At 34.5% G+C, this 72,089-nt stretch overlaps 1 pseudogene; it reads left to right on the top strand.

Moving 5' to 3' along the window:
- The first annotated feature begins 33,957 nt into the window (after nucleotides 1–33,957).
- LOC149564592 (scarecrow-like protein 1 pseudogene) lies at nucleotides 33,958–50,770 on the top strand (annotated as a pseudogene).
- The last annotated feature ends 21,319 nt before the right edge of the window (nucleotides 50,771–72,089 follow it).

The raw sequence follows: 72,089 nt of genomic DNA, 5'->3' as shown, positions 1-72,089 counted from the left end.
AAACTGATGCAATGCAAGGGAGGAATATCCCCAAAGGAGATGTCCTAGCCCCCAGCTATACAACCACAGAACAGAAACACAACAACAAGAATCAACAATGCAAGATTTGATACAATAATTTGTTCATTAAATCTAACTAATTATATGCAATATGCCCAGTTGTAAGGCCTTGCAGGTTAGGGCCAAATACAAACAACAATTACAAAATCAGTTTTGCAAGATCCAACAAGATCTAGCTTACAAACCAATCTTAGCTAGTCCAAATACACAACTGAATAAGAGCACTAAGAAGAATCCACATTTGTACCCTTAGGTCCAGCAAGAGATCCTCTAGTTCCTAAGTCGTAGCTCTAGCTCTTCAAATTCACATCTATCCTTCATTCCCTTTCAACTCAATAATGACTAAAATACTCCATAAGACCCCTACTTATACCAATCTAAGTCACAAGTTGGCCTAGAATGCAAATAAAATACAAATACATAAATTAAATGCCACAAGTTGGCCTACAACAACAATTAAATGTCTAGAAATTGATATTCGAGTAAAATCACAATATCTCCTAGCTCTGATTGAATTAGGACTCATGCTTCAAACCATAGATATTAATTTAGGTCCTCTAAAATGCCTTAAAAAAGGCTGATTTCCCAAGGAAAAGTGCGCATCCATCCTAAAAGTCACACACAAAAAACTATTGCATTAAGCTGCCAGAAATCGATAATCTAGGAGAATTTCCATATCTCCCAACCTATAATGAATTAGGACTTGTGCTAGCACAAGGAAGCTCCCTAGGCCCTCTCTAATCTCTAAAGTTCCCAACCTCTTATTCATTAAGGATAATTAGTCATACAACTTGCAATAGGCACCCAAAAAACTAGTTAAAAATATAGTTTCAATAGCAAGGTTCAAACAACTCAAACTTCAACTTAATCCATCCAATCTCTATGAAATTATGAGGAAAGGTTCCCCAATGTGTCTCCAACACATCCCTAACCATGAAAACATAACTCCAATAAAATCCAAGCTTGATGCTTCTCAACACTTGACCAAAATCCCTCCAAACATGCAAGATTGCAGACAACCCTAGGATGCTCCTACATCAGACACCCTAAGCCTGAAACGATATAATAGTAACTAGAAGGATATATTTTGGGATTTAACACATAAATCCCAAATTGGTTCTTCCAATACACATCCTCCAAGTTTTCAACTTGCAAACTCCTTCCTTTGTTTTTCTTCTTCTTCTTCACGTCCACTAGAGGTGTTCCATAAGTTTTCTTTCCATGCCGATCTCCAACCTTCTTTGAATCTACTAACTCAACTTAGCTGCCAATACTCAGGTTCCTCCTACTGAGTTCTTTATTCTACAAAGGAAAACTTCCTACCACATTTCTCAACAGTAAACACATTCCTAACATAATCATGCACAATCCTGCAATCATACTGCCAAGGTCTACCAAGTAACACATGACAACTGCTCATATCCACAATATCACATAACACTTGATCCTTATACTTCCCAATTTGAAAATAAAAAAGGCATTGCTCCCTCACTTCCAAAGCATGCTCACCTTGCAACCAGCCAATCCTATAAGAATAAGGATGTCTTAGTCTCTTCAAACCAAGTTTATGAACCATCTCTTCAACAACGTTATTAGTACTACCACCATCCATAATCACCTTGTAGATTTTTCCACTAGAGTTACAAGAAGTTTCAAACAAACTAGTCCTTTGACAAGAATCCAATGTCCTCTCACCAATCAATACTCACCATGCTAGCAAACTCTCTCCTTGCTTAGGCTGACTATCCTAGATCACAACCTCATTCACAATAGTGGTTGTCCTCCCAATAAAACATTCAAAAGATCTATGCCCTTCTTGACCACACTTGAAAAAATTACTTGTGAACCCAACTCCACCTATCCTTCTTTTTTGTTCAACAGGTTTTGGTTCATCTTCTACTTTTGGTTTAACTTGTGTCAAAATATCCAGCTTCTCCTTCCCTCACGAACTACCTTGATTATTCCTCTTTAGCTTCTTGTCTACTCTCAAAGCATACTGATAAGCATCCTCAACTAAAGAAATAGTCGTCATACCAATCTCATCCTAAATATTGAATCTCAAACCATTAATATATCAAGCTACCTTCTCTTTTGACAATTTTCTATGTTCAGACCATATAGTCAACTTGTAGAACTTCTTGGTATGATCCTTCACAATCATATCCTCCTACTTCAGTTTCTACAATTCTTAAACAACTCAAGTTCATAATTAGTAGGAATGAACATAGCCTTCAAGTTAGTAACCATCAATTTCCATCTAGTGATCTTCATTTCACCTTCCTCTTCTCTATCTCTTTGTAGTTATTTCCACCAAAGAGTAGCATGCCCCTTCAACTTAGTTTGTGCCAACCTCACTTTGAGTGGATCCTCAATATCCTCAAGCTTAAAGTAGTCTTCTAATTCACCAATCTAATCAATCATGTCTTTAGGATTCAAAGTACCCAAAAAATTAGAAACCTCCATCTTGTGCTTTAGCTTCAACTAAGATCTAGATCAAGCAAACTGACCAACCCTATTTCCCATAGGTCTCTCCATATGATTATTTTTGGTCTCACCACTTGATTTAAAAAATTCAAATTCTTTAGCAGCTTCCTCATAACCATCTTCGGTACCCACATGTATAGGTACACCACCTAAAGCACTTACAATTTCAATAATCATGTCACTCTTCATCAATTCAATCTCAGATCTAAACTCTACTCTCATCTTCTCTGAGATCTATTCTTCTATAGCATCACTAGATCATCAATTTCCCTAGGGTCTAATCTTCTTGGAGGCATTTTAGCAAACCCTAAGCAACAAATCTACCAATCTAGAAGATCAATCAACCACAAGATCAACCTTCGTTACAAATCCTAGTGTAAACTACCTTAGCTTTGGCAATTTGTCAACACATTCAGGAACAACCTTTGCTTTGATACCACCTGATGTAGTGCAAGGGAGGAGTATCCCCAAAGGAGGTGTCCTAGCCCCTAGCTATACAACCACACAGTGAAAACACAACATTGAGAAGCAACAATGCAAAATTTGATATAATAATTTGTTGATAAAATATAACTGATTACAAGCAATATGCCTGACTGTAATGCCTTCTAGGTTAGGGCCAAATACAAACAAAAATTATTAAACTAGTTGTACGAGATCCAACAAGATCTAACTTACAAACTAATCTCATCTATTCTAGATACACAACTTGATAAGAACACTAAAAATAATCCACACTTGTACCCTTAGGTTCACCAAGAGATCCTCTAGTTCCTAAGCCGTAGCTCTAGCTCTTCAAATTCACATCTATATTTCATTCCCTCTCAACTCAATAATGACTAAAAGACTCCACAATACCTATAATTATACAAATATAAGCCACAAGTTAGCCCAAAACACAAATTAAAAATTAAATGCCACAAGTCGGCCTACAACAACAATTAAATGTCCAGAAATTGATATTCGAGTAAAATCATGATATCTCCTAGTTCTTATTTAATTATGACTCATGATTCAAACAATAGCTATTAACTTAGGTCCTCTATAATGCCTTAAATTTTCAAAGGCTGCTTTCCCAAATAAAAGTGTGCATCTATCCTGAAAGTCACACACAATAGACTATCCACAAAACTACCATAAATCAATACTTTATGAGAATTGCCATATCTCCCAACCTATAATGGTTTAGGATTGATGCTCTTGAAAAAAGGAATTAACCTAGGCCCTCTTTAACTCCTTAAGATTTCAATCTCTAATTCATTAAGGATAATTAGCTATACAGCTTGGAACAAGAACCAAGAAACTATAAAAAAACATAGTTTCAATAGCAAGGTTCAAACAGCTCAAACTTCAACTCAACCCATCCAATCTCTATGAAATCATGAGAAAAGGTTTCCCAATGTGTCTCCAACACATCCCTAACCATGAAAACATAACTCCATCAAAATCCCTCCAAACATGCAAGATTGCAAGCAAGCATAGGATGCTCCTGCATTAGACACCCTAGGCTTGAAAAGATGTTCTATTAACTAGAAGAACATCTTCTAGGATTCAACACATAAATCCAAAACTGGTTCTTCACATCCATGTCCTCCAAGTCTTCAACTTGCACACTCCTTCCCATATTTTTATTCTTCTTCTTCACATCCACCAGAGGTGTTCCATAAGTCTACTTTCCATGTTGATCTCTAACCTTCTTAGAATCTGCCAACTCAACTTGACTGCCAATACTTAGGTACCTCCTATCGAGCTCTTCATTCTAAAAAGGAATTAGGGAAAAATTCCTACCACCTTTCTCAAAAGTAAAAAAATTTCTAACACAATCATGCACAACCCTACAATCATACTACCAAGGTCTACCAAGTAACACATGACAACTATTCATATCCACAATATCACACAACACTTGATCTTTGTACTGCCCATTCTGGAAATCAACAAGGCATTGTTCCCTCACTTCCAAAGCATGCTCACCTTACAACCAACCAATCCTATAGGGATAAGGATGTCTCACTCTCTTCAAACCAAGTTTTTGAACCATCTCTTTAGAAACAAGGTTATCAGTACTACCACCATCCATAATCACCTTGCAGATTTTGTCACCAGACTTACAACAAGTCCTGAACAAACTAGTCCTCTAACAAGAATCCAATGTCCTATCACCAATCAATACTTGTTGAGCTAGAAAAATCTCTCCTTTCTCAGGCTAACTATTCCAAACTACAACCTCATTCACAATAGTGGTCATCCTCCCAATTGGACATTCAAAATATCTATGCCCTTCTTGACCACACTTGAAACAATTACCTCCAGAACCACCTTCAACTATCCTTCTTTTCTGTTTTGTGGTTCACCTTTTGCTTTTGGTTTAGCTTGTGTTGAACTATCCTGCTTCTCCTTCCCTTGGGAACTACCTTGATTCTTCCTCTTTAGCTTCTCCTTTGCTCTCAAAGCATACTAATAAGCATCCTCAACTAAAGAAATATTCAACATACCAACCTTATTCTGAATATTAAATCTCAAACCATTAATATACTGAGCTACCTTCTTTTTTGACAATTCTCTATGCCTAGACTAAATAGTCAACTTGTAGAACTCCTCAGTATAATCCTTCACAGTCATATCCTTCTACTTTAGATTTTGCAACCTCTTAAAAAAATCAAGTTCATAATTAGTAGGAATGAACTTAACCTTCAACTTGGTCACCATCAATTTCCATCTAGTGATCTTCATTTCAGCTTCCTCTTCTCTATCTCTTTATAGTTCTTTCCACCAAAGAGTAGCATGTCCCTTCAGTTTAGTTTGTGCCAAACTCACTCTTAGTGGATCCTCAATATACTCAAGCTCAAAATAGTCTTCCAATTCACCTATCTAATCAATCAGGTCTTTAGGATTCAAATTACCCAAAAAATTAGAAACCTCCATCTTGTGCTTTAGCTTCAACTGAGATCTAGGTTGAGCAAACTAACTAGCCCTATTTCCCATAGGTCTCTCCATATGGTTAGTTTTGGCCTTACCACTTGATTCAAAAAATTCAAAGTCTTTAGTAGATTCCTCATAACCATCTTTAGTACCCACATGTCTAGGTACACCACCTAAAACACTTACAATTTCAGCAATTGTGTCACTCTTCATCAATGCTATCTTAGATCTAAACTTTGCTCTCATTTTCTCTAAGATCCATTCTTCTACAACATCACTAAGATCATAAATTTCCCTAGGGTCCAATCTTCTTGGAGGAATTTTAGAAAACCCTAAGCAAAAAATCGACCAATCTAGAAGATCAATCAGCCACAAGATTAACCTTCTTTACAAATCCTAGTGTAAAATGCCTCAGCTTCAATGATCTGTCAACACACTCAGGAACAACGTTTGCTTTGATACCACCTGACACAGTGCAAGGGAGGAGTATCACCAAAGGAGATGTCCTAGCCCCCAACTCTACAACCACATAGTGGAAACACAACAAGAAGAGGCAACAATGCAAGATCTGATACAATAATTTATTCATAAAATATAACTGATTACATGCAATATGCCTAGCTATAAGGCCTTCCAGGTTAGGGAAAAATACAAACAAAAATTGCAAAATTAGTTTTGCAAGATCCAACAAGATCCAACTTACAAACCAATCTCAGCTAATCCAAATACACAACTAGATAAGAACACCAAGAAGAATCCACACTTGTACCCTTAGGTCCACCAAGAGATCCTTTAGTTCCTAAGTTGGAGCTTTAGCTCTTCAAAATTGCATATATCCGTCATTCCCTCTCAACTTAATAATGACTAAAAGATTAAAAAAGACCCCTAATTATACCAATCTAAGTCACAAGTAAGCCCAAAATACAAATTAAATACAAATACATAAATTAAATACCACAAGTCGGCTTGCAACAACAATTAAATGTCCTGAAATTGATATCCGAGTAAAATTGCGGTATCTCCTAGGTCTGATTAAATTAGGACTCATTCTTCAAATTGTAGATATTAATTTAGGTCCTCTACAACTCCTTAAATGTAAAAAGGCTGATTTCCCAAGGAAAAGTGTGAATCCATCCTGAATGTCATGCATAATAGACTATCGAGTGAAACTACCAGAAATTGATACTTGAGGAGAATTGTCATATCTCCCAACCTATAATGAATTAGGAATTTTTCTCTTGAAAAAAGAAAAAAACCTAGGCACTCTTCAATTCTTGAAGTGAACTACCTCTCATTCATTAAGGATAATTAGTTATACAACCTGCAATAGGCACCTTGAAACTAGAAAAAATACAATTTCAGTAGCAAGGTTCAAACAACTCAAACTTCAATTTAATCCATCCAATCTCTATGAAATCATGAAAAAAGTTTCCCCAACATGTCTCCAACACATCTCTAACCACGAAAACATAACTCCACCAAAATCAAAGCTCAATGCTCCTCAACACTTCACCAAAATCCCTCCAATCATCCAATGCTCCTCAAGCCTAGGATGCTCCTTCATCAAAAACCCACGTCCAAGTCAAAAGTTACAACTCCCTAAAGTTGATGCATCACTTCTCTTAGTTATTGAACAAAAGAAGCATAAGGTTATAGCCTTGGAGTGCATGATCTTGGTGGAAATCTCCACCAAATTTTTGAATCTCTAGTAGATACCAATTTGATTCTTAGCCAAGTCCTTCATAGACTACTCTAGCCTTTCCAGTTGGGCCTTACTATGGTTGTGCTTCCCTTTCTTCCTAGCATCTTTGTTGGTTTATTTCCTAGGGGAAGTGATATCTTTCCCCCAACTTCTAGTCGGGGTAGCCTCTAGGGTTTTAGAGATATGAGAAGGGCTAAGAGGGATGGGCATAGGCTTGTTGTCCTAAGGTAGTCTCTTCTTTCATGTATGTTTTGTTAGAAATAGGGATTACTAGGGATTGGGGGAATCAATATTCTACAAACTTTAGTCACCAACTAGATCTTATTACCCACTTTAAACCATGCATAACAAAGCAATAAAGTAATGTTGAGTAGTAATAGTAATAATGCACAAAGATAACTCTTAACACCATATTTTGTTAACTAGGGAAACCCTAGCCAAGGGAAAACATTGGTGGGGATGATACCCACTAGATAATATACTAATATATAAGTTTCTTGTTAGAGGATGAATCCTATTACGAGTCAATGAGAAAATTCAGTATAAGCAATCCCTGTTAGGAGACTTTGAATACCTGTGAGGAGATTACTTTAAACCATGCATAATAAAGCAATAAAGTAATGTTGACTAGTAATAGTAAAAATTCACAAAGATAACTCATAACACCATATTTTGTTAACTAGGGAAACCCTGGCCAAGGGAAAACCTCGATGGGGATGATACCCACTGGGTAATATACTAATATATAAGTTCCTTGTTAGAGGATGGACCCTGTTAGGAGTCAATGGGAAAATTTAGTATAAGTAGTCCCTATTAGGAAACTTTGAATACCTATTAGGAGATTCCAACCCTGTTAGGAGTTTTACTACAATGAATGCAAGATGAGCCCATTGCCCAAACATGCACTTTCAATTACAAGTAGAGCTCACTACTCAAACAAGTAATCAGACTGAACATAAGTACTGTATCTTCTTCCTTGACTAATCATTGATCTTTAGCTCAATCTTGAATCATCAAATAGCTCATATAAAACATTGCATATATTGTTCTCGCAAAAGTTCACATACAATTACAAGATAGCACTTGCAATCACAATTGTTCGCTTCTCTTCTTATCGCAAAATGTCCTTTCCATAAATACCATGCCTTTACACAAATTACTACTGGGTTGACTAAGACCACAATTCACTTTTCCAATATAGAGTAAACATCAAGGATGTCGACTCTAATTGGACAAGTAATTATTTTGTAAACAAAACAATTCTTTCTTTCAATTCCACCATCCTATTTCACTTCAAACATGATTATCTCTATTCTATATAGTTTATACTTGTTAACCTCATAATGGTTTTTGACACTTGAGTGCCAACACACTTAATCATATTCCACATTGGAGCTGAGTATATCATGCATGCCGAGTCACAAAAAGTGCCGAGTGATCTTCATACGCTGAGTAGTTTTTAGATACCGAGTGAAGATTAGATACTGGGTAGTTTTCAGATACTGAGTAAAGATTAGATACCGAGATACTGAGTGAAGTATAAGTGCTGAGAAACATAAGGTGCTGAGTAACATAAGGTGTTGAGTGTTAACAAGTTTTGAGTAATATAAGGTGCTGAGTGATACAGTTTTGTTAAGGTGCCGAGCTATCTAGGAAACAATATGTGCTGAGTATCAGCAATACTTCAGGAGCCGAGTACTCAGTAGATTAGCATAAGAGTTTGTAATTGCACAAACTATGATGCAAACAATTTTTACAACTGACATAAGGTAAATCTCAAAGGATTTAATGATGAGATCGAATCTTTTAATTTTCCTATGCAATCCACATGCAGCTAATAAGAAAAATGATGAAGGCACGCAACCAATAGAATAAATGCAAATAATGAGCAGAAAATGGAGACTGAATATGGATCGTAGATCCATACCTAATCCTAAATCCTCAAATGTCTTTATAAGGAAGACAAAATTTCATTTGTAAATGTATGAGTGGATATACAAGGGTGCACAGGGAAATCTATTTTCAGAAGCGAGGGTTATCAGATCACAAAGGATCAAGATCAGAGAAAGCAGAACAGGTGCTTGCATTCAGCAATCACGGATTGTAATCAATCAGGCTCATGATACCTAATACTTTCTAGCAATTGTATTAGAATGAAAATCCTATGGTGATAGGTTATCTTAACAGCTATTCTGTAAATCCTTAATTAGGTGATTAAATCTTTTAACAGGGTGACACTTCATGTTAAGTGTTTGTAAATCCTCTAACCAGGTCACTATTGACATAGTGTAAAGCCTTTAACATGGTAGACCATCAGAAGTGGTTGAACAATATTGTTGCAGTAATTTTTGTGGGTATCATCCCCACCCCAATTTTACCTTCTTATTCCTAGAGGGTTTCTGGGTTACCAAATTCTAGTGATATGAATTATTGATGCATGTGTTTAGTTACATGTTTATTTGATATATTTACATGCATGCAATTTACTTTTAGTTAAAATTTTTATTGGCTAAAGTGTGATACTTATGATTCAAAACCCCCCCCTCCCCCCCCCCTCATAAGTACTCTTTCCATATTTGAATATTCCAACAATTGGTATCAGAGAAAATCCAGGTTCTCATAAGGAAAAGCCTAACAACTTGGAGGAAAAGATCTAAAGATGGAAGATTTCAAACTTGGAAAGATCATTGAAAATTAGGTGATAGATGTGCAACTTGCTCTGCATAGCCTGGAGGAACTTAGAAACAAGTTGAGAAACTCATTAAAAAAAAGGAAGGATCTAGCCATAGCTGAAAATGATATACACTACAAGGAGATTGATACCACCAACATATTTTCCAATGGAAATACAAAAGAGTTTGATGCAGCAATGGCATAACTGATGGAGAAAAAAAAAGTTCAAGCAGATGAGATAAGATCTCTCAAGATGGAACATGAATCACAGGCCATAATGATATGTGAAATTACTGAACACAAGAAAGTAGCAGTTGAAGATAAAGTGATGTTGGAAAATGACAAAAGAAATCTCACAAATAGACTTGAAGAAAAATGTACTGAACTGGCAAGGATCTCAAACATGCAGATGGATACACTTGCCCAAATGATGAACCTTCATCATGAACTCAATGTAAAAGATATTGAGATCTCTACTTTGAAGATGCAAAATGAACAAATGCAGAATGAATTGAACAGAGAAAAAGAGGTAGCAGAGAATCTCAATAAATCAAGTGAAGCCATCAAGTATTTTGAACAGTTGCTGAAATCCCCAAAATCTACCCATGATACATTAGGACTAGGATACAATAGCACTGAAGTTGGGGAATCATCAAAAAGTGCTGAACAAAGAAGTGATAAAGGTAAGAATGCAAAACCCACTTGTCATTATTGTAATAAGAAGGGACATACAACTAATGTGTGCAAGAGTAGAAGATTCAATCAATCAAACATACCCAAAAATTTCTGTCACAAGTGCAACATGCAAGGACATATGACACAAAATTGTAGATACAATGTCACAAGGACTCAGAGATTTGATGGACATTGTTACAATTGCAAAAGGTATGGACATAGGGCATTTGAATGTAGATCAAAACCTATGTGGACATCAAATCAACCAACAAAAATAGAAGGGAATGAAAGTCACTATCATTGTGATTACAACACCAGGTACAGTTGTCACTATTGCCAAGAATATGGACATATACCACAGAACTGCATAATAACACATTTCAAAGGGAACTACAAAAGATGGTTGAATCAAACTACATGTTTCAGTTGTTTGAAAATTGGTCATATCAGCAGAAATTGTCCTACAAGATCAAAGGCACCCAAGACTAAAGATAACAGAGGAAAACAAAAGATTGATGTCGAAAAGATAAGAGGGCAAATGAATAAGACTTGGAAAAAGAAAGATGAGTGCAACACATCAAGTGGAGGGATCACTTCACCCAAAGGGTCAAGTGATCATACTTCATCAAACTAAGCATGAGAAGTACATAGGACTGATATACAAAGCTATATCACACATTAGTCCCAAGACAAAGAAGCTAAGCAAAGTATAAATCTACATGAAACAAGATGTCAAGACAAAAACTAAATGTTGTTGCCGAGCTGTCTTTGGATGCCGAGTTAAAATAGATGTTGAGCTCCCATCACCGACCAAGCTGATAACTGATGCCGAGTTGGATAACTCCAATGGAAGCCGAGTAAAGAGGAAATATAGTGGAAGTTGAGTTAGGTTAACATTTCCTCAGAAGCCGAGTTGGCAGTTGAGCACTTAATGCGATGAAATTAGGGTATATTATTGCGATTTCAATCATTTTTCTCATCGCGATCAAGAAGCAAAGGAGAAGAAAGAGAGCTGAGTGACTTCATAGCAAGAATCCAACGTATCAAGTAGATTGCAACCTCATTCAACACATTTTTCATTGATCTTAAGGTATTTTCATTTGTGCCGAGCTACGTAATTTCATATCCTTTTGTTGTAAAAACCCTAGTTTTCATAAATGGCATCAAGTTCAAAGAAAATTGAGGAAAAAGAGTCTTTTGAAGTGTAGTTAGTTTCAAATGAGGTCAAGCAACCTGATTTCCGTCCTATTCCCAAAGTTGCCTACAAAAATGATCTAGCCAGAGCTCTCTCCCATATTCCCCCAAAAGTTGTAATAGTTCAAGATGTGAGGAAATGTTACAACTGTAAGATAGGAGCTCTAGGAGACATGGAAATTAGACAAGCATATGATAAACTGTGTGTAGATGGAGTCTTGAAAGAAGAATTCAAAATCATTGAAAGAAAGGGTTTGACCCGAGTTCTAAGTTTTCCCACTGTATTCAAAACAGAATGGGTTAGACTTGTACTAAGCAGAATTCATGGTGGAAATTTGTGGTTAGAAGATATTCCCATCAAATTGACTAAAGAAATCATACATAGAGTAACAAGGTACCCAACCCTAGATCGGTACAAAACCTTGAGAAGTGAATCAAAAGACGTCATTGCAAAGAATACTGGTGCACAGTGGAACAAAAGAGGAATGACAATTCATACCATACAGGATCCTCTAGTTGAGTTTGCTGTTAGACTCATCACCCATAAATTCTATCAATCCAGTAGACTCAACAGTGTACCATGCATTGCGGTAGATGTAGGCTACAAATTGGTGAAAAAGGATCATACTTATGATCTTGCAGAACTGCAACTACAACAAATCAATGAAAACCTAGCTGCCATAAGAAGAACAAAGGGCACTCAATGCAAATTTGGAGCAATCCTAGTTTGCATATTCTTTTATGTTCAGAATGAGTTTCCTTCTTTTGGAAAAGTAGCATGGAGGAATGACAAAACCATCATTGGCCAAATTAATGAATATATAGAACAAATGGGAGAAAATTTTGATACCTTGATGACAAGCTATTTTGAGGATTTCAAGAAATCCATGAAGCAAAGATCAAGGATACCAACTTCCTTAGTGGAAAAACATACTAATGATATATGTTTCTTAGTTGACATTGATTTTACCTATATTCAAGCAGTAATACCAAGGGTAAGATGGCTAAGGCCATTTGGATATGAAATTAATATTGATGAGGCATCTGCAGTAATAACTGCATTATTGGCAGAAGAAATAGATAAAAGTGCTCCAAATTTTGGCACTTATGATGTGGTAAGATCAAAGATAAACATGGAATTAAAAATTTCCTCCACATTGAAGAAGAAAGAAAAATTAATAAAGAAGATTAAGAAGAAGTTTGGTAAAGAAATTGAGGCTGAAGCAGAAGAAGAAGAAGATGACAGTGATGATGAAGATGAGCAAGAACAAGGGCCAATAGAACTAACTCAAGGTCTTGGAGAAGACAAGGAGGAAGGTGTAGAGGAAGAAGAAGTCAAGGAAGCACCAATTGAAGCTGAGCCAAAGAAGAGAAAGGCAACAGAACAACCTTTAGCCAAGCCCAGATCAAAGAAAGCTGCCACGCCATCACCTCAAAAGCCAACAACACGAGCATCAACAAGGGCCTCCACTCAAAAGGCCAAAGATGAAGTTACCAAGAAGAAGAAGGTCAAGGAAACATAGGAAGAGCCAAGGAAAAGAAGAAGGTATGTGGCTCAACCTGACACTGATGAAGAAGATCAAACTAAAAAGGTAAGCAATTCATCAGTTGATACCTTATGTAAAAAGATTGCAAGTGGTGAGTTAAGTAATTTAAATAAAGTTGATTTCAGTAAATTTAATAAAGAAGAATAGAATAGAATAGAAGAAATAGTTTTGGAATGATGGCACAGTTCAAGTACACTCCATTTGAACTAGATGGACAATTGCCAAAAGAACTGTCAAAAATTGTAGAAGACAGATGGCATTTTTGTTTGAAAATGGAGAAGGAGATGAGAGAATCAACCCTAGCAAGTGTATTGCCGGATTTGACTAGGGAAAAAGTAAGGAATGTAATCAAAAGGCATAATAGTAGGTTTACACCTAAATACAAGGCATTCTTCATACTCCAAAATAGAATGGAAGAGATTGTTCAAAGAACAATGAAATCATGGAATAACTTGTACAAAAAGATTGAAGATTTTCTTGAGGAAGAATACAAGGAAGAAGCTTATGTACCAATAGAGGAGAGGAGAAAAAGGAAAGAAGAAGAAGAAAATAAAAGAGAAGTAGAAAGGAAAGAAGAAGAACAAAAGAAAAGAGAAGAAGAAAAGAAAGATGGAGAGGAGGAAGAGACACAAAAACATGATGTAATGGCAATAGCTGAGCAAGAGCAGCAACCAGATCAGAGTGTGCAAGACACACAATTACCACCCCCTAGCCCTCCTCAAGCATCCATCTCACTTGTAGACATTATAACTATTACTGATGTTCCTGATACTTCTAGTTAGAATATCAATCCATTAACTATAGAAGATCTGAAAAGAATTCTTGACCAATCAACACAACAAGCAATATTGTGTACAGATCCAGTATTGGTCAGTATAGATGAATTGCAAAAACTAGTAGAAAATACAGTAAAAGATAAGGTGAATCCACAAAAACCACCTTCTATTACAACTACTAGTAGTCAATTCCAAATACCAACAAGCATAATTGATGCTGCAGAGACAGAAGCTAAGTGCAGCTGTAGAAAAAGGAATAGAACAAACATGATAGACTATTACATCTGATCCTACATCACAAACACAAGGTGCACTTCCACAAATTACAATAATTGATCATGGTAGACAGAAGGAGGAGGAAACAGTGAAAACCCCTAAAGAATAGGAGGCAATACAAACATTAATAAATTTGCCTACCTCGAGAACTCCTTCACACTAGCCATTGCAAATATCTATACCATCATCTAGTACTAGCAGAGTTGCAAGGGTACTTCACTATGGAGACCCTAAATTAGATGAGAAAATAGTCGTACTAAGCTATGACTCAAAATCAATAACCATTGATCAAATCAATGAGGTGCAAGAAGCACTGAATAGAAGGAAAAGATAGGAGATACTCAAGAAGGAGTATAAACATAAGCAAACATTATATGAGATTAAGGACATCTTTATGGATGCCTTCAGTTTGCAATCACCAGATGAGTCAAAGCATATCACAGAGCAATTAATAGATATTGTTGACCAGGTGACAAATGAAGACCTAGAAACAAATGTAAAACTTATGGAATGGTCAGAAAGAAAATTTCAAGGGAAAGTGAATGAGAAAATATCAAATCAAATTACACTTTCACAAGTTGAATTGGCTAAGCTTATTGACAAAGTGAAAAAGGTACTTGAGAATATATTCTCATTGTACAAAAAGTTGTGTGATTTTTCATACTTCACAAAAGAAACAAACCAAAAGATATTGAGCTTGGAAAGAAATTTAAACATTTCAAGCATGCAATTACCAAATGATCCAGCTCAAAGTTAGAAGCATTTTTCTCAATTGCTTCACACTCACAAAGAAATAGTTGTACTAACAGTAGATGAGGCTAATGTCAAGGCCAAATTAATACAGCTCCAATCCTCCATTACCCCACATTTAGAGATACTCCATAAAGAGTAGGAATATGCTGAAACTATTCTCAAGAAAGACCCAAATCTTTCTACATCAGATGGACTTATTCATCTTGCTACCGAGACTACCATCCAGCATAAGTCACTGGAAATTGCTTTGAACAATTGGGATGCAACTCTCAGGATGATTATGGAGGTAAATAGCACATTTTTGGATAAATATGGTCTTAACCCTTAAACATTCTTTGACATAAGTGTCAAAAAGGGGGAGAAAATAGACATAATAGGGGGAGATACAAATATTATGAGATAAATTAATGGGGAAGTTATAAAAGGAGAAAAGATATAAAGGAGGAGCTTGATATACAGATAAGGCATAATCAACTTAGGGGGAGTTATAAATTTTTTGAGGTATATATTGTAAGTTACAAATTTTGATCAAGTTTTCTTTAAACTCTGTATATACCAATCAGATTAGTAAATGTACTTTTAAGGTCAGTTTAGTGTTCTTGTCACTCATGTCAAAGGGGGAGATTGTTAACCTCATAATGGTTTTTGACACTTGAGTGCCAACACACTTAATCATAGTCCACATTAGAGCCGAGTACATCATGCATGCCGAGTCACAACAAGTGCCAAGTGATCTTCATATGCCGAGTAGTTTTTAGATACCGAGTGAAGATCAGATACCGAGATACCGAGTGAAGTATAAGTGTTGAGCAACATAAGGTGCCGAGTAACATAAGGTGCCGAGTGTTAACAAGTGCCGAGTAATATAAGGTGCCAAGTGATACAGTTTTGTTAAGGTGCCGAGCTATCCAAGAAATAGCATGTGCCAAGTATCAGCAATACTTCAGGAGCCGAGTAGCTCAGTAGATCAACATAAGAGTTTGTAATTGCACAAACTATGATGCAAACAATTTTTACAACCGACATAAAGTAAATCTCGAAGGATTTAATGATGAGATCGAATCTTTTAATTTTCCTATGCAATCCACATGTAGCTAATAAGAAAAATGATGAAGGCATGCAACCAATAGAATAAATGCAAATAATGAGCGGAAAATGGAGATTGAATATGGATCATAGATCCATACCTAACCCTAAATCCTCAAATGTATTTATAAGGAAGATGGAATTTCATTTGTAAATGTATGAGTGTATATACAAGGGTGCATAGGGAAATCTATTTTCAGAAGCGAGGGTTATCAGATCACAAAGGATCAAGATCAGAGAAAGTAGAACAAGTGCCTGCATTCAGCAATCAAGGATTGTAATCAATCAGGTTCATGATACCTAATACTTTCTAGCAATTGTATTAGAATGAAAATCCTATGGTGATAGGTTAGCTTAACAACTATTTTGTAAATCCTTAATTAGGTGATTAAATCCTTTAACAGGGTGACACTTCATGTTAAGTGTTTGTAAATCCTCTAACCAGGTCACTGTTGACACAGTGTAAAGCCTTTAACAGGGTAGACCGTCAGGAGTGGTTGAACAATATTGCTGCAGTAATTTTTGTGGGTATCATCCCCACCCTAGTTTTACCTTCTTATTCCTGGAGGGTTTCTAGGTTACCAAATTCTAGTGTTATGAATTATTGATGCATGTGTTTAGTTACATGTTTATTTGATGTATTTATATGCATGCAATTTACTCTTAGTTAAAAGTTTTATTGGCTAAAGTGTGATACTTATGATTCACACCCCCCCTCTCATAAGTACTCTTTCCATATTTGAATATTCCAACAATACTGACTTTTTAGGTTATACACATCATCACCAACATGTATACTATCTCCATGCAACTTTGCTAGTCATAAAATGACATTAGCAACATGTTATATACAAAACAATGCACTGTTGTAAACCAAATTCTATACTTAGACAATTTTTTGATTACCAAACACTAAGTATCTTTATTTCCAATTTCTTGTGAACATGTACATCATGTGTTGCCATAAATGACAAAAATTACATATCACAATTAGCCAATTGTCAAAAATCTCCCCGTTTGGCATTGATGGCAACAAAATAGGGAAAATTGGCCGCGTGACAAAAATTAACATAAACAACATATAAACATTTCATCTATTACAACTTGTTCAAATTTACATATGCTCCCCTTTACAATATAATTTACACTTTTATCTTCTCTTTACCTAATTAATTTTTTTTACATTGTATCTCTCCCCCTTTGACATTAATGACAAAGGTCAAACTGTCAAGATTCTATCCAAAAACTATCCAAAAATATTGTCATTCCTTATGTTGATATGATCTTAATGCAATCATCAAAATTAGACTTTAGACTATCCATACCCTTAGTCCATGTTTCCTTGGTAGATTCAACTGATGTGATAACTTCACATAAAGCATATGATGCAATCTCAACTGCATTAGATCTGAATATAAAAAGTTGGAATATGTGTTCTTTACCTTGATACATTCCTCTAACTGTTTCTCAACAAAAGATAACTTCAAAGCAATAGATTTGATAAAATCAGATATCCTTTTCAAAATCTATTGCTTTAGAAGTTCCAATTTCCTAATGTCACTGTGAATACTAGCCACTTGTTCTTCAAAATCATCTACTTTGCAAGATGGATGCTGGATCTGGCTAGATAAAGCCTCTAGCTCACTCATATTTATCTCTATCTAACTATCAAAGTCTTTAGTCAGTTTGTATGATAAGGTACACTTAACATAAAAAAAATTCCCTTTTTGTTGGCATTTCTAAAGTTCTTTTATACAAGTATGAAGATTAACCAAATCATTCTTGATATTCAAATAGATGGTGCTAAACAAGTTAGCATCATGGGAAATCTATGCCTTTGCCTCTACAACATTCAACAAATTGGAAAACTCTTCATCAAATGATTTTAGTTCTACTTATGCCCTCTATTCAAGATCAGGTTCTATGTGTTGTACTACTAAGGTACTATGTAGTCTTTCCATAACTTCTATTAAGGTTCTTTGTAGGCTCTTCACTTTCTTATTCTTATCAATAAGCTTGGTCAGGAATGAGATTAGATCTGATTGATCATCACCATTAGTAGATAAACTGGCAAGAGAGAGCATAGTAGATGAACTAGATGGTTTAGTATCATCCTCTCTATGTTTCTTTTGTTCTTCTCTCTTCTTCTTCTTTCTTTTCTCTTTACTCTCTCTCTTTTCTTTTCCAATCTCTTCTTTTCGTCTTCCTTAGTTTTCTTTCTCATCTCTTCTTCTGCAATTATTCTTTTTTCTTCCTCAAGAAATTTCTTCTTTACTTCCTCTATTTTTTTCTTCTCTACTTCAAGTAGCCTCTTCTCTTGTTCAATTTGTCTCAACTTGTCCTCAATATCCTCAGTGTTTGGGTCATTAGGTTCAAAACCACCAAATGAATTGGTATCATCAATGTTAATGGTAACATTGGTTTGATCAATTTGCATAGTGTCAAATGCTCACTGACACTTCTGAGGTTCTAGGTGCTAGAGGAGATGTTGCCTTTGATTCTAACAACAACTAATTGATTGTTGTTGCAGTCTCATTCCTTAGTTTATCCTTTTCACCAACCATAAATAGAAATGGTCTCAATTTATTCCTTAAGTATGCTGTGAGGTTATTCAACAATCTTTTAATTTCTTCTTCATCATCAGTCTTGCAAATGGTTTAAGCATAGACTTTTGAAGTTCAAGGTCTTCTTCCCATGTAGGAGCCTTCTTCTGAATGAGTCTCTCATAGACTTTCTAGTTAATAATGCTTTCAAGATCCTTCAATTTTAGATTGTTTGATACAATATAACTCACAGTAGATATATCAATCTGGTCTTTCTCAAAAATATTATACAAATCATAAAACTTTTTCATCTAAAAAAAGTTTCCTTTGTTAGCAATAGTTGTATTGATCTTCTCTATCTTCTACTTCCAAGGTTTCCAAGCTTTTCTTGCCACTTGCTTAGATGGAGTTAGTTTTTTTGCTTGATTGGTTTCTTTTTCCTCATCTTCTTCATCACCAAAATCAATTATCAACAATGTTTTCTATCTTTTTCCTAGTCCAATGACCCGTTGTTTGACTCTCATTGTTTTAGTAGACATTGCTTCCACAAATCTCTCTAATCTTCTTTTTAATTCTCTAGGCTAACCATCAGACACTACTGCATACAGAATGCTCTATTCCTAAGATGTCTCTACAATTGATACTAACAAGGGTTTAATTTCTAGTACACCTTGCTTCATTGTTTGTCTTACAGCCTTCGATTCACTCTCTATCATTCTAGCCTTTGATAGTGCCTTCTTCGTTATAGACTCAACTTTCTTCTATGATGCTTTCTCTAAGGTTGCTTGATGAGCTAACTATGTAATCTCATCATAGGTACCAAATATATATTCTACTTTATCTTTTCCTAAACTCAACAATAAATTGATATAACCAACTGCTACATCATCATTTAGTTCATAGCTCAAGGGATCAAGAAATGTTTCCCAAGGTTCAACTGCTTGAATATAAGTATGATCTGTATCAACCAAAATATAAATGTCTTCCTTAAATCTATCAAAAATTGTAGGTGCAATTTTGAGTCCCTATTTCATTTCATTATGAAATGTTCTCATTATTAGGTTGCCACTATCCAATATCTTGTCTGCAGGGTGCCTTTTGCATACCTCTATAATATTTTCCATTGTGTATCTGTCACTACTCATGATGTCTATGACTGATAAGTAAGGAAATATTTTAAGTACATGAAAGAATATGTGATTTATCAATGATTGGAATCTAAACACACCATTCTTTGCTCTCTTGATCTTTTCTGGGTCCTCTAAGAGTTGTATTCTTAGAATTTCACTAAGATTTACTTTCTCTTTCTCTACACATATCTTATATGTTGCATAAATGAATCTTGCTGAGAGTTCATAAATCATAGAACTTATACAAATACAATAGGCAATATTATACTTACAAATCTTATATCATCTTGCTTGATGGTGATGATCACCATAGCCTTCCCATTGTATATTGCTTTAGTATAACTTTCAACTTTCTTCTTGACTAATTTCTTAGCTACAGGTACACTACTTTTGTTTACTAAGACCAGTTACCTCATGAATAAGGTTGGAAAAAATATTAACTACATTGTCTTGCATCCATAATTTACCATCATGTATCCTACTCAATATGATCTGTGTAAACTCATCTATGTCTAACTCACGATAGAAGTGATACTTAAAAAAGTCTAATTCCTTTAGATTTTCAAATCCTGGCTTCACAGTCATGTCATGATTGAAAACTAATTCCATGTCTTTGTTCATGAATTCTCTACCAATAGACTCAAACTTACTATTCAAATAACTTCCTACATCTTCAAGATACACTACGTTGTTCAAAGTGATAGACAATGTTGAGTTAGGGTTTCCTTTAGTAGGTTTTATAGAAATAATCTTTAACTTTGGTCTATCTTCATTCTCAACACTGTGTACTGCTAACATATCCATGATTCTATCAATTATGAACTTTTACAAAGCAATTTCATGGAAAAATGATAAAATACCTCTTTTTGAAAATATGGTTTGCTTTGAAATCATTCTGACAAGTCACTATTGATTTCTTTTCACTTTGGATGTGTTCGTAATAAGTGAAAATCAATTCTATACTCCATTTATTCCATCAACTTGAACTTGCATTAATTGCATACTTTACAATTATGAAAAAGTTATCAATTTCGTTCTATGATTAGATAAATGCTCAAAATCATCTATATGATCTTCATGTGTCACCTGAGGTTTTCCATAGCCTTCTTTCATCATGATAAAACTCTCTTGAACTTCACTTCACAAATTTCTCTATGAAAACATAATTTTCATTTTTTTCTATAGAATTAACCTTTATTGTAATACCAACAACTTTGAATTCCTTCATAACTTGTTTAGATAAGCTCCAAATTACAAGCAAAATTAGGCACCATCTAAACATATCTGGACACATCTCTTCCCAACTTTGCTACCTCTAATTCAGCTTGAATGAAGTTCTCAAATTTTGATATTGTGAACAAGCTTAATTTGACTTAATTGAATCATATTCAACAAAGTCTTTGATCTTCCTGTCTCATCATCATCAAACTTTTCTTTTGAGATATCTATTCCTTTTACAAATGCTTCATTAAGTTCTTCTCAAAGTTCACTAACCACACTTTTTTGTTCCCCATTGTCTTTGTAATTGCAGAGTTCCTCTCATGGTTCCTTTTGTCATTTTTGGAGTTTCTTCCACCATTCCTTCTATTTTTGAACTTTCTTCCATTGTTCCTTCTATCTCCAAAGTTTGTGTCCATTCTATAGTACTTTGTTGTGTGTTTGAAGTTGTTGCATAACTCACAAATAGGTGTTCTACTTCTAGGATTCTGGTGATCATTAGGTGCATGATGATTTCGAGCAATGTGTCCTAAGTTGTTACACTTATAACCCATGATCTATCTTCTGTCTTCATAAGATCTTCCTTCTCTTGATATCCTTTCATTATATCTTCTTCTATTTGTAGGGTTAGTATTTTTGGACATTCTACTATTTCTTCTATCATTATCATACTTAGGTTTCCTACAATCAATTGCATTATGACCCAAACCATGACAATTATGACAATAAAAGTCCTTAACATGATTAAATGACTTATTAGTACAATCTCTTTTCATATGACCTATTTCCTTACATAAAAAAACACTTACCTCTAAATTCATACTTGGTTGCCTTAGGAGATTCCACTTGCTTTGGTTCATCCAAGATTTCAACTTATTTGTTTCTGTCAATTTCTTTGGGCTTATCAGAAGATTGACTGTATTCAATCTTATCATCAGATTTGTCTTTTTTCTTTTAGGTCTGATCTAAACCTAGGTTTCTTTGCAAACATGTTAATTAGATAACCAAGATCAGTCTTATCATAAGTAGGTCTCTGTATTAACATTGAATCATCAAGCTTTTCTCTACTAGAATAAAGCTTCTCAAGTTGTTTCTTGCACTGTGTTAATTCACCTTTCACAATAGTATTGTACTTATGGAGTTCTTCATGATCTTCTTTCAATGTTTCAAACTTAGACGTTTTCTTTGTCAAACTTGCTTTTAGATCTGTATTTTCAGTCTTTAACTCAGACTCAGTTTTGCTAGGATCATTCTTCAAAGTCAACTTCAGATTTTTAATCTTCAATTCATTCTTCAAGATCTTGTACTCTATCTTCAACTCTAAATAATCATAATCACTAGTTCCAGATTCAGTGGATTCAAGCTTGGATTTGAGATGTTCAATCTTTTTCTTTAGTTGACCAATGTATACTTTGGAGTCTTTATATCTATGCTTCAGCTTATCTCTTTCTTCAGTAAGGAGATCAATTTTTTCAAGAGCTTCTTCAAGGTTCTTCATCAATTGTTCCATACCCATAGAAGCCTCTTCAAAGTAACTATGCTCTGATACCAATTATTAGAAATAGAGATCACTGAGAGGGGGGTGAATCAATAATAAAAAAACTTTAGGCACCGACTGGATGTTATTACTTACTTTAAACCATGCATAAAAAAGAAATAAAGTAATTTTGAATAGTAATAGTAACAATGCACAAAGATAACTCATCACACTATATTTTGTTAACTAGGGAAACCTTGGCCAAGGGTAAACTCCGATGGGGATGATGCCCACTAGATAATATACTGATATATAAGTTCCTTGTTAGAGGATGGACCTTGTTAGGAGTCAATCAGAAAATTTAGTATAAGTTGTTCCTATTAGGAGATTCCAACCCTATTAGGAGTTGTAGTACAATGAATGCAAGGTGAGACCACTATTGAAACATGCACTTTCAATTGCAAGTCGAGATCACTACTTGAACAAGTAATCAAACTGAACATAATTCTTCTACCTCAACTGATTTTTGATCTTTAGTTCAATCTCAGATCACCAAATAGATCATATAAAGCTTCGCATATATCACTTTCACAAAAGTTCACATACAATTACAAGATAGCACTTGCAGTCACAATCGCTCGCTTCTCTTCTTATCAAAAAATGTCCTTTGCATAAGTACAATGCCTTTACACAAATTACTGTTGGGTCAGCTAAGATCAAAATCCACTTTCCAACATAGAGGAAACATCTAGGATGTCAACACTAATTGGACAAATAATTATTCTGTAAACAAAAAAATTCTTTCCTTCAATTTTGTTGTCCTGTTTCGCTTCAAACATGATTATCTTTGTTTTGTATAGTTCATATTGACTTCTGAGGTTATACACATCATCACCAACATGATACTATCTCCTATTAGTGTAAATAATTATTATTTACACTTTACTTAGGATAAATGCATTATTTTATTATTTATTATGTTAGACACCTAGGAGTATGTGTACTCATATGAGTTGTCATGTTGACAACATAAGAGTAAGCAACTCTAATTTAGCACATGGTGTCTACAACACTTGATTTTGCATAATTAACTAAGTTATTATGTAGACAACATAGTTGTTTGCACTCTAAATTAAGCACATGGTGTCTACAACATAATTTTACGTGACACACCTATGTGGCTCATCCTCTCATCATTGCACTAACTCCTATGCTCAATGGAGGATAATCCATTCTTGGTGGACATGTGTTTAATTGTGAGGCTTATCATTTTGTTAAATCCTAGTTAGTCTAAAGGCCTTTATATACAGGCATTCCTAGTGTACTTGTACATCAATTGAATTTCATATTGTTATTCTGATCATACTCTATTGATCTAGTTTGTGCTTGTTGTTGATCTTCTTGGTCTTGGGTGATTTTTCCCTAAGGCAAATTCTTACATGGTATTAGAGCCATAAGATCATCATTTAATAGCTATTGGAGACCATTTTTGCTTCACCTCTCGGAGGGCCACTGTGAGAGTGTCTAGAGCCAAAGCAGACCTCACCATTGCATCCAAACTATCAATTTGGTGAATTTTGACTATAAATTTGACTATGTTGGGCAATAGTCAAAATTGAGGCAATTTTTTTTGCAAAGTAGCACCCAAAGGCTTGATTTGCAGAATTGGTATGGTCATTTAAGATCTCTAAATTTAATTTTTGAATCTATTTATTTTATCTTAGTCTCTACAATCATTTTTTTGAATTTACAAATTTGCATTTTTGGATCTACAATTTTCCTATTATTTTTTGAATTTTTTTAGGCCATCAGGTTTGTAGAGGTGATTTTTTTGTAGGCACCAGGTGATCAAATCCTGACACCCACAAAATTACATGGTAGAATATTCCTTCATTGATAATTCCATACTGGTAGGTCAACATAAACTGGCGGCTACCTTGTTATCCATGGCAGGCCACATTACAACTGGTGGTTACAATTTCGATGTTAGCTTCATATAGCCTAGTGGCCTTAAGTCATATTACAATCTATGGGTTCTTTCTTTTATATAACCAACTTCTCCTCCACATTGGGCATGTGGGACTAAAATCCCACTAGAAATACCCTCATTGGCAACCTTTAAAATTTCTTCGACAGTCTGTACTCCTTTTCGGTGCCACTGTCTTTAAGCTTGCACCGGCATTTAAAATAGATTGTCGGTCTTCAAATCTTCAGCCATCATTAGCATGATAGTAGAAACCTATATACCCATAGTTTTCCCATGTTAGACCCTGATCTGCCACATCAACACAAGCAACCATGTAGGCCACTAAGTCAAATCTGCCATGCAAATAGATAGCTCAACTTGCCACATCTACACTTGGATTGACACATCAACATGTTCATACTACCAACTTAGCTACAATGTGTAAAATTCGTACGCTAATGTCATCTACCACATCACCAGGAGGACTTTTTTGCTTATGTCAATCAGTTAGTACCTTAAATTTGACAACCATTTGACCATCACAAGTAGGGAAAATTGCACTATTGTGACATTCATTTGGATGTCAAATTTAACCTTGTAGTTTGCTAATCAGAGCCCTCTCTAGATTCAATTTTGATTTGATAGTCCAACTTCTGGATTCCATATTTCAGTCATCTAGACTCCAAATCAAGTGCAATTTTTTTTTAATTTTAGATAGAATTTCCTAAATTTTTTAGTGGTGCTATTATTTTATGGCTTTGGTGAATGGATTTGTCAAAAATTTCACATTTTGGTGATTGTACCTATCCAACCTTGCATTTTTCAACTTCTAATGCTCCATACACACTCATCTAGACTCCAAATTAGGTTCTATTTTTTATAAAGTGAATAATATTTCATCTACTTTCCAAATCTACAATTAGATTATAGGTTTTTGTGGAAAAAATTATCACTTTAAAAAATAGGTCCTTTTTTACATTGTAATGCTTTGATAAAATTTCAAAATTGTTGTACATCTGTGATATAGTGCTTTGTACCAATTTTGAACTCCAAGAGGAGGTTGTAAACAAAAAATTAGAAGACCACTAAGGCCAAAATTGGCAAGTGGCTATTGTAATCACACTAAGTATAAACTGCCAAAATCTTTTATTTGCAGGGGGTGGGGGTTATTGATTGAGTGAATAGGGGGGGGGGGGGTGTTTCTTGGTGTTTTGTTCCTCTTTTCCAGTAGTTATCTTTCATTTCTTTGCATCATGGGAAATTTTAAGATTCCAAAATTAACACCACATAACTATGCCACATGGTCTATTAAAAAATGATGTGAATTGATGCATGATGAAGTTTCTCAATATGTAGATAGTTCCTTTCCTAAACCAACAGGTGATCAAGTATCTAAAAGTGATATCAATGCTTGGAATCAGGTAGATAGGAAAGCCCTAAGTACTCTTAGGTAAGAGGTTGAAGACAAGGTCCTCTATTAGATCATGAAGTATGATACATCCAAGGAAACTTGGGATGCCCTTAAAAGCCTATATGGTAAAGTGATTAAAAAGGATGTCTAAAAATTTAAGATGAGCTTATCACCCTAGATCCTAAGAGCTTTGATTCTATACAAGATTTTATCATTAAGGTGAATGAGTTGAGAGCAAAACTTGATGATTGCGGTAGTCCTATTAAAGATGACAGGTTGATTTATCCCATTCATAATAACCTACCATCTAAGTACTCCATGTCTGTCTCTTCTTTTAACACCAAAAAGATTACCTAAGGAGCTTGCTACAAGAAAATCACTTCTAATGATTATGCTTAGTTGTTAGAGGATGAACAAACTTAGATGAAAAAAATGGGGATTCTCAAGTCTTCAAAGTCTAAGGCATTGGTGGCTAATAATGAGGGTTCTCAAAATTTAGCTGGTCAAAGTTTAGACAAACAAAAGGACAAAAAGAAGAAATAGAAAGACAACAAACAAAGGGATATAGAAAATTCAACACCACAATCAAATCAACAACAAGGCAGGTCTTCTTCTAGTACCAAGAAAAAGGGGGACACTAATCAGGAGAAGAAGTGTGTCTAAAGATGGGTCATGATGAACATCAGTGTTATCACAAGCAGATTGATGAGTTGAAGAACATCATGAAGAAACACAATGTTCCATTGCCTAATGCTTATAAAGAGAAGGATCTTCATCTTTAGATTCTAACGGAAAAGGGCATGCTTTAATCACAAACACTATTAGTCAAGGAGAATAGATCATTGATTCAGGTGCCACACATCACATGGGTGCTTCAAAGAGAGACTTTTCTTCAATGACACATTTAAAGGTACCTCACATCTTTGTAGGAGATGATACTCAAGTGGAAGTTGAAGGTAAAGGTCAAGTTAAGATGGCCAATGGAGCATTCAATGATGTTCTGTATGTTCCTAATATTGCCTCCAACCTTCGTTTAGTCTACCAAATGACTCACTATGGACTTGGAAATAAGGTTGAATTTCTTCCAGACTCAGTGGTAGTGAAAAGCATCAAGGATGACTCTATGATTGCAATAGAAGAAGCTAATCATGATCCAAGGATTTACACTTTCTCTTCCTTTGTGCCTTAATAAAATGCACAAGCCTTGTTATTACATTCAAATGCAGAAATAAAATTGTGGCATGAGAGTTTTGGACATCTTAACTATAGATATCTTTAGCATCTTAGTAGCAAGAAAATGGTTAAAGGTCTACCTCAAGTCCAATTTTTAGAAGGTGTTTGTTCAAGTTGCTCACTTGGGAAACATCCTAAAAAGATGTATGAAAAGGGGAAGTCTTAGAGAGCATAATGTGTTCTTGAATTTTTCATAATGATGTGGTGGGCCCATTTCTAGTGCCATCATTTAGCAAGTCTGTCTAAGCACTCACCTTCATAGATGACTAGTCTCACTTTACTTGGGTTTTCTTGATGGCTCATAAGAGTGAAGTGTTTGAAAAATTTCTTAGCTTCAAGGCTCAAGTGGAAAAGTAGTAAAAAAAAGCCATCAAATTTCTTTGAAAAGATAATGGGGGGGAGTATGTGAACTCAAGACTAATATACTTTTGTACTCAAGAGGGAATTGACCTTCAACATTCAATACCATACACACCACAATATAATGGTGTTGCTAAAAGGAAAAACAAAACTCTCAAGGAGATGACCACTTGTATCCTACTAAACAAGTCTCTTGATCAAGTCTTTTGGGTTGAAGCAATGAATTGTGATAACTATATCTAGAATAGAAGTCCTCATAAAGATTTGGATGGTATAACTCCTTTTGAAGCTTGGAATAGTAGAAAACCTTTAGTTAAGCACTTCAAAGTCTTTGGTTGTCCAGAATGGGCACAAATACCTCCATAGAAATGCAAGGCATTGGAAGCTCAAAGAAAACCTTACATCTTTGTTGGATATGAGGACTCACATAAAGCCTACAAGTTGATAGATCCTAAGACACATGAAATATTCTATGAGAGGAGTGTACATTTTAAAGAACATTGTCCAAGCTTTTCTTCTTCAACTCCTCCTTCTTCCTCCTTCATTAACAAGAGTGGTAGGGATGATACTGACTTGGAAGATGTTCATCCCCGACCCAAATAGAGGTATTAGCCAATAGAGGTTGAGGATACTCCTACTACATCTTCTTCCACTAGACCTATATGGGCTTAGAAAACATTGGATGCAGTAGGACCATTGGTAGGGAATCCTTTAGGTACTAGGAGGACAATATCAAAACACAACTCACTCCCACATGCTTACATTGTAGTTGCTTCTAATACGCAATCATTGAAAGAAGCATCAGGTATTCTAGAATGGGATAGAGCAATGGAGGAAGAATATAATTCTCTTATGAGAAATGATACATGGGACTTAGTCTCTCTTCCTAAGGGAAGAAAATTGGCTTGATGTAAGTGGATGTATCAGACCAAGTTTGTAGTGGATGGAAATGTTGATAAACATAAGGCTAGACTTGTTGCAAAAGGTTTCTCTTAGGTACCTAGCATTGACTACACTAAGACCTTTGCACCAGTGGAAAAAATGAATTCCATTCATTTGACACTAGCTATAGCAATAGCTTAGTAATGGGTTGATCATCAGATGGATGTGAAAAGTGCATTCTTGAATAGAGATCTTCATGAGGAGATTTATATGGAGCAACCACAGGGGTTCATATAGGATGCTACCTTGGTTTGTAAATTGAAGAAATCTATCTATGGACTTAAACAAGCTCCAAGAGCTTGGTATGCCAAGATGGGTTCTTTTCTTCTCTCAACAGGATTCACTAGATGTCATTATGATTCGAATGTCTACATTCTTTAGAGGGATTATTTTGATTTGCTACTTGTGCTTTATGTTGATGACTTGACTATTACAAGGAGCACAACATCCGTCATTGAAAGTGTCAAGGCTACTTTGTAGGACAAGTTTTCAATGATAGACTTGGGTCTACTTCATTATTTCCTTGGTATTGAGATACATTAGTCTTCATTAGAGATCATGTTATCACAACCCAAGTATGCTCATGATCTACTTGCTTAGTTTTGCATGAGTGATTGCAAGGCTGCATCTACTCCCTTTCTTTCATGTGTTAAGTTAGAAATGAAGTGTTATACTCTGTAAGAATTTGGCTTAGGCTAGAATTCACCCAAGAACTAAAGAACTCAACACAAGCACACAATAGACCAAAATAGACAGAGTATGATTAGAATGATGATATTCATTCAATATGTCAACTTAGCCAACTTGAGAGTACACTAGGAGTGCCTGTATATAAAGGCCTCATGAGAGCTTCTAGAATGCATAGAAGTCATCAACATGATAAGTCATACAACTAGGCACATGTCCACTAGATATGGGTTATCCTCCATTGAGCATGGGATTAAGTGCGATGATGTGAGGATAAGCCTACAATAGTGTAGCATGCAAATTAGTGGTGTAGACAACATGTGCTAAATGAGGAGTGTGGATAACTGTGTTGTCATCATGACAACTTAGTGAATGATGTGAACTCCTATGTTGTAGACACCATGTGCATAATTAGAGTTGTGTAACTCAATGAGAATACACAAACTTCTAAGTGTCTCACCTAAAATAATAATTAAATAATGCATTAACCTAAGTAAACTTAAGTAAGTGTAATAAGTAAATACTTATTTACACCAACACCCCCCCTTAAGTGCAACTTAGGGGAATGCCCGTAAGCTTACAAAGTCTAGGATGAAATGCAATATGGGTCTTAGCTACTAGGCCATGTTAAGTACCCATGTACATAATGATATACAATCTCTCATGAAGCGGGGAAAGAGGGAAAACCTCATGGGAAAAGCCCTCCCCCAAAAAGAGAGATAAATAGGGATGCATCGATGGATGGAGTAATCAAGACCCCCCCATTATGACATACATCTAGTATATACATAAGAGAATGATGAGAAGAGGAAGAGAGACAAGATAGGCTCCCCCCCCCTCTCCAAAGAAGAATGCCGAATAGTGACTGCTCCAGTGAAGAAGCTGATCCAAGATTGCAGAATGGTGTTCCTCCCCTTAGGAAGAAATAATTCCAAGGGTACAAATGAGATGCTTCCACTATGCGTGGAAAGAATCCCATGGATAAGTGATGTCTCTAAAACCTACTCAACTAGCTGAAGAACCTATCCCAAAGAATTATCTATCTCTGCAACTGATGAAGAACCCTGCTACAATTGCTGATCATAAGTATCCACAATCACTTCAACCTGTAAGGATCGATCATGTAGAGAATGAGAAATAGAGTCGGATGGAACACTCGTGACATTTGAAGAAGGTAATTCTACATCAAGAAGAAGAGGCATATCATGAATACTGTCCCCCAAATCTGTCACTAAACTTGTATCTGGAAGATTGGATGTACCCTACTATTCTGGACCTATCACTGTGGCAATGTATGGATGTGGACTGAATTGATGAAGTGACCTCTCACTGCAACTTTCAATAAAACACCACATGTCTAAATCTATTGAAGCACTATCACTGAAATCACTATCAGTTTCCACACTGTATGATGTGCGGAGAGGAGTAGAGGACAAACTTGGTGAACTTTCCTCAAAATGTACATCCTTCTCCACAAAAAAATAATGTGTCTTAGGATCTAGAAGTCTATATACCTTAACACTATCTTCATAACCAATGAAAGTACAAGGTCGAGGTCACTGTGCCTTACAACCCCTGGAAGATCTCTTTGCCCATGCAGGACAACCAAAGACTCTGAAGTGTGTCACAATAGGTTTTCTACTGCACCATGCCTCAAAAGGAGTTTTTCCATCTAAGGCTAGATGAGGAGAATGATTAAGAATGTGAGTGGCACTAGAGATTGCTTTGACTTCTAAGGATCGATCAAGAGACTTGGCATGAATCATGCAACTTGCTATATACTTAAGAGTTTGGATCCTCAATGCTACAACATTTGTCTTATGTGGACTGAATGTTGGCAGAGTCTGAAGATCAATTCCCTCATGTCTGCAAAAGTCCATAAGTCTTCTGTTCACATACATGCTTCCATTGTCCATTCAGAGTAGTTTGATGGCCTTTCTAGATTTCCATTCTACATGAGCCTTGAAGGCTAGAAATGTGTCCAACACTTCATTCTTACTATGCAGAATGTAGACCCAAGTGAACCTTGAAAAGTCATCAACAAAAGTAAGTATTTAGTGACCCTGGCTGAATGTAAAAGGACCTACTAATACCATGTGAACTATTTGTAGAACACCTTGTGCACTTGAAGACTTTCCTCTCTATAACTTCCTCTTTGGATGCATATCCACTGAATCTATTGAACATTCACCCTTAGAAACGTTGATTTGAGGTAGACCTTTCACCATTCAATTTGTGCAAAGTTGCTAAAGATAGCAGAAGTCAAGATGACCATACTACTCATGCCATAATTGCATGTTTGAATTTGATTGTGTTAACAAGGCCTTTGAAGAAGACTTGGGCACAAAATGAGAGAACGAGTACAACCTATTATTATAATTCATTTTCCCTACTGCAACCAATGAATTGTCTTTAAGATTGTGCACTTATACTGAGTCTGAAAGGAACTCAACTTTATGTCCATCATCAAGCTGAGCGATTTGGTAGATTGAGAGGAGATTTGAACTTAGGTTTGGAACATAGAGAACCTCTTGAAACTCTCCATTTTCCATTTCCACATTTCTTTTTCCTTCAACTTCCATTTTACTATCATTCCCCATGAAGATGTATAGTACCTTTGACTGCTTCATTGAAGAAAAATCCTCCCTTGAAGAACCCATGTGATATGAGGCACTTGAGTCAAATATCCATTCCTTTGAAGAGTTTTCATTTTCCATGAATGCTTGCCCTTTGCCCTTTGAATCTAAAGATGATCCTTTCTCCTTGTAAGCATTAGGCAATGGAACATAATGTTTCTTCATGATGTGAGTCAACTCATCAATCTTCTTGATATAACACTCATGCTCTTCATGACCTGATTTCTTGTAGTAAGCACACTTCTTCTTCTCCTTATTGTTGTCCCCCTTATTGCTGGAATTTGAGGACTTGCCTTGTTGATTGGATTGTGGTTTTGTCTTTTCTGCATCCTCAGATTTGCTCTTCCATTTCTTCTTACCTTTCCTTAACTTGAAGACTGTCTAGCTGAATTTTGAGAACCCTCATTATTGGCCACCAATGCTTTAGACTGAGGTGATTTGAGAATCCTCATTGATTTCAACTTCTTTTCTTCATCATCCAATAGTTTAGCATATTCATCAAAATTGACTTTCTTGTAGGCAGACCCTACGGTAGTCTTGGAGGTGTTAAAAGAAGATACAAATGTGGAATACTCTGATGGACTCTTGTTATGTATGAGATAGATCAGTCTGTCATCTTTGATAGAACTCCCACAATTAGCAAGCTTTGTCCTTAGCTCATTCACCTTGATTATGATATCCTATATGGAGTCATATGACTAAGGATCTAAGGAGACAAGCTCATCTTCAATTTTGAACACATCCTCTTCAGACACTTTACCATAAAAGCTTTCGAGGGTATCCCAAGCTTCCTTCGATGTATCTACCCCCAAAAATATATCACCTAGGGCTTTCCTATCCATTGCTACCCAATCTAAAATTTCATTTGCTGATACATTACCACCTACTGGTTTAGGAAGAGTACCATCTACATATTGTGAAACTCCATTATGCATTAAGTCATACCACATTTTGATTGACCACGTAGCATAGTTATAAGGAGTTAATTTAGGAAACTTAAAGTTGCCCATAATGTAGAAAATGAAAGAGAAGTGTAGAAAAGAGAGAACACAACACCAAGAACACCCCCCCTTTTCACTAAATCAAGAAACCCACCCAAAATAGATGCTTTGGGCGCTTTATCAGTAGTGCGATTACAATGTGTCACTTGCCAATTTGGCCTTTGTGGACTTCTAATTTTTCTTATTACAACCTTTTCATGGAGTACAAATCTAAAACTTTACAATGTGCTATAATTCTGAAGCATTACAAAGCAAAGAAAGGCCCTATTGCTGAAAGTGACACTTTCATCCACACAACCCTATAATCTGATAGAAGATTTGGAAAGTAGATGAAAAAATAAACATTTCAAAAAAAAAATAGAACCTATTTTTGACTCCAGATGTGCCCATACGGAGCGTTTGAAGTTGCAAAATGCAGGATTATCTAGGTACAGTCACCAAAAAATATAATTTTTGAACAATCCTTGCACCAAAACCAAAAAATAGCTACACCACTAAAATTTTTAGAAAATTCTACCTAATTTCAAAAAAAATTGCAACTAATTTGGAGTCTGGATGTCTGAGTTATGGCTTCCCGAAATCAGACTACAAAAACCAAAATGAATCTGGAGAGGGGTTGCATCAGCAAACGAAAGGGTTAAATTTGATGATCATACAACCATTGTAGTAGTTGTATTTTTCCCTAAAATGATGTCCAAATGGGTGTCAATTTTAATGCACTAAAATTGACGACGTCAACAAAAATATATGCCTCGACTGACGTGGTAGGCGGCGTGTTACTTCATACTATACGAATCGTATAGATAGTAGGAAAACACAGATGTGTGATGCTGACAAGGCGTACGGTCTGAGCATGTGTCACTAACTATATTGATAGGCATGACATACACATGTCAGTAGGAGATTGGGTGCTGTAGACAATGACAGGGCATTGAGTTGGCTTGTGACGAGACTATTGATGCAGTTGAAAATTACCACATGGCGGAGATCTGCAGGGGTCTGGATTCTATGAGCAGTGGGTAGGAGGTACCAAAATTTTGCTGCATCACCAGAGATTCTTTCAGCATGCAGGTGATCCAAAACCTCGATGTCAAAATTCTCAAATATGCCGCTAGGTTATTAGGAATAGTCCCACATGCATTGGGAGAGGGTCACAAGCACTGTTTAAAAACTATGTACTATGGATGTCAAAGAAATAAGAGCCTATGGCAGAGGTGCCCATTGAAATGTGTGGCTGGGGTTTGATGTGGCCTGCCGAGAGCTATGACCAATGCCGATGCCAGAATTTCCAGGGTGTACGGCTTGACGATAATGCCCAACAATGTAGAGATACCCCATGATTAATAACCTTGCAAATTAATATAAAATTCCACCAAAAAAATACAGAGCCGAGCTAGGGTGTCACTACCCAGTTTGGCCAAATAAATTTTCTCTGCCTGTATCGTAAATTGGAAAATACAATTCAAAAATATCAAAATTAGGAATAAATTGCAGAGAATTAGAGAATTAGATCCGAAAAATAATAATCAGATCAAATAACCAATCATACCCAAATTGCAAATCGGGGCCTTCAAGTTCCAATTTGCAATTTTTTTTTGCCTCACGATCAACTTTAGCTAAAGATAGCCAAATTTATAGTCAATCTTCATTGAATCGACGCTTCAGACGCAACGGTGAGGTCAGATCTGGCTTTAAATGCTCCCAATTTTTGCAGATCCTCCAGATTCGTGTCAAGGTGTTGAAGCATGAATGGTCTCGAATGGCTATGTGATGAGAATCTACCTTAGCGCTCTAATACGATGTAAGAATTTGGCTTAGGCCAGAATTCACCCAAGAACTAAAGAACTCAACACAAGCACGCAGTAGACCAAAATAGGCAGAGTATGATTAGAATGATGATATTCATTCAGTATGCAGGCTTAGCCAACTTGAGAGTACACTAGGAGTGCTTGTATATAAAGGCCTCAGGAGAGCTTCTAGAATGCATAGAAGTTAGCAACATGATAAGTCATACAACCAGGCACATTTCCACCAGATATGGGTTATCCTCCATTGAGCATGGGATTAAGTGCGATCATGTGAGGATAAGCCTACAATAATGTAGCATGCAAATCAATGGTGTAGACAACATGTGCTAAATGAGGAGTGTAGATAACTATGTTGTCATCATGACAACTTAGTGAATGATGCAAACTCCTGTGTTTTAGACACCATGTGCATAATTAGAGTTGCATAACTCAATGAGAATACACAACCTCCTAAGTGTCTCACCTAAAATAATAATAAAATAATGAAAAATAATTAAATAATGCATTAACCTAAGTAAACTTAAGTAAGTGTAATAAGTAAATACTTATTTACACCAACAGACTCCACTTGTTGATGTAACTTTGTATAGACAGTTGGTTGAAAGCCTCATCTACTTGACACATACATGCCCTAAAATCTCATTTGTAGTTGACATGGTTTCTTACTTCGTACAAGAACCACATGAACTTCATTTGAAGGAAGCCAAATGAATCTTGCACTATATCTAGGGTACACATACACATGGGATACACTATGTAGCTGGTACAGGCCTTTAGATAGTGGGATATACAGACTCTGACTATGAAGGGATCTTGATTCTTGCAAGTCTACTTTAGGATACATGTTTCATCTTGGTTTTGACCCTATTTTTTGGTAGAGTAAAAAGTAGAACACCATTGCTCTTTAATCAACTAATGCTGAGTATTGAGACAATGTGACTACGATGACAGAAGCTATTTGGTGGTAGTAGATTTTGAAGGAGTTTGGTTTTGATCTACCCAAACCCATAGACATCCATTGTGATAATCAGAGTGCTATTGAAATCTCAAAACATCCAGTGCAACATTATTTCACCAAACATATTGAGTTTCATATGCACTACATTAGAAAGCTAACTCATGAGTAGGTCATTGCGTTGTAGTATTGTCTTATAGAGTAGCGTATAAATGACATATTCACCAAGCCCTTCACAAAGGTCAAATATCTTAGGAGTGAGAAGAGATTTTTCACCTAGGGGGGGGTCACATGAATATTCTCTTCTATATTGTACATATCTCTCTTTTTTGGGGAGGGTTTTTCCCATGAGATTTTCCCTCTTTCTCCATTTTCAGAGAGATTGCATTGCATTTGTACTTGGGTACCTAGCATGGCATAGTAGCTGAGATCCATTATGCATTTCATCATAGCTTTTGTGAGCTTAAGTACATTCCCTAAGTTGTACTTGGGGGGGGGGGTGTGTTAGTGTAAATAATTATTATTTACACTTTACTTAAGTTTACTTAGGATAAATGCATTATTTTATTATTTATTAGGTTAAACACCTAGGAGTATGTGTAATCATATGAGTTGTCATGTTGACAACATAAGACTAAGTGACTCTAATTTAGCACATGGTGTCTACAACATTGGAGTTTTCATAATTAATTGAGTTGTCATGTAGAAAACACAATTGTTTGCCATCTTAATTAAGCACATGGTGTCTGCAACATGATTTTACATGACACACACCTATGTGGCTTATCCTCTCATCATTGCACTAACTCCTATGCTCAATGGAGGATAATCCACTCTTGGTGAACATGTGCTTAGTTGTGAGGCTTATTATTTTGTTACGTCCTAGTCAGTCTAGAGGCCTTTATATACAGGCACTCCTAGTGTACTTGTACATCAATTGAATTTAATATTGTTATTCTGATCATACTCTGTTGGTCTATTTTGTGCTAGTTGTTGAGCTTCTTGGTCTTGGGTGATTTTTCTCTAACGCAAATTCTTACATCTCCATGTAACTTTGCTAGTCATAAAATGATGTCAGCAACAAGTTATAAAAAAAAAATACATTGCTATAAAATAAATTCTATATTTAGACAATTTTCTAATTACCAAACACTAAGTATCTTTATTTCCAAGGTTTCTTGTGAACATGTACATCATGTGTTTCCATAAATGACAACAATTACATATCACAATTAGCCAATTTCAACAGGTTTGACATCACTGTCAGAAGACTTAGAGGTGGAATCATGCTTGAGTCCATATACATTAAGAGTCAATCTTCCTACAAGTAAAGCATTGCTGCCTCATTACTATGGATGCCTTTCTCCACACCCACTGGTTCAATGTGATCACTAATGTCCATGCCTTCTCCTAGCTCAACTACTAATTATTCAGATGGCATAGCCTTGTTATAGGTATGACAATTACCAAATACAAAATAAAAAGACATTACATAATCATCATAACTTTGCAAGGTTCCCTGAAAAAATGAAAATCCACCCTCTGCAACATGTGTGTGCAATCTCTTTCCATCTGTAAACGGTCGACGCTAATTGTAGTTTGTGTGAGAATTTAGCAAATTGTCATTTTGATTATCAGTAGGTCATTCTCTATATCTTGCTAAATCCACCCTCAATATAGAAGTGAACAATTAAATATTTAAAATTTAAAATAATTAAACATCTATTTGAGTATGTAGATTGCAGTGTTACATAACTTTTTCTAAGACATAAGCAATCAAGTTGATTAAATATCATTAAGATTTTATTATTATTGATGATTTACTTTTTTGAGATTTGAATAACATGTTCAATTTTTCACCTTTATTTTATCTCCTCTTAGAGCTAAATTTCAATATTATATTCTAAACCAATGTTATGATCTTTAAGATTCTATTCTAAATAGTTATAGAGATTTGTTAGAAGTTAATTTGTCATAGTCAATGTTATTTTTATTTCAACACCATAATAGACTCTGTTTATTGAACTTTTTCATATTTAAAAATTAGTTATGTTTATTATTCAACATTGTAATAGACTCTCTTTACTGATATGAAATGTTGTTTTGAAAATATCAATTGGATTATTTCAATGAAAAACAATGGGACTCTAATTCAAGCTACAAATGTATTTTTCATTGGTGAATGATTGTTTTCTTTTATTCCTTGTATTCTTGTTTAGTATATAACTTAAAAAAAAAAATCAAAATTTAATTTTATAAGTTTATTTAATTATTAAGGTGAATGTACAAAGTTGGGTTGCAATTCTATGGAAGTCAAATCCACAGAATGAGACCTCTTAGAAATGGGTACCTGACCCTAAATTTAAAAAATGGACAACCATTTAAAAAAAAATTGGTACCTAATTTTTATTTTCAAAAAATGGGTACCTGTTTCTCAAAAAATTAAATTTTTGAATTTTATAGAAACGGGTACCTATTTTTTAAAAATTGGGTATTCATTTTTAAAAATCGGGTACCCATTTTTTAAAAGTAAAAAATGAGTACCCGTTTCTAAAAAATTCATATTTTTAAAATTTTGGGGAGATTTCACATACCGCTTTTAGTTTTTCAGAATGCGTACCTATTTTTTGAATTTCAAATAATGTGTGCTCATTTCTTACAACATGAGGCAATATTTTTTTTCCTACCTCAGATTTTGGTTTGGGATAGGCTTGGTGAGACCAAGCCTATGCCTTGGCCTCTCAAGATTTGGCTAAAGCATTGAACTGACAAATTCATGCCTTTCCATAATTTTTAGAGGATCTTCCTGATCAATTTTTTTTACGAAACAAAAGCCCATTAGAGTTCTCACTATCCTAGTTTCATAAATATAAATTTTATAGTGTTATGATTTTATTTACTATTTTTAGTATTATTTTTTAATCAAAGATGGTACCTAAATGTAAAATAGCAACATTCACTAAAACCTTAATAACTTTTTTATTTTATGATTTTTCTTAAATTAATTTATATGTCATCAATCTAAATTTAATTCTTTTTAAGTTAAAAAAATTTAAAAACAATGAAATTTTGATCAAATTATGGTGATCGTACATAAGATGTTTTAAAATTTAACTTTATAGCCAATTAAAAATTAATTTAAAAAAAATAATTATTAAAAAATTTAAGAAAAATATTCTCATCAATCTCTGGTATGTCAGGTAACTCCATTTAAAAGGATTCACAAAAACTCATTTAGTTGTGTCAAATTATGGTGTCCATACACAAGCGTGGTATGGCTCTGAAACATGTATTTTGAAAAAGTGGTTTGGTTTTTAAAGATCCATAACAAAAAAAAAAATCTATCATATGGGTATACAAATAAATTACATATTCGAAAAGAAGATCCTAGGCACTACAATTTTTATTTCTGATGTTTTTTTATATTTAATCTCTAAATGGCTCAAATTTTGTCATCAATTGACAAAATATTTCAAAAACAGGAAAAATACTTCCACTTTTTGGCCAAAAGTGAGACCCAACTTCTTGCATTGACCCTTAAGTATTTTTTTAGATAAAGGTTCAGAGAATGAGTGATTATATAATATTATATTTTTCTTGCAATGCATTTCTAGGTTAGACAATGAGTGATTATGAGCTCCTTGGTTAGTCCATATTAAACCACAAGATGTTATTTCTTGATATCAATTTATTTATTTCACTAGAGATACTTGTACTATTGTATGATTTCAAGGCTACTGTATGCAATGCTTAAGTTTAGAATGGATATATTTAATTTTGTATGTCTATTTTTTCTTCTTATTTTCTATTATGTTCTCATCATTGGTACGAAAGGAGCATTTTAAATATTTCAATAAAATATTTTTTCAATTTTTTTTTTAAATCTCAAATTTTCTATTTCAAAACATTATTGACTATTTTTAGAATCCTAAACATTTTACAATCATAAGTGTTAAAATGCATTCAATCGAATCTTGAGCACCCTGATCCTCACTTCCGACAATGAGAATTCTTTTTCTCCCATTAAATAAGTGCAAAAATAAATAATCAATAGAGATATATGCACATTCAAAATATATAATTTACCAAATTAAAATAGGATCATTTTATTCATTTTTATTTTTTAGATTTCAGAATTTGCATACTATTGCAAAGAGAACCCAAAGAAAAGAATTATGGAAAGAAAAATAGAATAACTGTAGTTAGCTACCCCAAAAATAACCACGCATCTTAAAGTTAAGACTAGGAATACAACACAAGAAACAAATACCCAGGGAATCACAAGGTAATCCACAAGATCTATTCCTAGCACCCTCAAAGTATTGGTCTTCTAGACACTTGCAAAAGCAAGAGCATTTATAATTTTAAATCCTTTTTAATTAACAATGTTAATAGTTTTTTTAGTATTTTATACATCTTAAAATAATCTACTTATTTAATATTAAAAACTTAATAATATTTTTAGACTTAAAAAATCATTATATATACATATATATATTTTTAGGAGTTAAAATCATATTTAATAATAATAAAAATTATTTATGTTGATAATAATATTTATAAATTTTATACATCTTAAAATTATATTTAAAAATATACTTTTCTTTACAATAATTAAAATTCAAATATTATTAAAAATATATTATATATGTTTTTACTAATATTACTTTTAAAACTACTAATGATAAATAATTTAAAAAAAAAAGAATAAATTAATCTTCCAGAAAATACTAATATTTCTATTTAGCTTTATAAATCTATGCTAAATATAAACAATACAATACTTACTTTATTTTATTAAACTATCTTATATTTGCATGTTCATCAACAATAAAACACTATTTAACACACAAGATAAAATTGGGTATGACAACAATTTTTGATTATGATTTGACAGATCATAAGTACTGAGACATGAAATATGAAGTTTGATGGTGATGGTATCTAATTAGACAGATGGGCATCCAACCATGTCTAATGAACTTCTTGGCTAGCCATTGCCCCTTATCACTTAACACTAGCTAAATATCCAAATATTTGCACCAACTATGGAGCAATGTTGTTAACGTGTTTATTACAGTGCAATGCAATAAAAAGACGTGTTAATTCCTGCATATCTTTTGAAATGTGAAAACAACGAAATATGAGATATGCATTCTAGAATATTTCTTTTTCATTCACCTTTCTTAAAATTTATAGAAAAAATAATTGTAAGAATTTGCCTAGCGACAAAATTCACCCAGGAACTAAGAACTCAAACACAAGCACATAGTAGACGAGGAGAGAGAGAGTATGATCAGAATGATGATATATTCAATATCCCATGTTAAGATTACACTAAGAGTGCTTGTATATAAAGACCTCTGAGATACATCTAAAATGTCTTGTAATCAGCTACATGATATGTCAACAACCAAGCACATGTCCACTAGATATGGGTTATCCTCCATTAACCATAGAAGTAAGTGTGATGATGTGAGGATAAGCCTACAAGGGTGTGATAGGTAAATTAGTGTTGTAGACACCATGCGCTAAAATAGAGTTGCGTACTCCTGTGTTGTCTACATGATAACTCAAAAAGGTATGCAAACTCCTAAGTGTCTCATAAATAAAAATAATTAAATAATACATTAACCTAAGTAAATTTAAGTAAGTGTAAATAGTAAAGTACGTATTCAAACCAACACCCCCCCTTAAGCCCCTTAAGTGCAACTTAGGGGAATGCTCTTAAGCTTACAAAAACTAGGATGAAATGCATAATGGGTCCCAACTACTATGCCATGTTAGGTACCCATGGACATAATGAAAATGCAAATCTCTCATAAAGTGGGGAAAGAGGGAAAACCTCATGGGAAAAACCCTCCCCCAAAAAGAGAGATAAATAGGGATGCATCAATGGATGGAGTAATCAAGACACCCCCCCCCCCGCTTATGACATACATCTAGTATATACATAAGAGAATGAGAGAAGGAAGAGAGATAGAATAAGCTCCCCCCCCCAAAAGAAGGATGCCGACAAGTGAAAGTTGCTCCGATGAAGAAGTTGGTCCAAGAATGCAGAATGGTGTTCCTCCCCTTAGGAAGAAATAATGCTAAAGGTACAATCTTGAAGATGTATGGTAGCCTTGATACTTGCTCAAGTATCCTTGTGTTGATGCTGATGTTCGCCCCTTCCAACTATGCTAAAAAGAACGAATGTAGATTTGGCAAGGATGTCTGTTGAACCTGTTCCATTGAACCATCTATTTCCTCAATTGAAAAAGAGTCCACTAATTTCTGTTCATAAGGATCCACAATCATGCCAACCTATAAATATTGATCATGTAGAGAATGGACATGAGGGTCAGAGTGAGCCCTCGCAACAACTATAGAGGGATCACCTTCATCAATGAGAAGATGTAAGTCCTCAAGTCTATCTCCCAAGTCAGCTAAAGTTGGAGCTAGAAGATGAGATGTACCATGTTGTGATGGACCTTTCACCATGGCAATGTAAGTATGTGGACTAGATTGATGTGACCTCTCACTATAGCTATTGATAGAACCCCACATGTCTGAACCTATTGAAGCACTATCGCATGTGTCACTATCAGTTTCCATTGTGTATGATGTGCAAAGAGGATTAGAGGATAAGTTCAGTGAACTTTCCTCAAAGTGAACATCCTTCTCAACAAAGATCTCATGTGTCTCTGCATCCAGAAGTCTGTAAGCTTTTGTTTTGTCTTCATAGCCAATGAAAGTACAAGGCCTAGGTGTCAGTGCCTTGCAACTCCTGGATGATAGGTTAGCCCATGCTAGACAACCAAAGACTCTAATATGACTCACAACTAGTTTTCTACTGCACCATACCTCAAAAGGAGTCTTCCCATCTAAGGCATTATGAGGAGACCTGTTAAGTATGTGAGTAGCACTGCTAATGGCTTCAACTTCTAATGTAGGATCGAGAGACTTGGCTTTTATCATGCAACTTGCCATTGTCTTGAGAGTCCTAATCCTCAGTGCTGCAACATTTGTCTTGTGAGGAGTAAATGTTGGTGGGTTCTGAAGATCAATCCCCTCAATTCTGCAAAAGTTCTTAAGTCTTCTGTCAACATATCTGTTTGCATTGTCCACCCTTAGTATCTTGATGACTTTCCTTGACTTTTGTTCAACATGAGTCTTAAAATCTTGAAGCTTATGAACCACTTCATTCTTGTGATGAAGGAAGTAGACCCAAGTGAATCTCAAAAAGTCATCAACAAATGTGAGTATGTAGTAGCCTTGGCTAATTGAAGTCACTGCAAAGGGTCTTGCTAAAACCATGTGAACTAGCTGAAGAACAATTGGAGCTCTAGAAGACTTCCTTTTATCATGCTTCTCTTTTAGATTCATATCCACTAAACAAGATGAACATTCTCCTTAGAAAAGCTGATATTAGGTAGACCTTTGACCATATGTTTTGAGCAAAGTTGTTGAAGAGAGCGAAAGTCAAGGTGACCAAACCACTCATGCCATAGGTTGATTTGTGAAGTAGAGTGAGTTAACAAGTATTGAGAAGGACTCTTATGCACAAAGTAGGAGAAGGAATAAAGCCTCTTGTCATCATTGACTTTCCCCACTGCAACCAATGAATCATCTTGTAGACTTCACACCATCACTAAATCTGGAAGGAACTCAATTTTGTGACCATCTCCTAGGTGAGTGATTTGATAAACTAATAGGAGATTGGAGCTAAGGTTTGGAATGTAGAGAACATCTTTGAATTCCCCATTTTCCATTTTCACATGTCCTTTCCCTTCAACTTCCATCTTAGTACATCATCTCCCACAAAGATGTGAGGTACCTTTGACTACTTCAATGAAGAAAAGTCTTTCTTTGAAGAACCCATATGGTAAGAGACACCTGAATCAAGTATTCATTCCGAAGAAGAACTTGTGTTTGCCATAAGTGCTTTCCCTTTACCCTTTGGAGAGGTTGGAGTTGAATCCTTGGAAGTACCTAGCACTTGAATCTTGTTCTTCCTAAGTAGATTTTCTAACTCATCAATTCTCTTTGTCTTGCAATGATGCTCATCATGATTTGGCTTTTTACAATATGCACAAAAGAGTTTGTCCTTCTTTTCATTACTTTCCTTCTTGTTTGAAGAAGAATTGCCTTGTTGTGAGGAGGATTGTTGTGTCTCAGATTGTGTTTTCTGCTTCCACTACTTCTTCTTGTTGTTACTTTTTCCCCCTTTACTTGATTTGTGCTCATCACTAGCCACCAAGGCTTTGGTCTTTGATGACTTGAGAAGTCCAAAATTCATCAAGTGAGATTGTTCAACAATCAACATCTTTGAAAATGCATCAAAGAAAGGCTTGTGGTAAGCAGATCCCATGGTGAACCTATGAGTATTAAAACTCAAAACAAAATTAGCATACTCAAAAGGTAGCCTCTTTAGGATGTAATAAATCAACTTGTCATCCTTCATGGGATTTCCAAAATATTTAAGAAGTGCCTTATACTCATTGGCTTTGATGATATAATCCTAAATTGTGTCAAAATTCTTTGGATCCAAAAGAAGTAAATCATCCTCAATCTGAAATTCCTTTTCTTTATCCACCTTACCATACAATGATTCAAGTTTATCCCAAGCTTCTTTAGATTCTGAACATTTGGTAATGTGAAAAAGGAGATCACTTGGTACACAACTTCTGATAGCTCCTAAAGCTTGTTGGTCTTGAGTTTGCCAATTAATGAGTTCTTTAGCATCAGTAGGTTTAGGTATTTTACCTTCAACATAAAGACTATAACCTTTTTCCATTAATCTACTCCATGCAATATCTTTCCATGTAGAATAGTTACATGAAGTTAGAGGAGGAGATTTAAAACCCATGATGCAAAAATGAAAAGAGAACAATAGAGAGACACAAAAAAATATAGTACACCCCCCGCCCCCCCCCCCCCCACCCTTTTCACTCAATCAAAAGACCCCCCCCAAAAAAGATGCTTTTAGCACTTTATAAGTAGTGTGTGTACAATGGGCCACTTGCTAAAATGAACAAAGTGGACTTTCTAATTTTGCTTTTACAACTGCCTTATGAGGCTTAAATCTATCACTTAAGCATTGTAGCTCAGATGTACAACAATTCTGAAAAAGAATCAAAGCTTTACTATGCCGAAAAAAGCTTAATTCTAAAAGTGAGAAATTGGTCCACATAACCCTAGAATCTAACTTTAGATCTAAAAAGTAGACAAAAAAATACATGCTTAAAAAAAAATAGAACCTAAAAAAGTGAATAGATGTGCCCATATAGAGCATTTGAAGTTGTAAAATGAGGATTATGCAGGTACAGTCACCAAAAAATGTAATTTCTGCAAAATTTGTGTACCAAAACGAGAAAAAAATACCACTATTGGAAAATTTAGAAAATTCTACCCAATTTCAAAAAAAAAATTGCACCTGAATCAGAGTTCGGATGTCTAAGTTATGGGCTCACAAAGTCAGGTTGCAAAATTGAAAAGCGATCTGGAGAGGGGTCTAGAAGAAAATTTGTGAGTCTAAATTTGATGGTCAAACAACCATGACTGTAGTTATAAACTGCCTGGGTTTGATGGTCAGATGACCATCAATTTTAACCTCGACAAAAGATGATGTCAGCTAAAATAGTGCTCCTGGTGATGTGTCTGCTGACAAGGTGTTTATACTATACAAAATTGATGATGTGGCAATCGTAGTTGTGCTGACATGGAAAAATGTCTGAGTTCCACGTGGTGATGTGGCAATCTCTACTAATGTGTCAAATGTGTCAAGGCGGGTCTCTATGGATGAATGATCCTATTCCATGTGGCAAAAGAATAGTTTCTACCGAACTTGAAAATGTTTTACATCCACCAAGAAAAACATGACCTCAAAAGACCCTTTTCATAGGGTATATGCTAGAATATCCACCTTGTGTTGGTATTTGCTATCACTGCAGGGCCGTGAGGACACATGGCCTGGTTTTGTTTGTTAAAATAGTCACCAAAATCCCAAAAAATAGAGTAGGTGCTTTAGTTTGTATTCACCAAATATTTTTAAAAAATGTGGGCCACAGATTTAAATAATAGTTCACCGAAAATAGCAGATCGTGGGTGGGAAAGCAAGATTCCATCGAGATAGTGAAAACTATGGGCAGGAAACGAGATGTTGCTAGTATATTCTATATACTACTAGAGCTTTGTGACACAGCTAGTGAGTGAAAAACAACACAAGACTATTTTTTGTGATGCCAAAGTTTGCAATGCCGAGCATCAAAGACTTCAAAATGCAGGCAAAAGGTTTAGATGCTGCGCTAGAAAGCTGTGCACTATTAGAGAAGATGTGCTGGAATTCACATCTAGCAGGTGGTTTGAAAGTCTACAGTTGCCAGATGAAACCTTGCCATGCACCGAGCTAGAGGTAATAATCCCACATGAATGGGAATACTACAGATAATGCGATTTATATGTAAGCCGCTGCACTAACAAAATAAATAAGATTTGGCTAGTTGCCTTGGCCCTGGGAGTCTAGTGTTGGCTAGATTTGTTTGATGATTAGGGTGTGCAGTGCTTGAAAAGTTGGTATGGCCTTCCATTACGAATATACAATTAAATATACTATGTAGAGCCAAGATCTGATAGCCCGGTTTTGCCAAAAAAATTTCTCTGCTAGGCAAATTTTTTTTGCTAATTCTGGTGAAAATTATAGAGAAAAATGATAGATTTGAATTAAAATTAATTATAGATTTGAAAATAATGACCATACCCAAATTGGATATCGAGGCCTTCGAGTTCTGATTTGCAAATTTTTTTGGCCGCACGGTCAACTTTGGGCCAAGGTAGCCGAGTTTATAGTCAATTTTCACCAAATTAGCATTCCAGATGCAATGGCGAGGTCAGATTTGACTCTAGACACTCCCAATTTTTGTAGTACTTTGGATTCAGGTTGAGGTGCTAAAGCAAGTGTGGTCTCAAAATGGCTATGTGATGAGAAAATCTCCAAGCTCTAATACCATGTAAGAATTTTCCTAAGGGAAAAATTCACCTAGGAACTAAGAACTCAAACACAAGCACACAATAGACCAGGAGAGAGAGAGTATGATCAGAATGACAATATATTCAAAATGCCATGTTAGAGTACACTAGGAGTGCCTGTATATAAAGGCCTTTGAGATACATTTAGAATGTCTCGTAACCAACTACATGATATCTCAATAACTAGGTACATGTCCACTAGATATGGGTTATCCTCCATTAAACACATAAGTAATGCGATGATGTGAGGATAGGCCTACAAGGGTGTGACACGCAAATAAGTGTTGTAGACACCATGTGCTAAAATAGAGTTGCATACTTCTATGTTGTCTACATGACGACTCAAAAAGGTGTGCAAACTCCTAAGTGTCTCATAAATAAAAATAATAAAATAATGCAAAATAATTAAATAATGCATTAACCTAAGTAAACTTAAGTGTAAATAGTAAAGTACGTATTTACACGAATAATAACATAAGAACTTTATTTAACTTAATTGTTTAAGTTTTTAAAGCTAAATTAATTATTTTCTTTTGTTACTAAAATTATTAAAAATTTGTCAATTTAATAATATATTATTTTAATTTTAATAAATTTATTTTAATTTGTGAGAATTAGTTTTATGCTATTAAATTGTTATTAATTTCATCTTTCTTAAGTTTTATATGTAATTTGTTTAACATTAATTTGAAGTTATTTCAATTTTTTCAAAATAATTTATTACCATTTAAAAATGTTTCAAATTTAAACATCTACAAATTTAAAAGAATTGAGGATAAAATTAGACTTATTAATTAAATCATTTTAAATTATAATAGAACTTTCTTATGAATGTTGAGCACATTTTTAATAATAGAAGTTAAATATAAGAACATAAAGGTTGTAGTTTTTTTTTTTGTTTTCTTTTCTCATACTTATATAAAAAAATTATATGAGAATTTTATTTAATTTAAGATTTATTTTAAAAAATTAAATTAAATGTTTTCCTTTTATTATTAAAATTATAGAGATTTATCAATTTAATAATAAACTCTTCCATACTAATATGATTATTTAATAAATTTAAAATAATATTGAGCATACATTATTTTATATATATATATTTTTATTGGTAAAAGGCTAAAGTAATATATATTAAATTAATTTAAAATGAATTACAAAGTCTCCATTCAAACAGGCACTAGTAGGAAATAACAGAGAAAAAAATATCTAGTCTTGTCTAGGACTAAGTCCTATACATATTACAAAAGTAAAAGGGGCATTACCCATTATTCAAAACTCTATCAAATATGATCCTTATATTAATTTTATTCATTGATTTATATTTCAATATAATTTTCCTTTAATCATGTCTAATGTGAGTGTTCCTTTTTGCTTCTGCTTTCAATTTGCAATATTCGTAGCACTTATTTTTAAGAGATCCTTTCTTCCTATTAGCTTAGTGGTTTTGGATATTTCAGATTTGTTGTTGAAATCCTTCCTATATTGTTGATGCTTTAGTCAAATAAGAACTCACATTCAAAAGTTTGTAGGTTAGAAATACATTACATATTCCATATATTCATGTTTCAACAAGCCACTTTCATAACAAATTACATTCAATTTTTAGTTAAGGATTTATTAGTAGGGCCCCTTAGCTTGATGGGGGTCAACATCTTTTCACCATTGAGTAGGACTAAAACATGAATATCTTTAAATATAGTACACTTGTGAAGAGGAAGCTAAAAGGCTTCTTTCATTATTTTCCTTAAGGGAAGTGGATAATTGTTGATCATGTTTTTCTTTAGTGTGCTTTCGCCCAAGATTGTTGGTTCTTCTTCTTGGCAAACTTAGCTTTTCAATGCCGCTGCCAAACTCCTTGTGGGATTTATTTGAAGCTTGGCTGGTGTTACATGCAAAATCTCTTTTAGCACCCATTTGGAAATGTTCCCCATCCTTGGTTGTTTGGGCTTTGTGGTGGGAAAGGAACAAGCGTATCTTCAGGCAGGAGCAGTCTATAGTTAGTGCTGCCACTGACATAATTGAAAAATAAATTTATGAATTGGTTATAACTAATATTAGGAAGAGGTCGTTGCCAATTGTTTTCTCCAATTGGGATAATCAAATTCTCAAAGACTGGAAGTTTATATCTATCCCGAATCTTTTAAGCCTCACAAATACATTAAAGAAAGACATATTGAATGTGATATGGCATCCTCCAGAAGAAGGTGTTATTAAGCTAAATTTCGATGGTGCATCTCGTGGCAATCCAGGGATGTTTGGTATTGGTGTGTGTTTATGTAATCATTTGGGCATACCTCTTTATACAAAATCTTCACATATTCCATGGGGCACTAGTAATAATGCTGAGGTTTCAACTTTGCTTTTTGGTCTTGTTTCAACATTATCTGTGAAGATATCTCATCTCTAAGTGGAAGGGGAATCTCTTATTATTATTCAGGCCTGTATTAAGAGACAAATTCAATGTAGAAGTCTAGCTTACAAGCTAAAACAGGCTTGGTGCCTAATCGATGCTTTTGAAAATTGCATCCTCAATCATACTTATCGTGAAGGTAACCAATTGGCTAACTACCTCTCAAATTTAGGATGTGATGGTAAAGAACTAGACTGCTGGGATCCAAGTACATTGGCGGAGCTATACCCAAATTTATTGGATATCATTTACAAGGAATCAAGTTTATCATGAGTTTTCATTTGGTACTCTCTAGGGTAACAGGGGTAGTCATCATTTTTAATAGGAAGTAGATTATGGCATAGAGTTCTTGACACAATCATTTGGTATGCCAGTAGATGAAGATACTGGTAGTGTTTTTGAACCAGCTGGAGATGCTCCAGAATATGAGGCTATTTTCAAGGATGGGGTTGACAATCATATTGCAGTAGACTGATTCTTTTCAGTATAAATGATACTTTTGGCATGATTTGTGCTTCAGCAATCTCTGATGGTAAACTAGACTTAGCAAATAATATAATTGCAAGACTAAGAGAAATGGTTTCTATTCAAGGAGACCCAACATAAAGAATTGCAGCCTACATGGTTGAGGGTCTTTTTGCATGCATAGCATCTTTAGGACAAGGGTTATATCATGCTTCGAAATGTAAAGAACCACCAGATACTTACAACTTCTTTGCAATGCAAATATTATTTGAAGTTTGTCTGTGTTTCAAATTTGGGTTCATGGCAGCCAATGGAGCAATTTTTGAAGCCTTCAAGGAAGAGTAGCAAGTGCATATTATAGATTTTGATATTGGGCAGGACAGTCAATACATGAATCTCTTAGATATTTTTGCAAAAAGGCCCGGTGGTCCTCCACATGTATGCATAATAGGGGTAGATGATCCTGAGACTGTTAAACACCCTATTGGGGGATTGAATAATATAGGTAAGCGACTTGAACAACTTGCATTATCATATCAAGTTCCTTTTCAATTTGTTTCCATTCTAGAGAAAATTGGAGAGTTTGAACTTCAGAGGCTTGACATCAGACCAGAAGAGGCTCTGGCAGTCAACTTTGCATTCTAGTTGCATCACATGCCTGATCAGAGTGTATCGACAAGGAATCCTTGTGATCAACTTTTAAGGATGGTAAAGTCTCTCAATCCTAAAGTGGTCATTGTAGTGGAACAAGAGAGACCCGATGAATGTTGAAAAGCATTGCCTTGCCCGAGATATTGTCAACATAGTTGCTTGTGAAGGAGCAAAGAGAATTGAGAGGTATGAGTTAGCTGGAAAATGGAGGGCCAGACTAATGATGGCAGTTTTCAATGGGTATCCACTCAGTGCCTTTGTGAACGACATAGTCAAGTCACAACTACAATCATACTGTAGTAGCTACAAGCTTAAGGAAGAAGGGGGAGCTCTATCTTTTGGATGGTTAGGCAGAATTCTCATTGCAGCATCCACTTGGCATTAAGAAACTAGTAACTTATTATTGTTCTTGTACAAAATATTCTTATTATGATTTATAGACAACATTACGGAGGTTGCATATGTCTTTGGCATTGACGTTGACAATTAATTTATATCAGAAAAATGTGCACAACAGTACCAATCTTTTGATGGGAGCATTGTACTTGGCATCAAGAAAACATTGCCTTTGCTTTGTTGTGCAATCAGAGAAAGTATTAGGGAACGAATTTACATATAATAAATATTTATCATGATGCTGATGCTTGTGAAAGTTAGTGATGGAGATATAAGTTTCTAAATAGTGAAGACTAGAAAGTACCATTTAATTGGGGCAATCAATGACGAGATCTAAGCAAAATACATGGTCACAAGCATACAGTCCTCTCTATGGTGGTGTGGCTTCCATTCCACGAGGAGTTTTTTGTGAGTAGAAGCTTTGATGGATCCTTTATACATTGGCTTGTTGGGCATGAACTTCCTCAAGTCGAGATACATTATGCACAAGAATGTGTTGTATGGGATCTTGCATGGCATCTGATGGGCCATATCCTCTGCAGTAGAAGTATAGTGGATGAATATCTGTTGTACAGTAGATGGTGTTGGGTTCAACACCTCAAGGTATGCAACCAAGAGGGCCTCATCCTACTCTTGCTCCACATCCATCAATTGCTTCATTAAGTCAACAAATGTTTCAGCAAATGCAACATTTCTTTCATCAGTATAAAAACAACAACATCAAATGATTCCTCAGCTTATTGGTAAATCAAAAAAATTTAGTTGGAAAGGTGAAGAAAATGCTTAAAATGATGAGGTGACTAGTATGGTATGCAATTTTTTGAGAAAGATCTTATCTGTTGTGGAGATTTTAATACATTGCTGTGTAGTCTTCTGAGACCATGACCACCTTGACATTTTGTATGGAATCTCTAGGTATTTTTGTATTGTGTGATGAGTTCGGGTTTTCTTTCAAGTTCTTTCCCGAATGAACCCTTGAACCTGTTTTTATTTTAATAATATATATAGTGGCTTTGTCCATTTAAAAATAAAAAAATAAAAATTGTGCTTGTTTTAAATTTTTGAAGTATTAGATTTTGAAAATTTGGTACTATTTTATTTAGTTTAAATTGATCTTTTTAAGAGTGAAGGATTCTATTCTTGTTTGTGAAAAAGATTTCCACCATATGCTCCTATGTTTACTAGATTTTCTACTTTCTTGTTCCCCTCCCGAAAAATATGTTGAAACTTAGTGTGTTCAAATATGTCTAATAAAAGTAAAGCATATTCTAGTTTTGAATTGAGTTTCTAATTAAGAGTTTCTCACTTAGTGCATTTAGGATTATTTGAGAGTCATCTTCAATAACCTATTTTTAGATACCCATTTTCAAGCTAGGATTAAATCCTTCTACTAAGGCTTCTAGTTTTGCAACAAAATTTGATGTTGATCCTAATTTTTTTTTAATGCAGGAGTATCTTGGGCGTAAGAGAAATCTTGCATCAACCAAAAATATTTCATTTCATTTTTTTGAATAAGGGTTGTCCTAATGCAAGGTTATTGTCTATGGAGGTTTCCTACTTAGTAAGTTAGTCATACAAACTCATAATGTCCTAATTTTAGAGGTGGATGCTCATCTTGGATATGTCAGCCTACTAGTTGAGGCTCAATGCCATATCATGCGTATTCATGGATTTATTATGGATTTTTGGTGTGTAATTTTGGTATAAAAACTTTAGGTTCACTTTTGAAGTCCTAAATGTGTGTGGATAAGGTCTGGAAACTTGATGGATGGTCGCTTGCACCAATCCAAGCCTATAGATTAAGAGTTGAGGATTCTGAAAAGTGGTTACAATAGCCAATTAGAGCAATGATTTGAGATTTATGGGCTTCCAAAGTTGGGTAACCAAAACTTCTAAAATAAATGTCAAAGATGTATTTGGCCGACTCTATATGTATTATTAGGGTCTGTCAACCCTAGGTATTAAGTTTGAGTGTCTAGAACCTTCCCAGGTGGCACAAAATTGCCTATTTAAGAGATGCCCAAATATTGTCTAGGAGAACTCTAGGTGATAGTTCACAGCTTTGTCTTGCAGACGACTTTAATGAAGGTTCCCATGTTGGTTAGCATATTATAATTTTAAATTCTATAATTTCACATTTGTGACGATAATTAGAAGCCCGTATTTTGTTTTCGCAAATTCTTGTTACTTATTTGTTCCTATTATGTGTTTAAGGTATTAAGGGGAGCACCCTTCATCAATTTTTCTCTTTTGACTATCCATTCATCGGATGGAGAATTTATGATGCATCCTATACCTATTGTACCTAGATTCCCTCTTGATACTCAATCAAACTTTAATTTTTTCCATCCTAGAGGGGGATCTTCCCTTTTGCAATTGGCCCTTGATTTTTTTTTATATTTATGATAGCTTAGAGGAGGGTTTATTAGATTGCTCCAATTTTCTTCATTTCTTCATCCCAGTTTGAGAATGTTCCTTCTTCTTTGGTTAAGTTTCTGAGATCATTTTTTGCTACTTTGACTATACTTGCTTCTACCCTATTTAAAAGAGATTGTATTGTAATTTCTTCATCTCTAGATATTCTTCTGTTCTTTTCTTTCCATATTTTTAGTAGTAAATAGAAGGGGCTATATTCCATAAATTACTATAGATTTTTTATTTCCCATTTCTAGGCCAAGTTTTTCTATCTTCCCATAGATTTTTTGATAATGCTATCTTCTAGTTTAATTTTTTATATAACCATTGCTAATAATTTTTGGCAAAATCACATTGAAATAGTAGGTAACATACTATTATGAGGTTTTCTCTAGATCGAGCACATCGTGAAGGTCCATCAAAACCCATTTTAGCAAAATCCATCTACTATTAGAATTCTTTTTTATAGTGCTTCCTAGTCAAACTCAATATTTTATAAATATTTTCCACCTTTTATTGATTTGATTATATAGTTGATCTCATTTACTTATTTTCATGTTGCTAATTATTTATCATTTCAAGGATATTCTTCTTAGCCTAGGTTGATTATATGGTTGTGATCAAATAAAAGAAATACTGCAATTCTTTTTTGTTTGTAGGAAATCATGATTTTCCATCTAAATTAAAGGCGCCTATCTCAGAATGCCTTCCGAGGGCTTACTCATCACATGACAATCCCTATCTATAGATCTATGGATCTTGGTTTTGATTTTCTTAAAATTATGTGCGATATATGATTTTTTCATATATCTCTATAGCCACAGTGATGAAGCATCAAGTATCTGTATGTATTATGGCGATAGCATTAGGGTCATTTTCAAAGATGACTGAGATATCACTATAACATATAATGATTAAGTCTATTGGTATGCAGAGAAGACATTATTGGAAATATAAGAGGGGTAACTAAGAGGGGAAGGGTGAATTAGTTACCACAAAAATAAATTCTAGATCCCTTAGATGTCACTACAAAACAAAAAATCTGATGAAACTATTGTTACTCGGTTAACACTAACAATATGTTATAACTTAGTAACTAGTAAAATAACAACTGTTACTTGGAAAATGCTAAACATGCAAAACTTAAGATATTATCTATGATTAAGCTTAATTAACTTAGTCGCATACACAAGTGACACCAAGATTTAACATGAAAACCCAATTTGGGAACAACCACCGATTGCAACTAGTTACTGATTTTCACTCTTTTGAAGTGAGCCTTATTAGGAGCCAACCCTGTTAAAGGATACAAAACACACTGTTAGGTGTGACCCTATTAAAGGATTTAATCATCTTGTTAGGAGTGGCCTTATTAGAGGTCTTTAGACACTTCAATCTAGAAATGCCACCTTGTTAGAAGATTTAAAAATAGTTGTTAAGCCAAATCTATTAAGAGTTTTAATTCACTACTCCAATGGTTAGAGAGTAACTTGATGATATGATCTAATTTCTAATGCAATTGGACTTTTGATTTCAAATCTCAATTCTAACTCAAATACTTGATCCTTCCTAATCAAATATATCTTTGTAGCTCCTCAAGGATATTCTGCTTATCCTTCCAATTCGCTTCCTCTTAACATCTTCTATTCTTCCATCCACTTACACAAATTCAATCCTCAACTTGACCTTATACTTATATCATACACAATGTCAAGTCTTCTTGAATACACCTTAGAATAATTAATATTTAGCTCTTCAGTCGGCTAGAACTAACAAGAAAATCTATTAAACTTAATATGTCAAAACAAGAAAATACTTTGTTAGTCAACCCTACTTGGTAGACACTAACTTAGAAATTATTTTTCTATGTTAACCAAGTGAACTTGGTTAACATTGTGTCTTCACAAACTTCCTTTTGGTACTTGAGTCAGCTTGGTTAGCACTAGCTCCATCCCACTTTCCTTCATTAATTGAGTGAGCTCAATTAACACTCAACTTTTACTAACTTCTCTTTGACATCCAAGTGAACTCGGTAGATATTGCCTTCTGAACTTGGAAAACACTTGGAATGCTCGAAAGACATAGGGAACTATCTTCATCACCCAAGTGAGCTCGACATACACTGACTGGAAAAGATATGACATTTTGTGTAACATCAAAGACAATATACAATTAACCAATTGTTTTCAACAAACATATTGTCAATATGGAAATTAGTGATAAAGATTAGTGTGTCACCATAACCTTCCACGATCATTGGTGAGTGGGGAGATAAGCTTTTGGTTTTAGTGATCAACAATGAATTCGGTTATATTACTATACAATATGGAGATAAATGCTTTCAATGATTGAATAAAGGATTTTTGTGCTACAATGATTAGCAATAAGTTGGTTGATTTCCATATGTAATAGTGATAGATTAGAGTTGATTGTGGATTTTCTTTGGAGAACAATGAACATGTCGATAAGCAATGGGCATTTGTGTATCACTATGTATTATAAGGATAAAATGAAAGCTCACAACTGAGACCAAAACTTATGATCGGTACACTCTATAGTGAAAACATCTATCAGAGATTGCTGAAGATGAACTTCTTATATAGTGACGAGTGATAAGGTTATCACTTTTACTACAGCAATAAGTGTGAAAAGTAAAACAAATTGCTATTTATGGGTTGAGACATAGTGATCCAAGATGTATAGGTATTTTTTCCAAGAGTTGTAGTGATCAAATATTTGAATATATTTAATGAGGTGGGGAAGTAATGGTAGGAAATGACCATTGACAATTTGTGGTATATTGCAACAATTAAAATATTTATGACATCAATTCATGCAAGGAAATAAATGCACAAACATATAAGGCATACTATACCAAAAAGGTAATCATTCTACATTCCAAACTCATAGAATTTCATAGATACTGTAAAGTTTTCTGCTAGTGCACATAATTTTCAACAAAATTTGGTTCAGAAAGGACTTTCATAGAAGTATGGAAGGTTCTAGCTCAACACCAAAGAGAAAGTTTGAGAAAGAGAAGAAGGCAAAAATGATGAAGAAATAGAGAACAAAAGATGAAGTTCCTCACTAGAAAATTAAATGAGGACTTGATTGAACAAATGGATTTTGCTAGGCCTAAATCCAGAAGGAGTAAATTTGCTTCACTTGATAAATTGGAAGATAAATATAGTGAAGTAGGAGATGTTTGGATGAGGAAGAGGGGTTATTAGATTTTCTTATAACATTATGTTAGAATGAATCACAAAGTGCCTATTTATCATCCATGGGAGACAAATTTAGGATAAATGACTATGCCTAATGTATTTGTGAATGTTGAGTTGCTGAAAGTTACCATCAGTAAATATAACACTAACAATAGGCGTATCTATAACAATGCAAGGGAGAAATTTATGAAAATTTCAATTAATTCCTTGAATGAGGTCTTCAAATTAATAGACAAGCTCACAAAGAAGTTGTCATTCACTAAGTTGAAGAATGAGTATGAGAGGTCATACATATCCTATATGCAATGGAAGCTAATGCTACATAAGACTATCAAGAAATCATTGACTACACTAGATGGACCACCATTTAACATTAACATGTTCAAGACATATCTTAATATGACATATCAATCCTATGGGAAAGTAGGAGGAATAGGAGTTCCAGACCTAATGGAGATTGTACCCATGGTATTGACATCTGATGTTAAAATGTTGGAGCCTAGGTCTTATGACTATGCTGAGTATGTTCTTGATAACAATCATTCTTATTTTTTAATTTCAATGATGTTGATTGTCCTACCTTCAAACATTATTCTTTACTCATGTACATGATTTTATATTATGGTCAATTAAGAAATCTATGGCATGAAAATTTGAAATTAAACCTATGGGAAACAAATGGTGAAGAAAAGTTAGTTCAAATGTGGACTTTCATATGGGCTTTTAGAAATAGTGTATCTTGTTTTTGAAGCATTAGATAGAAGCCAAAACAATAGGGGGTTGACCCTAGAGTACAAAATAGGTTGTAGGTTAGCCAAAGGTTACCTCCCAATCAACTAATCGATACCAACTTTAAATTTCAAAAAACACGTAATGTCCATAACCAAATTAACATTGCTATCAATCCTTAAAATAATATGTAGAAAAGTCTGAGAAATAAACTAAAAACACTTAAACACATAATGTCCATAACCAAATTAACATTGATATCTTCCCTCACCTTTAGGAGTTTCTTTCCCAAGGGGTGTGATGTCTTTCCCCCGCTTCTAGCCAAGGTAACTTCGAGGGTGTCAGAGATATGAGAAGGTCTAAGAGGGCTGGAGACATGCTTGGTGTCCTAGGGTAGTCTCTTCTTTTTTGTAGGTTTGACATCACTTTTAGAAGATTCAGAGTTGGAACCATGCTTGGTTGGGGGGACTTAAATTTTTCCATCCATTTTCCATCTGGAGGCATTTAGTGCATCGCCTAGCACTCTACTTACCCTTCCTTGTGTCTAAATCTAACTCAATTAAGCTACTCGACTTTTGTTATCAATAGCATTTAATGCATCTGTCAAATTCTGAACTACTATTGCCTTGACATTATCCTCTAAGCTTTTCTTATTGTTCACATCTAACAATTCTACAACATGACCCATTCTCTTATCCTAAATAATCTTACAAATAATTGTGCTTTACCAATCAGAGATTTATTTTCAAAAAATTTCTCCCACATATTTTTTAGATGTATCTTAATTGTACTTTCAGGTATCATGTGTTCAAATGATTCAATTTCTCTAAATAGAGAGTCTTCATCCATGTCCAACAAATTTTCCAACCATAAACCATATTTTCCAAATGTCCTACTACTTTCTGGAACTTCAACTTGATCTTCTTCAACTTCAATCAATGGATTGTCAATTGGTGGTTCTATATTATGTTTTGTCCATCCTTTCTTCTAGTCATCTCTTACTCGATCATATCTTCTTTCTCATTTCACTTTATTCCCCATTGCACAAAAACCTGAATAGAGAGCTTGAAATTACATGCATATAAAAGACTTCCAAATTCAATTACATAAATAATAGTAGATCATAGACAATTTAGAAAAAACTTTCAACTTTAGAAGCTTATTATATTTGACAGTCTATAAGACTATAACATCTTAAGACAACTAGTTGCATTAAAGCATTGCTAAATTTAGATTAATCAATTTATTAAACAATTGAACTATTTAATAATTTCAATAGTTTTCATAATATTTTAAAACACTTAAATTAATTGTAATAATTAATTTGAATCAAATTAATTAATAAATTTAAAATAAACAATAAAATTAATTAATCAATTTCAATATCCAAAAAAAAAATTCTAAAAATTTCTTCAATAAAATTTCATAAAACTTAACCTTTTTAATACTACAAATACAAATATCATTAAATATAACAGTTTTAAAAATAAAACTTAACCTTTAAAATAGAATACTTATTTTACTGTTTAAACCAAAACCAGAAAAAACTTTTAGGTTGTTGCATGTGACGTTGTGTGGGCGACTTTTGGGTCGTATTGATCCAGTCGGATCTAGTCTAACCGCATCCCATTCGGCCGGATCGATTGGCATGCTGAAGATGGATCTCATGAGGATAGAAATAATTGGTATGGAGATCAAACTAGTGCATTCGAGCAGATATATCAATGTTACCCACCTATTTATATTGATAGACCAGAGTTGGAGAAAGCCAACGGAATTATAATGCCTCCATCTGCTCTTTCTCGTCTGATATCTCCAGAAATGGAGTATCCAATGCTTTTCCAGAATTAATGTTGTATGAGCCATTGTCTGCTTATCTTAACGAATCAAGTGATTGATGAATAAATGATTTTTTTTTAAAGAATACTTTAGGAGATTGGTTACTTTTGATTCTAAATACAATTTAAGATATTCTTATGAACTCCATGGCACTTTTTTATTGAATCCCAAATGTGCTGGAATACACATTTAATAGCTATAAACTATCTGCATCTTTCCTATAAGCTATCAGACATATCAGATACCTAGAAAATACATATGATATAAAATTGTTCATTGCTGTAAATAAATATATTTAGTTCTCTATCAAATATTATAATGCCCTTAGAAACACACTAACTTGCAGGAAAACATAGATCAATACCAATGTTGTACAGACTAACTGTGCTAGCATCTTCTTTCTTCACCACTTGGTACATATTATAGATTCGTATGGAAATGTATATCCCTTCATGGGCACCATTGTATCCATGTTGGTTCTCCCAAAGAAATAACCCGCTGAGAAATTCAAAATTATTGAGAAAATATATAAGGTACCAGGTGTACCATGTCTGCTCCTCGGTTAGGAATATTTTTTAATCTCTCGACACTAAATTCATAGTGGGTATCTCTTTTATCTTTGATACAATTCACTAAAGATTGGAGGATTTAAGAATATCTATGTAATTCGTTGTATACATTGATTTTTCATTTGAAGCTGTTATCTTAAATATCACAAGGTAAAGATTGATTCCTATACTAAACGTATCAAATAGTGAAAATCAACATACTGAAATACAATTACTTTCTTTCTTCCTCATCCCGCCATTATTTTTGTTTGCTGGTTTTGTTTTTAATAATTTTCTCTTTTTCTGCTTCACATGATCAATAATAATATTTTAAAGTAGAGAAATCGCTGCCTGTCCTTTAAGACCTGATATTCATTAGCCAAATATAATAATGTTTGTTTATCTTTTTCTCTTTCCTAATATCATATATGACTGATAGGCCTTTTCTACCGACAAAATATAAATGCAACATTTAATGTCAATCACATGATGACCAAGAAAAAGAGTGTCGAGGTAATCATTACCCTTGAATGGTAGGCAGCACTGTTGGCAAAGTTGACAATATTAAGTTCATCATCGCTCTCTGTACAGCAAAGAAAGAATGTGCAACCCCCAAGGATGACAAGACAAGTTTTCCTAAACCCAACGCACTCCCCTTATCATTTTATTATTAGTCCGTGTCTTTGGTGACAAACATTTTTGAAGTATAAAAAGATTGAAATTTGTAAATGGATACGAATATATTAGTTTTTTCCCCCTCTTTATTTATTATTATTATTTATTCTGTTATCTATTTTGGCTAAACCAATTGAAATGGAAACGCTCTCTTTTTGCATTATTTTGAAACAGATTTTAAGTAAAGTTTAGGTTCTAAAAATGAGTCGAAATACAATTACAATAAAATATTAATGTTGTGTTATAAACTAATTGAGTATTATTGTTACGAGTTAATAAATATATGGGCAAGTAAAGGATACTATAGACAAAATGACTAATCAAATAAACAAGTTACAAAAATTAAAAAGAAAATAGTTGCATTTTGATTAAATAAATGTTCTATAACTTTATCATAATTTTCAAATTTGTTATTTTTATGTAAGATCGTAATCATGGTCGAAAAGTCATGTGTTAGTCTTCCAAGATTGCACCTCTTGACTCATGAAGTAAGACTTATAAAAAATTCTAGAAGAAATCATTTTTGAATGATGCTCCTATTAAGATATGAGGCAAGAATATCTAGGGTGTAAGGACAATCTGCTATCATCCAAAACTATTGTCTAGTCTTTTAATAGCTATCATTATGTAGAAGTAATATTTTTAATTTTTAATTTTTTTTTTATAAGTTGTTAATTTGAGCAATAAATATTCTAATTTCTTCTCTACACGGTTCATTAAGGTTATATAAATTTGCCAATAAAGTATCATTGTATAGTCAAAGTTTGGTTTATAATATATTAAAAAAAAATGGTTTTGGCAACAACTAAACAAATTTTGAACTCAGGCTTTAGAGGCTTTGAAAAGTTGTCAAACTTGGACTAACCTATGTTTTACTAATCAAGACGTTTCCAAACAAGTGTCTATAATAGCCAATTGAATCAAAAGTTATGGCCACCAAAAGTTGCACTACTTTGAGTAAAATAAAATTCCTTCAAACACTCATTTATGTTTTGAAAATTATTCAAGGGATAATCTTGGCATATACTAATATAAATAAAAATAATTTAAGGGTGATCGGCGTCAAAACTCTAGCTTAGAATTTTGAGAATCTTTTAGGAAACTTTAAACTCCCTATGTAAAAGGGCCAATAGGGTTATTTAAAGTAGTTCTAATGGTGCATATGTTGGGTATAGCTTACAAAGTTTTGTAATAGAAATGCTCATTTATTTGTAGCATATTATATTTCTCAATATTATAATATTATTTCATGAAGATAATGTTGGAAATTACAATTGAAATAATTATTATGTTGTCATTGATGTCAAATCTACTGATAAGACATGTTGCTATATCATTTAAATGCCATCTATTTGATTGAAGAAGAGGATTTTATAAATTGCTCATAACAAAAGCACCTAGAGGAAAGGTTGAGTTATGAAAAGGAAGCTACAATGAATGTTTGATTAGTTAGACTTTAACAAGATAATTCAATTGTGCTCCAAGCTCATGCTGCAGTGATGTCTAGAATGCAGATGTGAATACAGGGTCCCTGTCAGAAATGATCTTTCAGGGAATACTATGTAGTCTCACAATGTCACGCATGAAACATTAGCTACAGAAGTTGTTGTGTAGGAAAACCTGATTGGTGAAAAATGTGCCACCTTAGTCAACCGATCAACAGTGACCATGATAGCATCATAACGACGAACAGTCATAGGTAATCCTACTATGAAGTCCATAGAGACGATGTCCCACTTCCATGAAGGAATGAGATTTGGTTGCAAAAGTCCAGCCGGGTGCTGATGTTCTACCTTAACTCTCTGGCACTCAAGACACCTGGCCACATAATCAAAAATGTCTCGCTTCATCCCAGACCAAAAGAACAAACACCTCAAATCAACATGCATCTTCTTGACACTTGGATGTGCTGAGTAAGGTGTACGATGGGCCTCTACTAAAATCAAGGTGCGAAGCTCATCTAGTAATGGCACATAAATCCTCCCCAAATGTCTCAAAAGACCATCTGACTCTCGAACGTAGCCTACAAACTTACCTTCCAAAGGTCTTCCTGAATCTATTTCCTTGCACACCTCCTGATACCAAGAATCTGTAGGAAGTGCCTGAAGAATTTGACTTCTCAAATCAACACTAAGAGTCATAGATGATATCACATGTCTCCTGCAACTCAAAGCATCTGCCACCACATTCTCCTTTCCCTGAATGTACTTTACCTCAAAATCATACTCGCATAGAAATTCCATCCATCGTCTCTGGCGAGCATTCAAATTAGGTTGAGTGAAGATGTACTGAAGACTGCGATGATCACTATGTAGCTCAAATTTGTGCCCCAACAAGAAATGTCTCCACCTTGTCAAAGTATGGACTATTGCTGCTAACTCAAGATCATGCGTAGGGTAATATAGCTCATGATCCTCGAGCTTGCATGATTCATACGCAATCACCCATCCATTCTACATCGAAACCGCTCCATTCCCTTCAAGAGAAGCATCTGTACACACCATGAAATCTCCCTCTAGATCAGGTACTGCTAAGATCAGTGCACTAGTCAAAAGCTCCTTGAGCTTCTGAAATGCTTCCTCACATTTCGCTGTCCATATAAACTTCTTTCCTTTCCTCTGAAGAGAAGTGATAGGATGCATTATTTTGGAGAGGTTTTGGAAAAATTTGCGATAATAACTAGCTAGACCCATGAAACTACGAATCTCTGACACATTAGTCGGTGTAGGCCAATCTACTATCACCTGAATCTTTGCAGGATCCACTAAAATACCATCACCTGAAATGACATGCCCTAAATACTGAATCTCAGATTTGAAGAATTCGCACTTAGCTGCATTGGCATAAAGTTGATTGTCTCTTAAACACTGTAAAACCAATCGCAAGTGTTCCTCATGTTCCTTCTGAGTCTTAGAATATATCAATATATCATCAAGAAACACAAGTACAAACTTGTCCAGATAAGATCGAAACACCCCATTCATCAAACTCATGAAAAATGATGAAGCATTAATCAACCCAAAAGGTACCACTGTGGACTCATAATGCCCATAGCGAGTTCGAAAGGCAGTCTTGTGAATGTCAGCTTCCTTAATGCAAAGCTGGTGATATCCTGACTTAAGATTGATCTTGGAGAATACTGTAGCTCCCTTGATTTGGTCAAATAAGTCATCAATCCTAGGAAGACAATACCTATTCTTAATGGTCACCTTATTCAACTGTTTGTAATCAATACAAAGGTGCAAAGAACTATCTTTCTTTTTCACAAAGAGCACTGGAGCTCTCCATGGTGATACACTAGGTCGAATGCTCCCTTTTGCCAAAAGTTCCTCTAGCTGAAGATGCAACTCTCCCAATTCCTGTTTAGTCATACGATAAGGAGCTTTAGAGATAAGCTCTGCTCTAGGAATCAAGTCAATGCTAAAATCGATGCCCCTCTTTGGAGGCATGCTTGGAATCTCACTTGGAAAAGCATTTGCGCACTCTTGTAAAATTAGGTGATCTAAAGTCTTCCTCATCAAGATCATTTACTATAACAACAAATATCTAACATCCCTTACAGAAACTCCACTTCATTTGCATAGAAGAAATCATCCATAGAGATATAGGCCTTGGTATCTCAACTATCTTCACATCATTCCCTTGGTCATCTTGGCACATTATAATCTTCTTCCTGCAATCTATACTAACTCTATGAGATCCAAGCCAGTCCATGGCCAAAACCACATCGTAGGAACCAAGGGGTATAATGCGCAGGTCAACTACAGTATCAAAAACTCCTAAGCTAAGCCCACACTTATGAACTATAGAATCTGTGGAGACCTTAATACCTGAGGCTAGTTCCACTTGCCAACCATAATCTTGCTTCATCACATCCAGCTTATACTTAGAAACTATAGATGGTGAAATAAATAAATTTGTAGCTCTTGAAACAAACAATACTAAAAGAGATATACCTCGAATAGCACCTGTGGTCTCAACCATTGTTCCATGATGATCTGCCTGATGGTGGTCTACTGCTGCAAACACTCTATGAGCTCTACTTTCATCTCCAACTGTAGGCTCTGAAGCTATTGGCCTAGGCCCTGAAAAATGAGGTGCTTATTGTGGACATTGAGCTACATAATGTCCAATCTGCCCACATGAAAAACATCCTATATTCCTGCCAGATCCTTTACCCATGGATGGTGCATTTGATTGCTGACGACTATTCTTGCTAAAAAAATAATGACTACTTTGAGCTGGCTAATTGGGTTGATTCCATTTACTGCGTTGAGTATTGCGGTTGTTCTTGGAGTCACCACCTTGAGCCTAAGAATTCAATCCCTTCTATTGATGCGTCTGCTGAGACTGCTGTTGATACTATTTCCCCTTAGAAAAAGAAGGCTTCCTATTCCCACTTGAATTGTAGTTGCCTTTAGATCCTGACACTGTTGGTGCTCCTACAAAACCTCCTTGACCAAGGTTAATACTTTGTTCCACAAGGATGGCTCGACATATCGCATCCTTGAGGGTTTTTGGCTCAAATACCTTGACACCTCCAATTATATGTTGTTCAAACCCCTAATAAAGTGCTGTGTCAACTAAGCTAAATTTTCATTGAATCCTAAAAAGGACATGAACTCATAAAATTTGCGCTCATACTCAGTCACTGTCATAGTATACTGCCTGAGATTATGGAACTCATCTACCCTTTGCCGCTTCCATTCCTTTGGTAGAAATCATTCGTGGAAACTCTCTAAGAATAGCTCCCAAGTGACACTACTCATATCAATACCTAGCTTCTTCTCCTCAATTGTCCACCAAGTGGCCCCAAAATTCTCTAAATTGGTAATCAAAAATCTTTCCTTAACATTACTATCAAAGTCCTGCATAGCAAAAATCTTGTCAAGGGCGATAAGCCACTATTCGGCCACATATCCAAAACCTTGCCCGTTAAAGGGCTTGACCTTGGATCTCGAAAGGTCCTTCATCTAAGTAGATACAATGGATCTCTATCGATCCTTTTGAGGGCTCCTAGACCTAGGTCTATGCTCTTGTTCTGTCTGATGTGCTTTAGGCTATTCATGAGCAAGAGGTAGACGATCAAGAATGGTCTGCATCATCTGTCTCAAGTTAACCTCCTCAGACTTAGCTTGGTCCTCTATACGGCTCTCTTCCTGTTGCATACTAGCATGCTCTCCTTTGCTCTCTTCATGAGTAGATCCCTCATGGGCAGACTCATGGACACCGATAGCTTTGCCATGACCACGACCTCTACCATGGCCTCTACCATGGCCTCTAACAGAAGACCTAGTCCTAGATACCATCCTACAATAGTACAAAGTACTATTACAATCAAAAGACACATGTTTGTAATAGACTAAGTTCAATCCTATGATTAGCTTTAAGTAAAATTTTTAGTCTTGAAAGCTAAGTGTTGAAGTATGAAAAATATGCAAATAACAGTTTAAGTTTTGTTTTAGTTCACCTAGTTTCAAGTTTGAAAGAGATGCACATAATAGTTCAAAGTCTTAGTTTGTTCCAAAATACCCAGAGCTCCCAACGTAGAAACTTAGGCTTTGATACCAAATGTAATGCCCCGCCAAGGGATCCAAAGAATTAACTTAGAGTTTCACTAAGTTTGGTAGCATTTTTTTTTTAAATACATGAAAGTAAAAACCATTTACAACTTATACCTAGTAACGGAAGCAATAGTAAAAGTACAAGTGAAAGTAAAGATAGCATACATAATTGGTTACATTCTTCATGGATCCCTTAATTTTGAATGACATCTAATTTATCTATTCATCTAAAATCACATCCTCATGAAATAATAATGAAAAGTCCAATGTTTATACATTACATTTCTAAATGCTCAATCATCCACTGTAATGAAATAATAATGAAAAGTTCAATGTTTATAAATTACATTTCTAAATGCTCAATCATCCACTATACATGTCACAGGGTATGGAAGGCTTAAAAGAATATACATATGTGAAATGAAGTACATCCTCCTCCTAATTCTAATCCATTATGCAATAACATAAATGAAACCACAAATCATTCATGATACATCATCATAAGAGATAACCATAAGTAATCAAACATAATTATCTAAGTGCATGGTTCCTCCCAACCATTAATAGCATCATTAGACCATGATGTGTCTTAGCCATCCCTCCATGTGTAACATTCCAAATCATGAAAGAGATCATCGATATTAATATAGTAGGAACGTCACTCCTATAAACACACTACATCATATGCAGAAAGTAATCTAACATGCAAAGTAAGCATAAGATAACATCATCTAACATATGCAAATCATCAATATAAGGATACATGTCCACCATCATAATCCATGTAGATAGATGCCAACAAAAATGCATCAGCTACAATGTTTCAAATGGATCTCAAATGATAAGAGTGATAAACACTACCACCCAACCATGTGGAACCTAAGTGGTCCACTCCCACCATGTCAAGGAGATAATCTCAAGTCCCAAAAAGGCTATCGAAATCACATAGCATAAATCTCTATAAGTCTAGGAATCCTAAAAGTATACTAACACAAAGGTTTCAATCACAAAACTGACATCTAATCCTAGAGGCACACAATGACATGTAAGAAATGTACTCTGTAAGTGGGCAAGTGTCATTGCATAAATCATGTAGAAGTTACCCTGGTAGTTAGCTTAGGACTCCAGGGTCCCTACTGATCCCTATGCGGCCACTAGTATCCTCTCATACTGATAAGGCATACTATGGAATGCAAGGTCGCAACCAAGCGTTCTCTCTACTCCCATCCTAGTTTGTACTAGCACTCGAGGCATGGGCGAGAACAAAACAATTATCTTTTTAGGTTCATTTAGTTAGTATTAGGTGTGAATGTTTTCACTTATTAAGGAAACTTACAATGAGTTACCCTGGCAGCCTCTTAGGGCCCCAACCCCCATTGCAAGCCACTTCCTGTCACTACAAGTAGATAACCTACCCTAAGCTCATGGAATCATAAATCTCAAAATCACAAAAGATAATCCACAATATAAACATCAAATCTCCATGAGTCAACTGGAAAGCATAATAGATAATCATGACCACAACAGTTCTCTATTGGCAACTGAAGGCATCCCTGATAATCATAATAATCATTGGTTCTCAATAACCAAAATATATCTCAAAATCATACTGATCAAAGACTCCAAAATGGTTGAGTCAAACATGTCACAACATGGCATCATCAAGAATAAATCAATGTTTTAGTCCCATCATGGCAACTGGAAAGTACTCCAAGGATAACTGATTGATGACTTAAAATAGTTAAGTCAAGTGTTTCAGATACATATAACTCAGCTTCACTAAAGAAGACTAAAAAGAATTAATCAATCAGTAAATACAAACATCTCATATAGCATACCATCACATAACCATGGTTGGGTTTATAAAGATAAAAAATACGATATCATCATGACATCACAATCATAACTCCCGAGCCTCTGGTAGACATCCTTTACTGGTCAACACTAGTCAACCCAAAACCCAAAACAAATAGCATAGAGAATACACAATGTAAGCATACATTTGAAAATTTGAAATCGCAGTGATAACAAACATTTTTTTGTAAAATGTTATCAAAAAATAATAATAATAAATATCATATTGCATAGTGATGGGGGGGAACGAAACCCACACCTCGTACTTGTTGTTGTCGTGGGTACCTGCTATCGTAGGCACCGCGGGGACAGAGGGTACGAAGTACCCACTGCCACCGCAGGCCCTGCGACCGCAGGGTATCGCATGCCAACGGTGGTGTTTTACATATATATGGGTTATGTGATATGTGATTTGATATGTGATTTCAAATGTATACTTTTCGCAGCAACTTTAGCATTCGGCTTATTATATATATATATATATATATATATATATATATATATATATATATATATATATATATATATATATGTGCATGTATATATATGCATATTTATATTTAAATGTATATATATGTATATATATATATATTTATGCAGAGATCTATTAATCATTATATATATATATATATATATATATATATATATATATATATATATATATATATATATATATATATATATATATATATATATATATATATATATATATATATATATATATATGCAGATATGAATAAACATGTCTATACAATTTTAAAATAAAGGCTCTCAATTAGAAAAATTTCCATAAAATATTTATTCTCCAAATTTACCCAATAATTCTTCTAATGGATTTGGCTATAAATTTAATACACTAGTCCCGTAATCTCCTCAGATCTATGCATATAAGGTTTTCTCAAATAAATATTTAACTACCCATATGAAGAATGCATACAACCAAAATAGAAAGAACCCTCAGAAAGCATTTGGAATACACAAAGAAGATAGAAAGTGCAAGATGCAAAAATAACATAAGCAAAATCACAAGAGTCTACCCGGATTCTGATGCTAATTCGCTTCTCCTTAGAAAAATCGCAGAGCAAGCTCCTCCCTTCTCCAATGTTCCCGAGTCTTCCAACACGCTCCAAAATGCTCTCCAAATGCTCTCTCTAAGCCTCTAGGAGTGCTTGAATATAAAAGACTCTCAAGAAACACCTAGAATGTCTCTAGAAACAACTAGAAGGTGTTGACAACTAAGCACAAGCTTTTTCCAACCTTCTAGATGAGTCATAAGGTTGTAGACACCATGTGCTTAATTTGTGCGCTAACCTCCATGTTGTTGACATATGAGAAATAAAAAGGTGCGTTAACTCCTAGGCAAGCTTATAACTTTTATTTTTAATTTTTATAACTTTCATTTTAATTTTTATAACTTTTATTATTATTATTTATTTATTACTTTATTATTAATTTTAATTTCTAATTTCTTTTATTTAATTCTTTTTCTCAATTAATTCTCATTTAATTAATTATAGTCAAAATATCAAAGATTATGATATTATATTAATTTTCTCCAAATAATTAATTTATTAATTAAATCTATTTATTAAGACTTAATTAATAGAAAATTCACCATAGACCTCCAAGATAAACTATGAAAACCCATCATAGAACATTGCACACAAAATCAGTTTAAAGGGTTAAAAATCACGAATTATATCATCTGACACATTTGGTGGTTAAAATATCTAGATACTTGTCCTATCTCTCTAGGAAAATGGTTTTAAGGGTTTGGGATTTGGACTTGAGAATTTATCTCCCTTCTCTTATCATTGGGATAGTGTAATAGGGTACACTCATCTTGGAAAATTAGGGAAGTTGATACCTGGTACCTGCAACCTGCATAAAAACCATGCATGTACATACAATATATATATAATACTAAGCTAAATAGGCAATGGCAGGAAGTGGTGCATCATGTAGATCCTAACTAGTAGGTGACTACGACTCCCTTCCTTAACCACATTAGAAATGCCATACAATACGAACAAACATGCACACCATACACATGCAAGTATGGGGTAAGTATCAATAATAAAACTATGAGATAATAAACCATCTAACTAATCATCATCAATAACTGAAAGCAATGTAATGATAATCATGCATACATGAAATGTAGAATCTAAATAATCTCATCATATATCAACTGAATCCATAACATAATGTCTGATAGTCTCAAAACAATACTACTAATCCATCAACATAAAACTAGTCTAACATAGTCTGATAATGATAACAACAATGTGTCCAAAAAGATGTGAACGAGGGCAGGCACTACAATAAAAGGAACAGGGATGAAAAAGGTAAGAAATCTTGTTAAATTGTTGAAGAAGAAATTGGCATTGAATTTGAAAGTAATGATGATGAAGTTGTTTATGTTTCAATGAAAGAAGATTTTAATGAAGATGAGAAAACTGCTTTAATTTTTTAGTGAACAAATGTGACAAATGGATAATTGATAGTGGTTTCTCTAATCATATGACTAGTGATAGAAGTAAATCTGAGGACATTGGACCATACAAGGGTGGCTATGTTAAATTTGGTAATGATATTTCATGTACTATGAAAGGTAAAGGGAAGTTATTCAATTGATAGATAAAATCAAGTGTGACAATATTTACTAGGTGGAAGTGTTAGCATGAATGCTAATGGTATTCCTTTGGGGGAGTATCCTAAGCATTTCTAGAACACTTGGGGAGATTTTTAGTATGGGTGACATGTTGCATTCATGTCATTGGTGTCAACATAGCAATAATTCTGTGAAGACTAACAAAGTAGAAGATAGAGATCGTGGTCGTACAAAAAGTGTTTTAATTATCTAGAGATGCACTGTTAAGGACATATTCCACACTATGTCCTGATAGTGAGGTCAAGTGTACATAATCTAAGCCAAAGATATGAAAGTTATACATGTTATTTACACAAAGCAACTTGTAGAGACAGAGTGCCTAGAAATAAGTTTCTGATGATCCTATTATATCTTCTAACAGAAATATAATATGGAGATGCATAGTTATATAGTGATAAAGAACAACTTGATGATGATGTCAGTGAGTATGCAAGCCTTGAAGTTGTACATGTGAGAAGTTGTATAGACTATGAGCTGATAGTGGTATATGGTTTTGAAATAATTAATTATCTTATTGGGGTCTTATTATAATTAATTGGGAAAGCCTCAAGGCCCACTCAAGGAATTATTTTGAAGATACAGTATAAAGGAAAAATGTTTTCCTTATTTGTAAGATTAGTGATTAATGCATTGAATGAAAAGTAATCAAGGAAGTGTAAAAATGAGCATAGTATTTGGTGAATGTGAGTAAGTAATCCAAGGGATTATTGGATACAAAGTTTTTGATCTAATATTAAGATTAGAAGGTGTAGAAGTTTGGTTGATAGGACAAATAAAGAGGAAGGAGCAATACAGTTCAATTCTATTATTCTGCAAGGAATAATACAAAGATCATTTGGACAGTGGGTTTATTGGTCTTGCTCTTGAAGCTGTTTGAATAGTGAGTCCATCTACCTTCTACAATTCGTAACATGGTTGGCACAACTCCTAATAGGGATTTAAAGTCTCCTAACAGGGAATGATATGTATTGAATGTTGTTATAGACTCCTCAAAGGGTCCACCCTCTTAGTACATCATCTTGTGGGTATCATCCCCATTGGGGTTGTCCCTCTAATACAGAGTCTCCCAAGTTAACATGTCTAGTGTTACTATGCATGAGTATCTTGATATGGTTTTGTTGAGTTGTCATTTTGCAAGATTCTTAACAACAAGAATCCTTTCAAACTCCTCTCTTCAAAATTTAATCTTGGGGATTAACTCCAAGGTTCTGGGCGATCTTGTGACCTACTAGAATCCACTCAGTTGAAGATAATTGTGAATGTTCATGAGGAGGCCTTTGCTAGTTCTGAAATGATTCAGATAAGATGTATGATTTTCTTGCTACTTCAAAAGAATAACCACACAAAATGGAGTATATTTTTGTATTTTCTATTTTTAAGATGAATGCAAGCTAACAATGAAACTATATGAAATCCTAATTTAACCAAGGGGTTAGTAAAGAAAATAAGGAAGATAAGGTGACAATAAATTTAAGCAAATAACATGAAAGTAAATGCTAATGGACATAAGCTATGGAAATAACACTTTTGTGAGTTGAGCTTTTGAAAAGATTGGTAGGTAACCAATGAAATTAGGAGTAGAGCTTCCTTAATTGCATTGATGCAATCATCGATGGGAATTTAGTAACCATAAGATGTTTTACTTTTCATCAAATCACAAGGCCACAAAGAGTGCGCTCATGCAAGACGAAAAGCTATGCAGGAACAATATGATGATCTCTTCTCAAACTAAGTATGTCACCAAAATTTGTAAACATGTAGTAAATACCAAAATTAAAAGATTGCACAACCAAAAATAACACAAAAAACTTTTGGCTCAATTACATACCATGAACATATATCCACAAAATGTAACACATTTATGCAAGATTCACTAAACTCCAAATGCGAGTACCAAAAGCATATATTATTGCAAAATAATGGGCACCACGTTGACTACATGTTACATTCTCGTATTTATAAGAAATCTTCTCCTCAAATTGTCTTGAGAGTGAGAGATATCTTTATGCAATCATATGCTTCTAAACTAATAAAAAAAATCTATTTATGTACAAATTGACTATCTATTGGTGCTAAGTAGGACTCCATCCATTTTATATCATTAATTGGATGCATGA

Source organism: Cupressus sempervirens, chromosome 3 (genome assembly GCF_028749045.1).
Source record: "Cupressus sempervirens isolate cs-2001-9-10 chromosome 3, ASM2874904v1, whole genome shotgun sequence".
NCBI lineage: Eukaryota > Viridiplantae > Streptophyta > Pinopsida > Cupressales > Cupressaceae > Cupressus > Cupressus sempervirens.
This window is presented reverse-complemented; position numbering and strand designations above follow the sequence as displayed.